This window comes from Mauremys reevesii, linkage group 18 (genome assembly GCF_016161935.1).
Source record: "Mauremys reevesii isolate NIE-2019 linkage group 18, ASM1616193v1, whole genome shotgun sequence".
NCBI classification, from domain to species: domain Eukaryota; kingdom Metazoa; phylum Chordata; order Testudines; family Geoemydidae; genus Mauremys; species Mauremys reevesii.
In genome coordinates, this window is record NC_052640.1 from 17,372,124 (window position 1) to 17,433,071 (window position 60,948).

General features: G+C 38.2%; 1 protein-coding gene and 1 long non-coding RNA gene across 4 annotated transcripts; both read right to left on the bottom strand.

The window, feature by feature from the left end:
- Window positions 1–4,935: 4,935 nt before the first annotated feature.
- LOC120386133 lies at window positions 4,936–8,746 on the bottom strand. 2 transcript variants are annotated; one of them, XR_005589546.1, is made up of 3 exons: window positions 8,522–8,746; window positions 7,596–7,834; window positions 4,936–5,242 (listed from the first exon to the last, which is right to left on the bottom strand). It is a non-coding gene; the product is annotated as an uncharacterized LOC120386133 (long non-coding RNA). The 2 variants fall into 2 exon arrangements; XR_005589545.1 differs by lacking the exon at window positions 4,936–5,242 and adding an exon at window positions 6,595–6,986.
- Window positions 8,747–10,294: 1,548 nt separating this feature from the next.
- MAPK1 (mitogen-activated protein kinase 1) lies at window positions 10,295–60,292 on the bottom strand. Of its 2 annotated transcripts, none has more exons than XM_039505059.1 (9): window positions 59,978–60,291; window positions 34,912–35,094; window positions 32,952–33,141; window positions 28,383–28,499; window positions 26,150–26,264; window positions 25,040–25,171; window positions 19,662–19,771; window positions 18,071–18,198; window positions 10,295–14,498 (listed from the first exon to the last, which is right to left on the bottom strand). In XM_039505059.1, the coding sequence occupies exons 1-8, from the start codon at window positions 60,271–60,273 to the stop codon at window positions 18,082–18,084; spliced, it is 1,260 nt and encodes a 419-aa protein (XP_039360993.1). In that variant the 5' UTR covers window positions 60,274–60,291; the 3' UTR covers window positions 10,295–14,498; window positions 18,071–18,081. The 2 variants fall into 2 exon arrangements, with proteins under 2 accessions (XP_039360993.1, XP_039360994.1); XM_039505060.1 differs by lacking the exon at window positions 10,295–14,498 and adding an exon at window positions 17,612–17,802 and having other exon boundaries at window positions 59,978–60,292.
- Between the last annotated feature and the right edge of the window lie 656 nt (window positions 60,293–60,948).

Here is a 60,948-nt window from a genome sequence, read left to right on the forward strand (position 1 = left end):
ACATGTAATCAGAATGATCAGCATGATGGGTGGCAACTATCATGTTAGTTCCACATTAAAAAGAAGAAATGTAATTACATAGTGGGAGATCAGATGCAGAGAGGGAAAAGAAGGGAGATGAGTTAATAGAACAATGGGCATGGGAAAAAGAAGGGCAACGTAGAGTTGGAAGGGATGACAAGGTAGATGGAATGGGTGAAGGACTGCAAGAATGAAGTTGAAACAAAGGAAGTGTGAGGAAGGGTAGGAGAAAACAACCAATCAGGAGGGAAGAAAATATGTTCGGGGATCAAAACATAAATGGAGAAAATAGTTCAGTCTCCTAGCCCATTCAGGCTCTGGCCCTCTGCCAAGACTGTTAACCAGAGTGCCAATGAGCACTTATGATTTTGATTGATAAAAATATCCATGTACATTTTCCACAGTTGCATGAAATTTTGGGTGTTATGCATTTTCCCCCATTTTAATTGATTTATATTTTAACAGTTGCAGGATATTATAGGGGTGCCAATTATTTAATGACAGCCTTTATGAAGCATTCAAACACCATTTTTCTCATTTTGCCTATCTCTAAATTTTTATAATTGATTGAAATATTTTTTTGTCGGTTTGTGGGTGTTTGGCAAAATCAATGTTTATTGACACTCAAAAATCTAATCCTTCCTAGCCTACTTTTATATGGTTATTTGTGCATGTGAACTAAAACGAGCCCACCATATTCACTCTACCTCAGCCACTGATTAGCTACCATGTAGAAACAAATTTTGCTCACTGCAGCTCTAGGCTTTGTTGAAGTGAAAGGGTCTAGAATAGATCCTATTGCCAACCTTCTGAGACATTCAGTTGCCTTGTTTCTGAGGAAACTCCAGTTCCCATACAAGCTCCTTTTGCTTCAGGCCTCTGAAGACGACCTTTGGGAAATGGAGAAGCAAACTGGAATCAAGGATCTTCATCATCTTCTTGCTAAAATGAAGGACTGCTTCTCTCTTGATGTAGCAACACTACTATTGATATCTTAAACACACAATCTGAGAGGCCCTTGGTGTAGCTGCAATAGGCTCTCAGGATGTTTTCAGGAAAGGTTCTTTCGTTTTGGAACCTGCTTCCTTCCTTGATCCAACACAGAGACCAAGACTGTTGTCCTTAGAGGCACACTGCAAGACTTATTTTCCCAGGCTTTTGAGACAGGAAAGGGGTATGGAGATTTACTACACCTGATAAGCTATTGGGGGGGAATATCATTTGTTTTTAGTTTGACAGATCTTTTGTTCTTAAGACACATACCCAGAACGCTGGAGGGGGGAATGTTTAAAAAAAAAAGGCAAATATGAGAAAATCAATTTAATTAAACACTATTTCTCTTGAGTGCAAGTAGAGGTAGCAAGTAGGTGCAAAGTACTTTCACCGAAACCACGTCATGCTCTTTTTCACTGTGAAAAGTAGCTATTCGAGTGATTCACAGGTTTAACAAAAAAAGTACATACATGCAAAATTTCAGTTAACAGAAAAATGTCATCATGAATCCATCTTCAGAGTAAGTGAATGCTAAGGCAATACTTGCATGTTTTGAGGCTGAAATGGACACCACTTGTTAATTGTTGCTATCTTTCTTCAAGGAAGTGTATGACAATTTGCAGATATGAATATTTATACAAGTGCCACAAACTTCATTGCTGCTGCATAGTCTTCTATCTAGTCTAGCCTAAATTGAAAACTACAGTGGGAGGAGCGGCTGCCTCTAAGGGAATTTGTGGGTAGGGGGTCCAGACTTAAGAAAACCTCACTTTGCACCCTGTTTGACCAGAAGCAATCCCAATCAATTTTCCATATCAAAACAAAAACCAATGGGAGGTAGCTGCATTGGCACGGAGGCGAAGACTGTCAAGTCACCCCTAGCAAGCGTCTATGTCAGGTTTTAAGGACAGCATATTTTGAATAGTACAACCTCCCCTCCAGGTCTCATGAATCCATGGTGAAGAAAACCTGCTTCTGTTCGGAGGGTCAGTGTGCTCCCTATATATGCACGCATGGAGATCCCAGATCCAGGTAGCTTTGGGTGGGATGCAGTTTATCCTTCCCCCATCACTGTGGATAATCTACAGCCAATTCAGCCTAGCCTAATACCGTATTTAAGCTATTCCATAGCTTCCCCAAGGCAATCCTTCCTCAAAGCACCAGCCTCAGAAAGTTAGAATTATTAATGATTAGTACTGTGTAATGCTGAAAGGCCATTATTGCAGTAGGCCTTATACAAACATGCAGAAGGCAGTCTTTGCCCCAAAGAGCTTAAAATCTTGTTTAAGCTTATGCTAGTTCTTAATGCAGTTTTTCTCGGGAGTTAGAGGTGATCTTGACCTTAGACACCTCTCTGCACATCCCAACTTTCTTCTTGCTACCATATCTCCAGCAGCAGCCAGACTTTCCACCGGCTGGGTCCCCTTGTGGGTACACAATAGCAGCCCTGAAGAGGATACAAGGAAAATAGTACTGCTATATTTGAACTAAAATTGAGTGTTTTATTTTTCTGAATTCTTTACACAGGTCATCCCCTCTCTCTTTTCTGCTGATCCCTCAACTGTGTAGAAAACTAATAATACCCTGCTGCAGCTGCCAGGTTCCAAGGACAATATGCTACCACAGCAACAGATTTCTAACCACAGCCTCCATCCATAAATTACATTGAAGTATATTCTCTTTCTATACAGAAAGCTGGAGATAAATAATAAGTACAATTGCTACATCGATGGCCAGATGACAGTGTTGATGTGTTTCATCGTCATCTAGCAAATTATGTTACAAAATTACTGGCTAGAGAAGTGATTGTTTTCAGTGTGATGACTGCCTGGAATCTATTACTGGCACTGGACTGCCGTACAGGCAGCAGTCATAGAAAGGTTTTTTTTAGTAAGAGCACAGTCCTCATGCTTCATATAAATCTCTTAGAGCAAGGTACACTTCTCAAACAAGACGGTACAGTGTGGTGTAGAGCTAGGAGTGTCCCAGCAATGACAGATATGAACAGGGTCCCAAAAAACCACTGTACTTTGTGGCAGACTTTATTGTCTCACTGACACCACCAATAACTTGGCCAGATATGTACATGGTAATTTGGTTTACAACTCTACTCCAAGGCACTTGGAATACTACACTATTTAAAATGCTATTAGCAGCAAATATGAAAAAAGTGGGGGTGGAAAGAGGGAGGGAGGGATGGAGGTAGGCTTAGGGTGGATTCTATGGAAGCTAACAGGTTAAAACTAAAAATTTCTCTAGAAAAATAGTTTTCAGATGCATTTAAAAGTAGTGAGGAAGGATGTGCGGAGGCAGATGTCTAGGGGGAGCAATTTCCACACCCTAGGAGCTGCTACAGCAAAGAAATGATCATGAACTGACCCTTTGATACAAATAGCAGAATTACAAGATGTAGGAAGTGAGGAGAAGATACAATCTCTTTCCCGCTCCCTTTAGAGCAGGGCATCAAGTGAAAACAAAAACACCCATCACATAGGAAAATTACACAGGACTGCCTTGCTACATGGCCAAGCAAGTCAGGAATAACTGGAAACAAAGGGGTGGAATTATATAGCAACAGAGAATTCACAAACAATCAAATAGTTACTTGGCTGAAAGAACATCACCTCTGTGATGGAGAGTCATGTTCCTTATTAGCAGGAAACCGGATGCTCAAGCTGTTTATGCGAGGGGCTATTTATTGGTTCAAACGAAGAGAAGTGCAGGCATTGATCACTGAAATAAATACTCACAACTACTGTGTACAATTATTCCTTTGGGTAATTCTAGGCTCTCAGAACTTGAGATAATTCCTAGGCACTCCACATTGCCTGTGCATTCTCCTCCAGTATTAGTCCAACTGAGCTTGTTTGCCAGCTTGTTACAATGTCCCATGATCTTTTACAGCCCCACTACCTATAGGTTTGGAGTCTAGGTTTAATGCAAGTGGAATCCCAAAGCAAAGAAGAGCAGATTCCCCCCTCTTAAGGTAAATCCAAGGCCCACCAGTGCGGGGCCTGGCCTTCTTGCAGAGGAAAGATGGGTAGATACAGGTCTGGAGAAACTCTACAGACCCATTAATAAAGTTTGGTAGCTACCTTAAGACAGTTATACCAGGAGAAACAAATTTAAAATAGCACCAGAAGCCACCACTGTGTGCTGTTAAAAACACTATTAAATGGTACTAGCAGCTCCCTAAAACCAAACAAAAAATGACAGGACACACTCTACCACAGTTGTAATAGCCTGGAGAGACTATCAAACCAACATAGTCTGCTCTGGGGACAACCAACAAAACAATTGGAAGGCAACTTTTAAAACAGAATTTGCACAGTAATTATTATTTCCACTACTAACTGCATACAGAATATCTTTGTGCTTTTGGTACCATACCACTTATTGTCACAAGGAGAAAACCAGTGATTAAGTTTATCACACTTGAATCATGCAGACCTTTGGAACACTAGAACACCACATTATGCCTGAAGGAATGTGCAGTGAAACATGTCAGCAATTCAACTGTAAATAGTCTAATACAGTTCTCCTAAAATACCACCTTCCCCAAGCTACTATTTTCAATGACAGAAAAAAAAAAATCTCTTTTACAGCTGAACTTAAAGTTATGACCTGACTATACCCCCACATTTGGCCACAGTTCCTCTTTCCCCATATGGAGCATCTTGTGACCTCATGTTTAGCTTCATAATGTTTTCCATAACAACCTACTTATAGCCAAGTTACTTGAAGTAAAAACAGAAAGCTATACCACTTATACTAGCAGAATTTAGCAAAACTCATCCAAATATTTAAGTTTAAAAAGTAGCCTACAAAGGATTTTTTAAAAATTTGGTTTATGAGTTGTTTTATTTCTTTATTTAAAGAAAGCCTGAAAGGCTTTTATGTTTTAATAAAAAGGCTGAAGTTTTTGCTTAAAAAACCCTAGGAACATGAGGAGTGTCAAGTTTGGTCTTCCTTTGGTTTTGCTGGTGAACATCCGAGAGGTCACAGAGATGTTTGCTAGTATTAATACCTTCAGCTGAAGAGGCACTTCCTTTACCAAATGTGTCAGTCACTGAAATGAAACAAGGGTCAGTAAAAAAAAAAAAAGGAAAAAAAAAGTTTTAAAAACAGTGACTAAAAATCCTTTACCTGATTGTTCAATTCATTTTTGTGATGTGTCTGTTTCACTAGTTCTCAAGTCAGTTCACTCCAGCCTAGACAGTCTGAATTTCTAATTTTTTTTTTTTTTTAAAATAAAGGTAGGGAAAAAAGAGTCTCTTTCAGGCCTTAATACATCATAATGAACCAAAAAAGGCACATGCCAAATCTTTAAGTGATCATAAATTCAAGTTTTAACATATTTTGCATGCTTTTATATTCCCTTTTTACCGTAAAAGTATGGTTTTCAAAGGTTCTATAACAAGCACTGTTGCTAGATAGGAAATGCACTGACCTTTCTTCTCTTGGACTTGTATTCAAGTCTAGCATTAGCTCTAATAAAATTAATGATAGCTGCAGTTCATATTCCCCACCAAGTAAATAAGATACAATTAGATGTCTATGCTAAAGAAATCCCCTGCCATCTGAGACAGAGACTAAGCTACCCTCCATCAAAAGAAAGGGCAATCCTACCAGATGTACAGTGGAAATAACTGTCAGTAAATACTAGTAGTATTTATTTCCATTTTAGAGATGAGGAACAGAGGGCAGATGAGTTGCTCAAACCCACACATCAAGTTCTATGAACAGAGCTAGAATCAAAATTCTATGTTCCCATCTCTATGATCTGTCCACTAGATCAAGCTGCCTCTATCTGGGACAAGTTTTCACTGCAGTAGCTTTAAGCTGTTTAAGTTTCTATTGCTATTCACTCTTTCACCTACCCAATAAAACATTAATTTTACAACAGTGCCAGTTAAAGCATCTGTGGTTGCATGGTCTGCAGTGGCATCACATCTACTAAAAGTTGCCCTTTGACAGCCCAGCCTACAGTTGACATCTGCCAGGGCTAGCTCCACCAAGTGTGGTGGTCAAAGAATCTATCATTTATACAAACAAGAAAAACAATTTACTTTCTGTGTCTGAGACAGCCTGGACCATGCCAGTGTTGTGATTTCTCAAGAATGATCAAAACAGACTAGTAGTGTAGGAGACATTAATGTATTTGTGTGTATGTGTGTGTGTGTATATATATATATACACACATACATACACACACACACACACGTGTGATCTTGGGTCCAATTATATCTTTCTGCATGGAGGGGCATGATAAGAGTTTGAATGTTAACCACATGAAGAATTTCAAACATAGAAAGTTCCCAAATGTCACTCAGCATGCATGCTGCTGTGTCTCTTCACATTATTGATGGATCACAAAGCATTCTTTGCTTCCCAAAGCCTCCATTTCAGAGCTTTGTGACACCTTGAGGAACGTTATGCTGTTTTTAACTATACTTTTCAGCTACATAGTGTGTGATCTAGGAGGAATCTGAAAAGCTATTTTGTAAAAGCTTTAGCTACCATCTTTACCAAGATGAGTCCCAAACCATCATATAAATTCCCCCTTTAACAGAAGTGGGAATCCATCAAAATGTCTTTAATGCAGTACTAGTGGAAAACAATTCACCACTATTCAGAGTTTATAAGTGTTACAGCAGAGGCTATTCTGGCACTTGGAGAAAGGATAACTACTTACCAACAATCTAGCTAGAGTTCTCTGAATGCGAAATCTCTGCAGATCCCCACGGTAGGAATTGAGTGCCATCTCTCAAGTCTTGGAATCATTCAATACACTTGTGGGTCTTAACTGCAGATCATAGTATTCTGAGGCGATAATAGCCTGTGGCCCCAAACGTCCTCAGTTTCTCTTTGTCTGTTTGATATCTAGGGTGAAATTCTAGTCCCACTGAAGACAATGAGAGTCTTTCCATCTACTTTAGTGGGGACAGGTTTTCACCTTTAATCTTAAAATGCTGAAAGAGCATGGAGCAAAAAGATAGGTCAGTGTGGCTCTGCAGAGAACCTTCACAACACTCACTGCATAACTAGTTCTGAGTTCTCTGCAAAGTAAACTTTTCTTTTCCATGTAAAAGCAGCAAAGAATCCTGTGGCACCTTATAGACTAACAGACGTTTTGCAGCATGAGCTTTCATGGGTGAATACCCACTTCGTTGGATGCAACCACGAAAGCTCATGCTGCAAAACGTCTGTTAGTCTTTAAGGTGCCACAGGATTCTTTGCTGCTTTTACAGATCCAGACTAACACGGCTACCCCTCTGATACTTTTCCATGTAATTATCTCTACTGATCTCTGCTGTAGAAGATTGGTAAACTGTAGAAATCCTTTAGAGGAGGGCTGGTGAGAGCTTAACTGAATAGAAACAGGACTGCCCTTCCAAAAATAAGCCCCCAATCTGGCTCTAACATTAAGAGAAATGTAAAGAGCCTCCTGCCAAATCCTTTTGGGGAAGGGAGTTCTCCCCCAACCCGTAGCCCCTCCAGAAAGGTGGCTGAGAGCTCTTCAGAATTTTTTCGTCTGAAAGAGCTTGAGTGAGAAGAACATAAGCAAAAAAGTTTCTTACACATGGTCTTCATGGTCTTTTCCTTCTGAAGATGCTAAGGCTTTCCAGATGACTAGTTAAATATCCTCCCCTCTTTAGTCCAAGGTGACACGTCAAAGGCCATGTTCACAAATCCTAATTAGTAGATTTGTCCTTTGTCATGACAGTAGTGAAGCTCTTGCTCTGGATGAATGCCAGTGGGAAAGCTCACCCTGTTCTGGAATGAGCTAGAAGTCCTGCCTTTGCAGGTAAGATGGCAGCTGTAAAAATTCCCCAATAAATGTGTTAATCAATTTTATTAGCACAGCTCTAGCTATGAATATATACATGTAATGTCAGTCATTATGATTGTTAGGTGCTACTGGCACCTTATTTGGGGTGGGGGAGAACACCCTTCCCCAAGAGGAAATACAACCTTCTTGTGACCACGAACTAGTTCTGCACATCTTGGCATGTGAAGCTACAAGGACTGTTCGCAAAGCTACAAGGACTGCATGTAAATTGACTTGTCATACCAGTACCTCACACAGAACAGGGAAAAGCAAAGGGAAGAAGATGGGTCTTGAAAATGCAGAGGAAAATGAGAGGAGGTGGTTAGGAATTGAGCAGCCGTAACCATTTACGTAGTTGTCTATTACACACAGGCTACTCAAGATTTGAAATACCTAGAAGGGGAGCATTTGAAGTAGAAAGACTTTTCAGAATCTGATCCAGAGACTAGTTCCTCAGAGGCTAAAGTTCCCAACAGCAGTGGGAAATCCCCCAGTGAATAGGAGTGCTGAATACAAGGACTGCTCTGAATTCCAGAAATGTTGGAAGGTTCCATAATATTCCTACAACACATCACCTTCATCTGTTGAGTTGGCTTCTCTATCAGAACAGAGATGGATTTTGGATCCAAGTGTCCTACCTGAACTTATTGGGTCAATAAGTATGCCAATACTGACCTGTGAATCTGAATTGCTTGGAATTCAGGGAGGCTCTTTGCACCAAACTTTCCCATTGAAGGGTTTGTCTGCATTAGGGTGTGTCAGGATGTGTCTATAATCCTTTTCATATAATGAAGACAGATTCTGTATGTATGGATCAGGATCACGAATGCTCCGTCAAATGGCCTAAAGACTTCAAAATACTATTTTTAATAAAGAGGACAACCAGAGAAAATTTGAGTTTAATGGAAATAACCAAATTCTAATACTTTGATTTCAGATCAGAATCCAACTGTATTGAAGACACTGATCCTACTGATATCAAAAGGTAATCAAAGCTTCCTCAGAGGATAACTGAGCTTGTTAGCTCACTTACTGCATGCCTGATGAGTAAAACTTGTTCAAGCTGAACAGTCCTGAAGGAAATCCTTTCTAGGTATTTCAACCATCTGAAGTGCTGATTATAGACATCAGATTTACAGAAAAGATACAGCACCTCTGAATCTTTAACACTTCTTTGGGTCTTCCATCTAGTTATCTTGCTAATACAGAAAAGAGCAATACATTAAGATTTGATTTAATTAATATACTGCCTATTTCATCAGCCTACACTTCTAATTCTTCCCATTGCCTGACTGCAAATGGGACTTTACCTCTTGTTCCCTGGAACAGCACAGGGAGCATGCAGTAATTCTGCTAACTACTACTTATGGAGATTGTCTTGTTTCAGGCTCTCTGCTGACAGGCACCACTGCATATTTATACTCATGTTTTCTAAGTTATTTGCACAAACTAAAAACAAGAAACTGTTCAAGTGAAAGCTGGGATCCAGGAGCCGGTTCCATGCAGATTCTTTTGCTATGTAATCACAAAATACACTGTGCCATTACAGCAGGCCAGGTCTGCACTACAGAGTTATGTCGACAAAAAGCAGCTAAGCTCACACTGCCCTCACCAATTTCAAACCATAACCCTGACTCAACTCCCTTTTACATAGGCAAAACATTGATTTTTTTAATGTTAATAAAGTTAAACAGTATGATTAACAAAGAAAGATTAAAAAATAAAGCAGTAGGCATTAGGTTAACCAAAACAGGCTAAAGATAAGAGATCCGAAGGCAAATGGAATTGGAATGTAGTTACAACTCCTTTGCAACATGTCCATGATTACAAGCAGAATTACAAGCCTGGCTCTAATTCTACATGGACGCCAAAGAGTGGGATGCAAAAGTAACCTGGATCTGTTTTTCTTGTAACTAAAGTTAGTTTGAATAACTAGCACCCCAAAATGCTAGTTGTTGAATGTAACAACGAATTCCTCAGAGTGTCTTATATAAGTGTTATCATGTATTAATATCAAGTATCAAAAGGACTAAAGAATCCTCATACATTGGAATTTATTTGCACTACCATGTATTCAACATTTACTTGAAAGCCCCTGATGCCTTTTTAAGCAAGCATTAAATGAAGGTCTGCCTACTGGTGGGGAATTTATCCTATCAGCTTTTGGATGGCACAAGTTCTCACTTCAACCAGGTATGCAGTATTTATGTATGGGGGGGAAGGAGGGAGGACCCAAAAAACCCAAAGATCAGTTTCCTGTATATTTTTAAAGAATATTTTGATTAATGTAGTTATAGTCACCAGTTAAAGGGTTAAACTGATAACGTCAATTTTTAAATAAAATTGTAATAAGCTAATATGTATTGGTGGTTTGTAAAAAGGTAGCAATTAGTATTAAAAAGTGAAATTCCAGTCATTCTATATATGCACAATACTGTGCTACACTGGTAATACAGGGACGCAATTTAATGATTATCTTTGCATTTGTTTTTACAAGAGTCAGATGCCAGAAACAAACAAAACATTCAGTTAACTGATTTTTGAAAAAAATTATGTACGTTTACAACATCAAAAGAACCAAGATAAAATATAAACCTTTGCTACTTACAATTGTTCTATACAGATTAACCAAATCACAAAACTGTCACAATATAAATGTTTAATTGTTACAATATAATGAATAAGAACATACAGAAAATGATATTTATAAAATTTTCCTTTGTTTTGTCTTTTAAACCTACCATTGTAACTAAGTTTGCTATGCAGGACTTTTGGGGTACATGATTAAGAAGGCACCAACAGTACAAAGCAAATACAAAGCAGTTTGAGTTTTGTTTTTTGTTTTTTAAAAGAGTGTTCTACACTGATACAACACAAGAAAAGGCAACAATATAAGTAAATCCCCTTGAACCTTTACAAATTTGTTCTGGCTTTACAAAGATATTCCAACTTTTAAATTTCTTCCAATGCATCACATAGTTTTGATCCAGCACATGCTACAAGTATCATTGTAAGCTTCATTTTACTAAATGTACACTTTTCATTATTTTAGTGTGATGTATTTCAATCATCACCAACTAAACCATTTGAAAGACCAATGTGTTTAAAACTTATGCAAAAGGATTGTTCAGTGCCTTTTTTAAGCCACTGCATTTACAAAAATATTTCCCCTAAAATTTGGGATTGCTTGAAGACATTGCTGTACAAATATAAAAGTACTATGCAAGGGACCCAAATCATGTGCGTACCTGTATGTCTGCAGGGACATATATTTATACCATATCACTGGCTGTAAAATCAATCAATAAGTTTATCAATAATCAGGGGGCTACATAAACTACACTAAACATAAGCAAATATATTAATAAAAGTTTATATCTACGGTATAGTTATTCAGCAGATTCTGTGAGACATGGTATAAATATACTGTAGCACATTACAGCGGCAGCAATAACAGGTTTTTCCCTCATTTATTCACTAAAGATAACCATGCTTAACTCATCTATGGTTTCATTTGGCCATATAATCATACCCAGCTCCTGAAAGCAAATAGTGCATTACACTGTTCACCCTGTACTGTGGATTGCACACTCCAAATCTAAAATATTGATATGAGAAATTTTGATGCCAAAGTCATGAAAGCAGAGCTCAAAAAGCTTATCACCAGAGCCACCAAAACAGAATTTTCTTGTATTACATGTTTATGTATTTGCATTTCTTTATCTATAAAGGTTGGAATGTTTTGATAGTTCCGTTTACATTCCTTATACGAAAAATGTCTTTACTATTAATAGGCATATCATATGTGTCACATCAATAACAATATGCCTTTCAGTTCTCTGCTAGTCTATCGGAATTTCCAGAAATATAATCTACAAATACACAGAACAGGCAAGGAAAATCAAGCATGAAGTGATGAAATAATTCACATAACAGTGTTGTTATTATAGGCACCTTCTTTTAAAATATTCTCCAACCTGACAAAATCATGCTTCTGCAGTTGAGGCAATGAGTTCAACTCAACATCATTCAATGACACTTTGATGAAAGCAGTTAGTGGTTTCATGCCAATCTGATTCAGCAATAGTAGCTAAGGAAGAAAGCGCCAAAGCACCAGATGTTAGTAAATCAAACCCAGGGTTTCTCTTTTTTAGAGATGCAACTTGACAGTAAATTTGTAATGCAAAAAAAAAATCTAATATTAAAAAGAAAATGGTTAAAAGATGAATGGTAGAAGGGGTGTATGAAATAAGCTGCCAAAGCTCTTCCTTAATAAATTAAAGTTGAGTTGTTGCAAACTAAATGTTTCAATAACAGTCTTCTTTCCATATTTTCCCAAATCAACTCCTGTAGTGACCATGATCATCCAAGTGTCCAAGCATCTAGATATAGTTTAGCTTTTAGAAACTGGGCAAGGAAAGTATTTTGGTAAAGATATAATGCGTAGAAACGTCGAAAGAGATTTTTACACTAGTATCAACAGTCAAGTGCAGTATTGTAGAAAAGTTGTTAGCATAGGCTCTATACCAGCAATTCAATGATCAACTTTGCAATGTTCTGATAATGCTCTTAATATATATTGTATGCAATGAAGATATTAATGGACCACAGGATTTTTCTAACAGAAAATGCCCTTTGAAGATGAATCCTTGTTTATTAAAAATTAGTTTTGGCAGACTAACAACACCTACAACAAATGAAAATTCAGAATTTTATATCTGATAAGCACCCTTATAAACTGAGAATCTAAGTTAATGGCTTTCTAAATTATCTTGAAAAGCAGACAGAGAAGTGCTATGAGGAAGCCTGGGATAACATACCAGCAAGCATCCTTATATACACACTATAGTAACAAACGGAACCTGATTTCCATTCAAACACATTATCCAAAAGGAAACCAAAAACTAATTCTTAATATTAATGTGAAGATATAAGATTTAAATTTATTTCCATGAATTACAAGTGCATTTTGTTCATATTAGCAGGCAGTCTTTATACAATCCATTCTTCACTGCTGCCAAAATAAAGTGAGAAAAGACAGCAGAGAAATGAAAAGCTAAAAATAAACTAGTTTTCCTAAGTTATTTGTTGAATAGCATTTCAGTTGAACACAATTCAGAGGTAACAATAGATTTTTTTTCAATCATAGGCATGTGGCACTTAGACAATCATCTTTGCACAGAAAGCTTTAACAGTCATGCGAGGGCACAGTAATTATTTTAAACAAGGCAAGTTTCTCACCACAGAGAGCAGTGGGGAAAGAAAAGGAGGCACTGCACTGGAACAGAACATCTAGGAAACTCCACATCATACAATTTCAGTAACAAATACTTGAAAATATCATTAAAAGGTATACAGTTTTAAACATCATTTAGTGCTAGCTTTGTTTGGCTGTCCTAACTCAGCATTATCAGAAAAGTTTGATAGTACTTGACAAGAGAACAGTACTTCACGTCACGAGCTCACGGAGGCTTGATTACAAATCATTATAACGTAGGTTGCAAGAAATTAACTTGAGATGCTGACGTGCAGTAGTAGCAAAAGTAAATTCAAACTTTCTCATTTAAAGATGCAGTGTTTCTCTCAGCAAGAACCCTGAATTTATTCATTAAATTCAAATGTTATATAAACTAATCACCCTCATTTGAAGTGTTTCATTGGTATATATAGTAAGTAGACTGAGTTTAGTAACAGCACATTTTGGTTTCTCTGCTTACTAATGTATATGGATGCCTTCTACTAAGGAAAACATTCATAATAAGGTAAATATGCCATTGTGGTGTTTATTAATTTTTCAACACACAGTGAATAAATATATTAGTGAGCTGCCACTTTCATTCTTTTTGCATAAATCTCGTAAACACTACATATAGCATGAACTTTGGAAGTACTATACCTCCAGAATGGTACAAGTATCCACGATCTTTTTAGAAAAGGCAGGGGAAATTTAGGATTTTTTTCACTACATAGGAAAAAGTGTTCTAGATGGGTAGATGAATTCTGTTAACTAAGTTGTACTCCTAGATATTCACTAATATGCTGTGTAGAATTTTTTATGTACAGAATAAGAAACCTAAATAAGTGCATAAGCAAGATTAATGCAAATGTGGCCTATGCTGTTATCTGTAATGGCGTATATATGAATGAGTTCCCATTGTGAGTAAACGGTTACTGTATAAAGGCGAAGTGCAAAAAAATTGGGATGTCACTGACTTAAAGTGCCCTGAATAGTAGCTTTCCCTAAAAAATGCCAGTGACTTCAGTAAAATCAGAAAAACACAGTTCATGGTGCAAACTTCTATGGGTTAATGAGTTATCTGCTTGGTTAATGATACAGGAGTGAAAGGAACTACTGCATCTTTCAAACCAGAAAGCAAGCAGTTAAAGTATGGTCAGCAGTGGGTGCACTTATAGTACAGTACTGCAACAGGTTAACAATGGGCATTACAGATAGGACTGTCAATAACAATTCTTCAGACTTAAAGAATTAATTGAAAGCATAAAAAGCCAAAACTACCAGTAACTGCCCTCCTGAATGGCTCAAAGGAGTTAGTGGATAAGCTGAGATAGGCCATAAGACATGACCAAGGATACAAGAACTGGGAAGAGGAACAGCAACGTTTGAGCATGCCCAGTCCTTTAAGTCCTTGTCCTACAAAAAAACAAAACATGTTTTAATGAAGGAGATCTGAACAAGAAATTGTAATTTAAGATAAGAAAAATGACCAGTGTTTCTGTATCTCACATACATGAATTCGGACTGACAAGTTGCAGCTAATCACAAAAGTCAAAGGCAGCAGTACCAATATATTCATAAGATTTTCAAATCCCACCCTCTTTTGCCCATGTTCTACAGAAGATCTCCTGGTGTTCAGACAAACTGTCTAAAAGAGAAAATTTTCAGAACTCCTAATATGAATTGATTTATTACCCACAGGAAACATACTAAACTACCAGAAGGATGTTCTAGATTGCTGTACCTGAGATGCAAAAATATTTACAAATAATGAAAGATTAAGAGAATTGTATTTCCGTACCCTCAGATCCACCAATCCAAACTGATGGAATCTTACTATCAGTACTAAAAACAGAATAGGGAGGGAGTTCAACAGGAACCAACGTTCTTAAAATGTATCACCTAACTGGAGGCAAAGCTATCCAGCTTGCAGTACTCAGTTAAAAGGCAAATATGGGGAAACTATAGTTCTGCTGAGTTCTTTTAACAAGCCATTGCCTTGGTGGAATTTCCTAACATTTGCAGGACAGTCACCTGTGTAAATCTTCCTCAAGGAAGTCTAGCATGTATAGTAGAGAAAAGAGTTGACTGACTACTACACAGGAAGAAGCTTTTTTCAGGTAACTGTACATTCTTTTGAGGACTGAAGAATATCAGCTACTTTTATATAGGCTGTCAATGCCAGAGACCAGGCTCAAGACAGTAGACTTTGAATCTCAGAAAATACTGTAGGCTTGAGAGAGAAATTTAGACTCATCAAGACCACATACATTAATTACAACAATGGGACTGGATTTGTCTTTCTGAATCATCCTTACCACTTGGCAACAGATGCACAGAAACAACTGTACAGGAAAGATGCCTCTCATTGCCACTGCCACAGATACTTGCTGGAAAATATGCAGTTTAGTGCTAAGATTGGATGTAAAAACTCTAAAAATGGGAGAAATCCATCTGGTTGACAAAGCAGAGAAAACAGGAAAGAGAGATCCAAGGGAATGGAGTATCATCGTGAAGTTTAAACCAACTGCTAGGGGGTGAGCTTCACTAGAAACTTACGTTAAAACAACGGTGAAGAGTTGGACCTGCTGACAATGCTGATCATGATTGACTGGTCTGAGTGATCAGTCAGCACTGTATAAGCTTATTGTGATTATATTACTAGAACTAGCTGATGTTCATTATCATGTCAGCCAACTCCATTGGTGACAAGTCCTCAGCACCAATAGGTGCTTCTGGTCCATGGAGGTATCAAGTTGCATTCCTCCCAACAGTGGGCAGTCTTGGTGACCAGATTCCCACTTTTTCTCCTTCCCCCAACTTGCTGATAGAAATCAATTCCTATCATAGGAATTATACAAGGGCTGTTTTTTCTACTTGCTATTTCCTGGAAGTAAAGACAACCCTCATTATCTGAAGTTCCAGGACACTGGTTGAACAAGAGACCACATTCCTCTGAGTTCCATTGATGCTATGAAAAGTTTCAATATTTAGATTACCCATTTTGCCACTAAAGCGCTCTCTCCTCTGTACAACACTCTGAAAGAGGCTCTATTTCAGTATGCTTCTCAGTGACAGCCTAATTAGTTGGCTTGACTCTTCTGCCCATATAGACAGAATGGCGCAGCAATAGTAGGCTGAAGTAAAGCTCAATAACGTTTTTCTTAAATTTTTCCTATGAAGACATTTTAATTAAACTTTTTCCATAGAAGCAGAGACCTGTATTGTGACTGCCTCTCAGGAAGAACTAATTTGCAGAATGTGGAAGGGAGACTGGCATCATTAAGGTCTTGGAGCCACAAGTCTTTAGTTTTATTGGTAGTGAAGCCTGACTTTTCATAAAAGCGGCAACCCATTGAGGATAAATTAATCTGAAGACACACAAATCTAGGTTTAAATAAGGCTATTTTAACAATTTTAAAGGTATAAATGCTAGCTATGTTAATATAGTAAACAAAAACTAGAAGCCATTAAAAGAACAAATTTCAAAATAAATTCTGTTGTACAATTGTACACAAATAACTGCCTATTCAAGCTAGTGACTGTGGTGGAAGTTAGCTTGGTTTGGAGTATAACAGTCTACATTTCCACAAGTCTCGTCACTAAATTCACACACACACACACAGTTCATGAAAATGATCTGGATCAACCATGCTGGAAACTGAAATCCTATTTTCAGTGCAGATAAAGCACTGGTTGTGGCAGAGAAGCCAACAATCCACACGCTTCCCTGAATCCTGACCAGCAGGGACTCCCTCTATGGATAAGGATAGTGCTCAGGCTCAATAAATCCTTGGCCTCTCTTTTGAGGCTACCAACAAGGATGCCAGTTGTGGTGGACAGCTGTTGAACTGGATTCAGATCAATACACTCAATTTTACATAGAAGCACAGAACAGACAGTTTGAGCTGTATTCACATGTTTGATCCAGAGGTAAGTTTGTTTCTATTCCACTTCCACGAAACAATCCAAATCTTCATGGCCTATTTAAAAGTACTTTAAATTATCAGCATCACAGAAAAGTTTTAGTCAAGGATTCTCTGAGTAAATCTGAATAATTTTGCAGGAAGTTGAGACTTGTAAATTTCAGGGTATCTAAAGAAAGTTTTACATCAATATACTTTACGCCTATTTAAAAAAAAAAAAAAAAAAAAAAGGATCATTACAAAATAAGTCCAGGCGAGGAAAGATGTAGATAAAGGAGAGTAGGCAAGACTTTATAAGCAAGTTACACATGAGGTGGATTGTTCCTGCAAATTTCAGTTTGTTTTTTTTTGGGGGGGGTGGGGGGTTAATGTATTATTAAAAATTGCCAATGGAGAGAGTGAATAGCAATCAGCACAAAAGTACTTCAATCTTAATGATTTATACAGTCTTCTTCTAATCAAAATGAAAATATAAAATCTTTTAGATGCCTTTGTGAATTATGTACTCAAATATTTTGGAGGTATTTTTAAACAAATTGGGATGACTATCAATAAAACGTTCTTGTTGTGTTTAGGTCAATGATTTCTCCTCTTTACATTATATTACAACAACGGAAACATTACATGTTTATTTTAAAATAGAAACAATCTAGAACAAGATTTTTAAATATCTTAAGTTTACATTGATATTATGTTTTAAGAGATCTTTTGAATAACATTTGAGTATCAGTGCTGCCATAGTTTTTGTTCAAGCAAGCACCATTTCAATTTCACTGTCCCTCTTCTAATGTAATCTACAAATTAAATAAAAAGCATGTCAGAAATTGCTTGAATTCCCAGTAGGCATTTTAACATTGCAGAGAAAATTAAACCCATTTCTTTAAAACAGTATGGCTGAGGTCAAATCAGTACTTTAAAAGCAATAACTAGATGTTAAGGGGTTGCTTTACAATAGTAATGAAATGACAAGCTATGAGTTTTGCGTTAATGATAACTACATAGAGTTCTATCATTCCTCTTCATCTCTTTTACATGGTTCATTATGATTATGGCGTTATGTACCTATGCACAATTTAAGATCGATATCCTGGCTGGAATCTAGCAGTTTCCTCAAAAATTAGTTCTTTCAGTTTTTCCTTCGGCAAGTCATCCAATTCCATGTCAAACTTGAAAGGTGCTTCAGCTACAGGCTTAAAAAAAGACAGACATTAGTATTTTTTTTAAAAACAGAAAATGTTAAGACAGCAAATAGTCTGAAGTGGGTAGCACAAACGTCTCTTGATTAATTTTTATATACCAAGATTTAAATAATTTCTTCGTGAACAGCTATTCAAAACTTAAACCATACTGAAATATCTGAGTAAGTGAAAGCTTGTAGCTGAGTAGCTACCTGAAGACAAATTACAGAGAGACACTTAACCTTCCATTATAAACCTAATTTTGACTTTCACTCTGCCCTACGTCACCAAAACTAAACTAATCTTTCTGAAATTTCACTGGCAAGGTCTTATGCCAAGGTAGACTTTTTTCTGGAAAGTCTTAAGGCAAATCTCAGCTACCTTGTTTCCCACCCCCACGCCTAGGAGGCATGGTAGTTCATTATGGGATAATAGTTCATAACAGGAGTCTTAGGTCTTTTTTCCTACTGTTTACCCAATGTTTTTCATTTTACATCTAGAGAACGTGACAACACAACTGAAAAAAATCTAAAATAAATGAAAGTGGGAAAGTCATAGGAGAAATGAGATTTCAAAAAAGTTAATCCAACTTTTCCCAAGCATTAAATATAAATTCTAAATTAGGATTGAAGTTAAATAGATATTACATAATGAAAAGTTAGTAATACAATATTTCTCTAAATACAAGCAAATTTGCTTTTATTATAGCAAGATTAAACCTGCAAATATACTACACACACTATGAAATGTGCTCACAACCAAGGCACCATCCAATAAGACTTTCATAGTAAAATGAGTGAAAGTAACAAAAATCTAACAGTCCTTTTGTTGCTTTTAAATTTTTTGTTTTGTTTTGATAGAAAGAAATACAGACACTACCTTGAAGGGGAAACTTTAAACTCAATTTGCAAGTACTCAACTAAACAATGAAATAGCAAGGGATTTAGTTAAGTGTCATTTATGGCTCTGTTTCTGTAACTATACTTTAACACAAGCCCAATATAATTTTAAATTTAGGGTTTGATTTGTCAGACAGGGTTTTTCCGTTGTCTAATAAAATCATGCCTAAGTGTGACCAGACTCATGTAGTATTTAAAGATTTCTGACAAACTTTCAAATTTAGGTTCCCAGAATTAATCTACTGAATCCATACTAAAATCCCTAAACAAATATGCAATTTAAAGTACCCACACTGTAAAATTTTAGCTTAACTACATTACTCGCTATTTATCTGCAACCAAATATGGTTGTTCTAAAGGCCCAAAGGGAACTGCAATTCAAATATTTCCTGGTATAAGCATTGCGATTTTTTTATATACACAGTGTACACACAATTGTAACAATTTTTAATATAGAACTGATTTATATAACTATTGGCAATTTTTCAAGATCCAACTATACAAACTGTATCCTTAAAAGGGCTTCTCTGATTTCTTGTACAATCATCTACAATATTTATGTTAAAAATCCTTTACCTCATCACTTGGATCATAATACTGCTCCAGGTATGGATGGGCCAAAGCTTGCTCCACTTCAATTCTCTTGTGAGGATTAAAGGTCAACATTTTATCCAACAAATCAAGTGCTAAGAGGAGAAATAATTTTTTTAACGAAAAGTCAACATATGCTGAAAGTTCTATTATATTAAAAATAATACAATCACTGGTATTTGAGGTCTAACACAAATATTGCCCTTTGTTTTAAATGCTAATTGTAGTGTGAAGATGTTTCAGCTTACCCATAATAGGAGCAGAAGACTAGCCAATGTAGTTAACAGGAATGCCAAAATTTTTATTTTATTACCCTTTCCATATCCTCAAGTTCCTATTCTCTGATCATTGACTTCCTGTTCAAATTGAGAGATCTCAGAATACATTAGGTTTGCAATATTCATAATCCCATAGGCCAGTACTAGAATAAGGAATAAGAGGGATAGCCGTGTTTGTCGCTTTTTACAGATCCAGACTAAGAGCCCTGTGGCACCTTATAGACTAACAGACATATTGGAGCATAAGCTTTCGTGGGTGAATACCCACTCCGTCAGATGCAGAAGTGGGTATTCATCCACAAAAGCTGCGTCTGATGAAGTGGGTATTCACCCATGAAAACTTATGCTCCAATACTTCTGATAGTCTATAAAGGTGCCACAGGACTCTGTCGCTTTTTACAGAATAAGGAATGTATCTCTAGGGATTCAGGAAGTCAACTTTATTCAGCACTGAATCCTTGAAGTCTTCCCTTCTCCGACCACCAATGTCTTAGAAGCACAGATCAATGGTTTTATGGACTTTACAAACCTAGCACATTCTGTACCGCTCAGAGTGAGTGCAAAGTCAACGAACACAGAACAACCACTGTGGAGACATGCAAAACAAAGAGATAAAAAAACCTGGGTCTTAACTATAAATTTCTTCTGTAAAACAGTATGTCTGAATTCTGTATGTGAGTGGGTCCTAACCCTGAAGGAATGGTAAGGCAATTAGAACTGAATTATATGGCAGGCAACATTAGAAATTCCTACCAACTGTATTTCAGACTAACTTAAATAGCTGGTGAAACTATAAAAACTGGTTGTTAATCTAAATACTAGTCCTTTGGTAACACAGGCCCAGCGTGCTTTCCACTTATCCAGTTTTCTTCTCAAAACTATGGTTCTGAGTCTTGATCTGAGGGTGAACCAGGAATTGACCAACATTGGTTCAATGAAAAATGTACATGTAATGACCAAATTTTTCTCATAATTGCTCTGGCAATTATGTGTATGTGGGATGTAACTAGCAGGATTCAACAATAGGGAGAGAAAGAATCAAGTAGTCTTTCTACAAAACTCATTTTAGGACTTTTACCAAATGAGTCAGATAAGTCAAGCTTAATATTTGGTAAACATATGGATTGAAAGATGTAGCAGTTTTGCTTATTTCCATGATTAGTGCATGTCAGCAATCTTATGAAGCATACTTTGAGCTCTAGTGAAGGATAGTTCCTTGTTGATTGAATGTCTCTCATATACATATAGTTTGTAGTTCATCTGGTCACTTTGTCATTAGCTACTTTCTTTCCTTTACACGGAGTGAATTGGATAGACTGAAGTTCAATTGCCCATACTACATCCAGGTTACCAACATTTTGGAGGATGTGATTAACTGGACCAACGTATAGACTCCTGAGTTGTACTAGGATACTGGACTAGAACATTTCTAGAGTTCCTTTGTGTATAATTGTCCTTGTGAAATATACCTGATCCACTACTAAGAATATTTAACTCAGACACCCTTCTGGCAAAAGTTAGGGGAGCTAGAGTCCACCTTCATAGGGGATTAGCGTGTACTTGTAAACCCAGACTTAAGTTCTAAAATGGACACAATCTCAACCAGCTATTGTGCTGTGTTCCATTTTAGGATCTTAGCCCTACACAGATGCCTGGAAAACGCTCTTTCCTGTACCATCTGATTATTGTATTCAGAGCTGTTAACCATAACCCACAGTAACTCAGTTTCCAGTTTGCTGACACTATCCCACAGATATTTAAGTCTGTGGTCCGGAGGGTTCGGAGGTTCATTCTGCACTCTGTGAACTTATGCTGAATCTAAGCTACATCCACAAGGATGCAACTGATTATTTCCTACCTTGCCCTCCAAATTTTAGAACCATGTCAGTTATCTGCCTAAACAAAAATCCTTGACTTTCCAATATTACCTTTAAAGTAGCTAGACTGCTAAACTTATGTAGAATGAGTCTGGATGGCAAATTGGTCTCAGCAGTGGCAAATACAACCATCAAGTTGTTTACCATTAAACACTTTTTTTGGAGCAGAACCTACCCTGCCTGGTCATTGTCAGATGAGGGTAACATCTCTTAATTTTAAGACTTTTTAAACTGGTGGAGACTTGGATAGCAGTTGCTATGCCGAGATCTGCCTGAGCCTGTGTTCCCTCATTTAAAGTAAATATTTATTTGCTTTGCTGTTTTGGGATGATGCAAAATGAGTATATCTTGGGGTCCTCTAGAATGGATATTATCCTTTGTAAGGTCTCATTCAAATCCTAGTCCCCTTGATTTGTGGATTACCTGCTCTACTAATCTGCTCTGTAGTTTAATCTGCCTTTTAGGACACAGTATTTCTTCTGCTTCCTGCATTAGAAACTGACTTATTCTTCTTGTCTGTTTACTTATATATCCTTGAAGTTGTCAGGTATGCCTGAAATCATGATAGAGCCTTGCTGCCAGTAGCTCCATCCTGTTTCTAATTCTTCTGTTCTTGTGATTGCTTCACATCTCTTGAACTGTGTGCAAGGTTAGCACCCATTGTTACAGTTTCCTTCACTGAGATTTGGGAGTGGAAACTGCACAATCTGCTGCTCTGAGGGCTAGTCTGAAGAGGAGTGTACTGGCAGTGAAGCAGCTATTCCTTTTTCCAGATGCTCTTAAGATGGATCCTAAAGGTCAAAATGAACCAATGAAGTTTTTTCAAGTGAAGAAATGCCCAGGGATGCTAAGGGAAAAAACTTCCGGCATCGGTGCATGTGGCAGGCACACACACCTAATATGGAATGGACTGAGCAAGTACTCTGAAGTTTTCTTCTTATTCTGTCAACGCATCTCTATCTTGAAAACACAAAACACAATACAATATTTAAGGTATTTTTAAGATGCCTATCACTTTGGTAACTAAGCAGTTCTAGGTCAGACAAAATCTGCCAATCTTATCAAACTGTACAATGATTTTGTGATATACCCAAACATCCAACAGGAACAGAGATGAGATTACCAAAATCCTTTTAATTTGTGACTTCCAGTAAGTTTAAAATTGAACTGGGGTCCCTGAGTTCAAATTCAATTCCAACACTTAGACAACTAACAATTTTAACTCCTTGATGATGGAAAATTGGGATTTCCATTTTATATATTGAAGTCAACTTCATTGCAACTAATTTTGAGAAATATGGACTGCTACAGCCAATGAGTTTAAAAAGGAGGTTGTCGTCATCATCATGTTCCTATTATGCCTTTGGCATTTAGGGCAGTGACAAAGCTCCTCCACTTCTGTCTGTTTCTGGCAAATCTTTCAATGGTTCCCCAGCTGTGCCCCAGGTTTTTCAGCTCGGCTTCCACAGCTCTGCGCCATGTTGTTTTCGGATGGCCTTGTTTTCACTTGCTTTCAGGTGTCCATCTTATTGCTACTCTGGTGATGGAATCAGTTTCCATCCAAAGAACATGACCGATCCATCTGCAGTGCCTCCTGGCAAGGATGGTACTCAGATCCTCTTGGCTGCACTGTGTCAATAGATCTTGATTTGATATTGTTCTGGGCCAAAAGATACGGATGATTTTTCTGAGGCAGGTTATATAGAATGAAGACTGTTTGGACATGTCATACTTTCTCATTCCTCAGCATTCTACACTATAAAGTAGTGTTGAAAGTATGCAGCTCTGATAAATCTTGAGTTTGGTTTTGGTGTTGTATTCTGATGATTTCCAGACTGTATATAAGCTCCTGAAGGTGTTCCTGGCTTTACTGATTTTGTTCTGGATGTCCTGGCTTGTTCCACTGTCCTGGCTGATGGTACTGTCCAAGTATGTGGATGTTTCTACACTGATGAGAACATGATCCTCTATCCGTACTGGTGATGGTGAGGCAGTATTAAAGGTCATGATATCTGTCTTACTGTGGTTGATTTTCAGTCCAATTTGCTGGATGAATGCATAGTGTCAAGTTTTTTTTCTTGTATATGGTGTTGGATATGTGATAGCAGAGAGACATCATCTGTGAAGTCCAGGTCTTCAAGGGATGAGAAGTGTGTCCATTTAATGCCCTTGGCATGTTTTCTGTTGTACACTGCATTACCCAGCTGAAGAGGAGCGCAGACATGACACACCCCTGACGGACTCCTGTTTTGACTTCAAAACTGAGCTCACTGTGATCAACACTGTAAAGCATGTAAAGTTGAAATAGAAGCTTTTGATTATGTTGATTATACGGAAAGGAATTCCATATGCCTGCAGAATGTGCCATAGGCTGGTCCTGTGAATGCTATCAAAAGCCTTCTCAAAGGCTATGAAATTTATGTAGAGTTGCTGATGCCATTCTAAGCTCTGTTCTATTATGTTTCGTAGAGTCAAGATCTGGTTTGTGCATCCACGCCCTTTCCAAAAACCAGATTGCTCTTTTCTGAGAATGCTATCAACTGCCTCTGATATATGCTGGACTATGATTTTACACAATACTTTGCTTGGCCAGATAAAAGTGTGATACCACACCAGATATTACAATCATGGAGAGTTCCTTTCTTTGATAGCTTCACTATAACCCCATTGGTCCACTCATCTGGCACTTTTTCCCTTTCCCAGACTGATGTAAATACAGGCGAGTCTCATCTTACACTGGGGTTACGTTCTGCTGTCAGCATGTAAAGCGAAAATCGCGTATAGTCAAAATTACATTAATGTAATGGTGGGCGGAATCGCCCGCACTACAGGTACAGTATTTAAATTGTTATTTTTCTCGTTTTTTGTTTTTGCCGACCGCACAAAGCTGAATTAGTGCATGTTAAATGTACGTAGGATGAGACTCGCCTGTAGAGGGGCCGGGATAGATACTGCTAATCCAGGATTAAAAAGGAGGTAAACGTTTATTAAAAAAAACCTAAGTGTCATGCTTATCTATAATTTTAAAATGAGATTTTTTTCAAATCAGTTTAAGCAATTTGTATGCCAAATTCTCATTAACTTTACTAGAAACTGGTGTACAAATCCCTGCGCAGTTCTGAAAATCCCACCATTAGTTGCTTTTTGTGCTGTTTTCCATCTTTAAAAAAAATCAAGACAAGTGTAATGGAGCAAAAATATAAAATACCTTTGGGGTCTGCATTTGGAAACAGCCTGTTCCATGGTACCTTATTTTTGTGTGGCAGAGAAAGCAAGTAGTTTCTGGCCTTTACATTGATTATACAATTCAAGTCTTCTTGAGAAGGAGATCCAAGTATACCTAAAAAATACAAAATAATTTCATTCATATGGAAAGTACATTGAAACAGCCACATTACAAGCTTTTGATGAGACTCAAAGATTTCTACTTTTACTCTATTACTGCTGCTCAGATTTATTTTTAGAAAAAGTGATAGATGAAGTAATTTGATATAAATAGCTTTCACAAACAATTCTGACCAAGTTTCATCCTCACCCACAGACATATTTTTATATTAGACTTGTATCAGTCTGTGATGGAAAACTGATTTTTGATCAGCTTATAGAAAAATAAGTGCTACCAAATATGAAATGAGCTACAGTTGAGTCTCAACAAGTGAACTAAAAATTAATCTACATTTTTATTTTGTAATATTCAATTTAATATCAATAAAATAAAGAAGAGATCATCTCTTAATTTTCCAGAGAAGTTATTTGAGACTTAAAAAAGTGGCTTGGACTGTTCACTTAGTAGAGCGATACTGTATGAACCCTTTATTATTATTATTACTACTACTAATTTATACATGTGATAGCATCGAGAGGATTCAATCAGGCTAGAGGCCCATTACTCTAGATACATGATGTGATTATAACAAATAATGGGAGGGAAGGGAGAGAGAGGGAACAAGGATAACAATAAAAATATCCCACATTCACATAAGCTTGTAACATGCAGAACTTCATGGTTCTAAACCAATTAAAAGTGTTTTCTGATATAAGTAAGATTTAGCTATCCTCAACTGCCCCTCAAACTAGGCTGGTCATTTCTAGTAGGCATCACAACAGAAGTATGTAGATGGAGAGAGTAGTGGTCTAGCAGAATATTTCAGGAAGAGTATTCCATACATATAATACAGTGGAAAAAAGCATGGAGACAGCTGTTGGAGAGGTGGATAAATGGGTGGCCAAGGATCCACCCATTTATGGTTGGTAGGGATCCAACAATGAGGTAAGAGACAACTGTGGAAACAGAAACTACTTTTTATAAAAAGCTTACCAAGGATATGGTTCAGCTGATCAAGGTAATGTTTTCCTGGAAAGATGGGTCTGTTGGAGAGCATCTCTGCCAGAATACATCCTACAGACCAGATATCAATGGACTTGGTATAACCCTGGGGGGGGGGGAGGGGGAGGAAAAAAGAAGCCCTTTTGATATTTCATTGTATAATTAACACAGTAACAGGTTATATGTGCTAAGGTACTGTGGTTTTGAAAGATAGGGAACTGGTGTAATTTAGTGATTTAGATGAGTCATGCTTAAGACATCATACTGTTGCATAATCATTCTTGCACAGCGAGGAATAAATCAAGCATTGTGTCTCTAAAATATGAGTGAAAGTAATGCTTTACTTGGAGAAGAAATTCACAATATTTCTTAATCCAAAGGGATTATCTCTCTAAATTTAGTTGTAGCTGTTGCCAAATCAGGTCGAGAACTGTGAATGCATTTTTGTGAATTCTAATTTCAGGGCCTGTCTACATAATAGATTTTAACATTTAGCTGTTATAGAACACCCTGTATCAGCAGATTGTACCAAGTTTGATTTTACCAAAATTGTAAGCAAGTTAATCCATTACATATCGAAATGTAAGAATCATAGTGCCCAGAAGCATGTTACACACTTCAAACAAATACACACATGGTCCTTTCCCCAAAGCTTCTACAATCTAAGTATTAGGCCACAAAATAGTTAAGAGTAACAAGTGTTTGGGATGTGAGTTGGTAAAAAGAATAAGAAAGGACAAAAAGTTACAAAAATAAGTTTACCTGGTTACTTTAGAGCATATATCTGGATAAGCCCCATAGTATATTTACATATATACAAAGAAACGTATAAATGTTTTGGGTATATAGAATTTTGTAAAGAAATCATGTGAGATATCTTACACAATTTAAAAATTAATTAGCAGACTTTTGGGAGGCTGAGGCATGAGAGGCAATAGGAAATTGGGAGGATATGGAAACAGATAATCAGACACAGCAGTTCTGCCTTGAAGTATCCTGTGAGGTGCTGATTATCAGAAGGGTGAGCGGCAAGGGTCCAGATGCTCTGAAGTTGCTACAGTTGAACCACCTGCTTCTGTGAGCCACTTGGAGAATTTTGGGTTTTGAAATACCAGCCCTTGATGGCTGCTAGTACTGGTGCAGGAGAGGTAATATGGGACAGTCTCCCCAGCTCATGGGGGAAGGGCACTGAACAGGTTCCACTCACACATCCCTACTTCACTTCTGCTGTGAGCCATGAGGGAAGTGTACCATTTGTTTACTTTGCTAGTGATCCTGACAGATTTCCAGGCTCTAGCCAGCTTCTGTTATGTTTCTTTTGCTGTGTATATAGGACCTAACCAGGTTAGTTAGACCTAACTCTCAGGTGCCTGCTTAGGAGCCCCCCACAAAATGTGAAAGACCACCTACAACCCTCTGCCTCTGGCACAAGCAGCTGGGACAACAGGTAGCCCAGATTTACCCAGATTACACTGTTACAAACGTGGCTGTGCAGCTTAGAAGGTGTGGGCAGTACACCATGGTTACTGGAAAAGTCCTCCTGCACAGACATATTGAATCACGTTAGCTGTAACCTTGTCAGATAAACATATCAAAGCCTGGTTATACTTAACATGGTTCTGTCTACAGTGTAAAGGAACTAATGTGCTAAGCAATTAAATTCCATGAGGAACGTGATATGTCCAAGAAAAAGTGCTATATGCGTATTTAAATTGGAATCTGGTAATCCTCCTGCTGTTAAATCGAAGTTCTCTCTGACACATGCTAACACAATTCTGGGAAACCTCTACTAGCAGTAAAACAGGTAAAAGGAGTAAGTGATAATTTGAAATATTTGGTTTTCAAACTTAAAACAAAAAGGAACTGAAGTCTTACGGCCTTGCTGCTGATATACCAAAATTCTAACAAACTCCCACCTAATCTCTTGGAAAACTAGAAAAAATGTGTACTAGACTACATATAAGCACTTCATATATAAAGCAGTACTGTATACATTAATGCAGGCGTTTGCTAGCCTGCACAAACAACCAAGTCAAACCCCTTAAACTTAAGATCATCTATTGCTTCTGGCAGTCTTCTTGGTGAAGACATCTCAACCACTATTTAAGCTGTTCAGCAGCCAGCAATGACATGAACAATATGATTTAAATGGAACTCTAGTGTAATACAAATCTAGGATATCTTTGTAGCATACTTTTCCTGTTGGTCCATCTACACTCCTTACCTTAGAATTCAACATAATTTCAGGTGCTCTGTACCAACGTGTGGCTACATATTCTGTCAGGAACCCTGTGTGATCATGATCTGGATCTGCAACACGAGCCAGTCCAAAGTCGCAAATCTGGTTTTAAATTAAAAAATAGTATTAGAAATACAAATCTTAGTGTTATAATTCACCTTAGTTACTACCCAAACTATCTTCTCTCAAGCCATTGTAAGGCTGTAAGCCATGCAATGATAGGGTAATTTTAACATGTAAATTTGTTTTCTCCACATCTAGAAAAATATATACGGTAGATTAAAAACCTAAAATTAATCTAAACAAAGAAATTATGAATATTTTGCATTCACATGCTGCCTGTCATTCAAAGATTTCAAAAGTGATTTATAAAGAATGAGTGTTAAGCTTCATTACTTCATTACGAGATAGGCAAGTATTCCCCAGATGAGGAAACCAAGGCACAAAAGTTCATTACTACTTGCTCAAGTCACACAATGAGTCTGTGGAAAAGCCGTAAATAGAACAGAAATTGACTAATTCCTGAATTTTAGGTGCAGGCCTATTCTTATCTTGTAGCTGGGTGGGGGGGGGGGGAGAGAGAGAGAGAGAGTGTGTGTAGTTGGATATCAGCCGAACTACTTCCTGCTCATTAATGGTTTTCTATGATCTATCTACTTCACACTGCAACTACCTTCTCTGCGCAGTTCAGTACTTCTATTTTAAGAAGCTATTGCCACCACAATGCAGTCAATGCAACAGAGGCATACTACTGAGCCATGAGATAGCGGTAGACTGGGGAGAATGTAGACTGCTGAGGGAGGAAAGAACTGCAAAAAGCTTATCAACCCTTTGGACAGACACACCAGGGTTGAGCCCCAGTACCTCTAGGCTTGGCATTTCATAGTCCCAGCACCTTTGGGCTTGCCACATCAGTTATGAAAGAAAAAAATGCTTGAGCCTCGGCACCCCTTTCATGACATATTAAGTAGTGGACACACCTAGATCACAACAATGAGAAGCAGCTCTTATCCACACTGACAAATTCAGCAAAAAAGCGGGAAATTGCTTTTGTCGATCCTCTAGTGAAGAGACCGTAGAAAGCTGAACTCTAACTGATGGAGAGACTCACAAGCCTTAGAAATGAGGGAGGTCACTCTAGGCACATTTTGAAAAGGATGGTGCCTGCTACAAACTTTCCCTTTTCCAAGGCAGGAGAGGAGAAGAAAAAAAAATGGTGAACAGGCCACTTTTTGTTTTTGTAAAAAAGAGAAGGGAAAATTTAGAGACAGACAGTTCTCTGGGAAACCAGCCAACTGCTAATGTCTATTATCTCACTGGGCAAGTGGCTGGCTCATTGAGTGACTTGAGATTAAGCCACATGAGTAAGCTTTCATTTCTCCTTCATGAGGAACAGTCTACAATATGGAACTGTCTACACAAGAAGTTTATCACAGAGGAACTTTCTCTCCATCAAAAAACCACTATGGCTATGGGTAGAATATTTCCTCCCAGAGAAACTAAGAAGATACAGAATGTGTACGATAATGAAACACAAATATAGACAAAGAAGTGGGATTTTTCCCTAGAATTGTTATAAAGGGATAATGATGCTGTATACTTAATTGTGAATTCAAGAAAAGGAAATGACAATTCCTTACTTCATATCCTGTAGTCAAAAATAGATTATGTAGCATCACATAGAAACTCAGGAGGCCTCATCAAGGAGAAACATTTCCCTCATCAGATGCAAAATATCAACAATAATCCTAAGAGTATTTATTCTATCCTTTATTCTGCTTTTCAATTTTCTGATGGAGGCTGATCCTTGACAATTTAGGTTTTTAAAATATAATTCTTAATCTAATCACCTACAAAATTTGCCTTTTGGATTATATCAAATGTTTGTAATAGGCTGGTGACATTTGGAAGTAAATAGTGAAGTATGTCAGGAGAATCACATATGGTCAGTTACAAAACACAAATTAAAATTACGCATTGTGGCACCACAATAAAGACCAGGGGTTCTCAGACTTTTGTACTGGTGACCCCTTTCACACAGCAAGCCTCTGAGTGCAACCCCCCTTATACATTAAAAACACTTTTTTATATATTTAACACCATTATAAATATTGGAGGTAAAGCAGGGTTTGGGGTGGAGGCTGACAGCTCATGACCTCCCATGTAATAACCTCGTGACCCCCTCAGGGGGTCACAACCCCCAGTTTGAGAACCCCGATACAGATCCTAAGTTCTCAGCAGTAAAAATAGAAAGGAGTTTTTCAAGTAAAAAAGTTACTAGTCAGGAAAAAAGAATAGCTGCAGCAATTGAAAGTCTCACTTTCATTGATTAGAGGGCCTTTGGTAAGACACTTGAGCAAACAGTATAAATCAATAGGATGATCTCCAAGAGAAAAGAAGTCCCCGTTAAGTTCAATGGCATGAGCTAAACTATATTTAAGGCCTCAATGAAGTTATTTTGCTGGCATAACCTGAAGAAATGGTAACTGCTCTAACAGCTTCATTTCATATTGTTAGAACCCTGGTTCCCAAAAGAAACCATGCCTCTCCCTCCTTTCGCTATTCAAAAATATCCAAAACACTACTATCTCCAAAGGTGATACTTTATATGCCTTATATCTCCACCCTAGAAGGAACTGTTCCTCTAAAAAGGTTAGATTTTTTTAAAGGCAAAATTATTTAATTTCATTTTAGCCATTATTTAAGTCCATCTATAGCTATCATTCTACAGATGTTTATATATAAAGACACAAATAGGCCAAGGACCAAACTATCGAACAGTCATGCCCATGATCATGCCACTTGTGCTAGGATCTAGTAATGCATTGCTAGTCTGCTGCCAAATAGCTGTTTTCTTTCACAGCCCTGTTGTTCAACCATATACGTAGTAACTGTAAACATCAAAGCACCCTTCTAGTTCAGAAGCATGCTCTTTGGAGCTGGGACTGTCTTTTGTGTTTGGAGAGCCATACTTAAACAGTCCTGTAGTGCCTGAAGTAACACTGGGAATAAAGAGGATTAGTGCTCACAAAAGTCACATTCCATGTATTTCTCTTGCCTCTTGACTTTCTTTTTTGTGACTTTCTGTCTAGGGTCAAAATGGCACCTGTTATCCCTCGAGGGTATACACATACAGAGATTCTTCTGAAATTCTACTGCTGCCAGCCTCTCCCTTATAGGAGGCTGAAGATTTTTACCAATGCCTGTTTCCTTCCTTAAATGAAAAGATGCCTCCAAGGGCTGCTGAAACCCCAGAGCAGGGGGTCAGAAGACACTGGCATAAGACCAGTATTCCACTATCACTTGATACCCATACCCATGCATTATGGGACTGGGAGGGGCCGGCTAACAAAAGCAAGAACTCAAGGTAAGCACCAGTCAGTAATCAGTGTTTGAGATGAGCAAGTACACAACTGAATGGCAGAATGATTTTTCTTAAAACTAGTTGTGACAAACCTAGCTATTGGGCTTACATTTTGAAGATTGCCTTTATAATAAGACAACTAGAGACATTTTTTAAAAGAAAGCTTAATTAGGTGGAGCAGAGCTTGTAACATTAGACTGACAGTTTAACATCAAAATAGAGGCTTAATTTTTTCTATACTCCCATAATTCTTGATGGAAAGGGCATTTTAAATTCAACTTTTTCCGTGAAGTTATTTTCTAGGCATAGATTACTCATGAAGAGTTTCACGTGCCAAAACAAGAGTTTCTTAGGAAGTTAGTGGGAGAGTCAAAATTCAGCCTCAAGGAGGAAATAGTTTTTTGGCCTTAACTATATAGTCATTACTTGTGGTTCTATATTATTATCCTATGCTTTGGTTCACTGAAAGTGGCTGTCACAGGTTTCATTTGCTAATTTTATGGGGATGTGAGGGAAAAAAAATCAGTGCATCTCTGTCTATATACTGCAGGATACATTCAAGATTACACTAATTGATAGGGGTTACTTAAAAGTAAAATGAATGTATTTATGGAAAGGATAGTCGATTCACAAGTGAGAAAGTTACAATCCATTATGCAAAAGTCAAGTCTAGCACTAGTTTACAGAGACTGTTCATTAACAAAAGCTAGTTTAGCAATTTTATCAAGAAAAGTTCACATTCACAACAAAAATTGGTTTCATCATTACGGCAAGTAGTTTATTAAGTCAGGGGTTCTCAACCTTTTTCATTCCGAGGTCCCCCCAACATGCTATAAAAAACTCCACAACCCAACTGTGCCACAAATCTTTCTGCATATAGCAGCCAGGGCCAGCATTAGGGGGTAACAAGCCGGCGAACTCCTTGGGGCCCCGCACAGAGAGCACCACAAAGCTAAGCTGCTGAGGCTTCAGTTTCAGCCCCTGGGTGCAGTCCTGCACAGGAGGACTTCAGCTTTCTGCCCTGGTCCCTAAAGAGTCTTATGCTGGACATGTTAGCAGACCCCCTGAAACCCGCTCGCAGCACTCCAGGGGCCTCAGACTTCTCGTTGAGAATCACTGTATTGAGTCATTGTATAGGGGAGTTTAATTTAGCTGAAAAATGACTAATTTGCAAGAAGGCTCCAACTAACCTTGAGATCACAAGTGGTGTTAAGCAGCAAGTTGGAGGGTTTGAGGTCACGATGCAGCACATTGGCTGAATGAATATATTTTAACCCTCTCAGGATCTGGTAAAGGAAATAACAAATGTGGTCGTTGCTGAGGTGTTGAGTCTTTAAGAGCTTGTAAAGATCTGTTTCCATGAGATCTTGCACAATGTATCTGTAAGCCACTGGATGTAAGGCAGCAAACAAATCCATAACCTCATTTTAGATATCCACGTAATGTGCTAGATGAACTACCCATTTTTAATTTCAGAATTTAAAATTACCGCCAAGCCACAAATTGTGTCAGTTTTGTGATTGTTAAAGTGAAAATGAAACAATTTAGATATTTTTGATTTTAAGATTTGGTTCAGATCAATCTGTTCAATGATTCAGTTGTTACAGGATTAAGAGACTGGTATGTAATGTGTCAGCTAATCATAATAAAACTCTTTCACATAAGAAGTTTATTTTATTTGGCTCTGAACATGAGAAACCGTGTGTCTTCAGAGGAGTCTTCTCTCTGCCAAAAAGCGAATACTCTAGTTTAACAGGTGATAAAACTATGAGGAAAAAAAGATGTTTGTATTCAGTATTAAATAAATGTGAAAGAAATAAAGCTTAGAAGATACCAATTTCTGACCTAGGCTTATGTCCAGAAACCAAGTTCCCTCTTTTATTGTATATTTGTCATGCTGGATCAATCATTGACCACCACATCTTTTACACCTAGTACTGGTCAAACCCTTGCCTGTATTTTCAAAGCAGATTCTTCCATCCCAACCTGAATCGCATCTCACCTGCTTCCAGTTCATCCCCCCTTAAGGTACCTCTGAGAGAAAAAAATTGGATTTGTAGATCAGAGCTGGCCTTTGTGTTACAACAAATTTTAGTCAAGGTAGACATCAAATAGCAATAACCCCTTGTAATTAGTTTTCCCTCTCTAAATCAACGTGTCCCTTTGAACTCTCAGACTCAGATGCAACACGACCTGCACTCAAAGTACTGTCATTCTATACTGCTTAGAGAAGAACTGAAGACACTTTGTACTGATGTGTAAGTCTTCCAACTAAGGCTTCATCTCATGCTAAATATATTAAGCCAAATTTTCCAATGGGAGGCAAACTGGGTATATACAACAAAATCCAGTTGCATATATCAGGTATGTTTAATTGCCTGTGAATGCAGAATTTTCCATATACAGCAAGTACACCTGGATTTTTGCAAATTTATCCTTTCAGCTCACCTCTGAAACAGGCTAGCTCATTTAAGCCAGGGGACTCAGGGCAGTTATATCTCCCCACCCCCAAGGTGGACAGCTACTCTGCCATTACTGTTCCAGAGGTACTATGCTTTATTTTAGGATCAATAAGGGTTGAACCATTCAATTTAGTTTTAGGATAAAGTGGCTAGATAAACTAAAGACATCTAGGCAATGCCAGAATCTCTTGATCCAGGATTTAGAGGAAAAACATAGGAACACTATTTTTCCTATGGACCTGTTCATGTAAAAGCTGGTGTTCACCTCAGGAATCAAACCAGAGACTATTTGAAGACTTCTTACTGCATAGTATCAAATATAAAATGTAATGCTGGATATTTCGACATTTTCTGAAACAATCTAAGCTGGCAGAGGCACAATAACATTACAGACTGGAATAAATAGGTCAACTAGCAGAAGGTATTTATTTATTTTTATATTGGTTGTAGGATGATAGATAAGATAGAGTCAGTACAGATTGCAAACAGAGCTCAAGTTTTACTAATGTTACAAAGCTTTCCTTTCAGTTTACCAGAGCACAGCAGGTAAATTCCTATCACAATTTAAGAGCATGATGAAGGATGAATGAAAAATAAAGTGTAGCTGCCTCAACATGTAAAGCAGAAAACTAGAACTATCAAAGAGAAAAAAGTGCAATCTATACCATCTTACACCTTTAAAGGATACACATCTTTCATTTGCTCAATAGTTGGAGCTCTGATAATGTCATTGATTCCGATAATATTCTCATGTCTGAAGCGCAGGAGGATTTTGATCTCTCTCAGAGTTCTCTGGCAATACGTCTGGTGCTCAAAAGGGCTGATTTTCTTTATAGCTACTCGAACTTTGTTGACGTTATCATAGGCAGAACTGGAAGAGGAATTCACAATATTAAATTGTACAGACTATTAAATCCACTTAGTCCACAAAGCAAGAATGAGAATTCTGCAGAATCTAGGGTCTGCACATCCCTTTTACATTCATGAAGTGTATGATGGTCAATATGACATTCATTTTAATTTTTCAACAAATACTTGGTTGTATTGCAGCAACTGTTAGATAAATCTGGGTTCTCTGCCCAGAGTATGAGTTATTCCCATGTATTTAAAATTATAATCAACACCAGGAAGTCTCTTTCCTTCTTATCAGCCTGTAAAAGAAATAGGTTTAGGGTTATTTTACTTTTTGAGCATAAAGATCTTACTGAAAGAAAGGTTTGTCAAAGAGTTGAGCTTTGCATTGAGTTCTGAACATGGAAAGGCCTATGGTAATTCTCTCTTGAAGCAGTTACGAGTTTCACAGCATAGGTCCAACTTCTGTTTAAAAAAAAAAAACCCTCTCCCAAACCCACAAGCCTCCTTCATTGATCAAAATTTTCAGTGTTCCAGTGAAATACAGCTATCATGGAAGGTCTCGATTGTACGAGAGAGATGTTTTCACACGCAGAAAGATACAATCCCAAACAAGGCTCTGATTATGAGGAAGAAGATCTTGAATTGGACTTCATTCAACGGAAAGCCAGAGCATGGAGCAGAGAGCCCAGGTAATGTGTTCAGTGACCTATATTTCTAAGCAGGTAAAGTGATGTAAATACACCACCCTGAGCTTTTGAGAGCATGCAGCTTCATTCTGAGATGTATCTATAAAGCAGTGTCCGTATTCCTTTTTAAAGTGCCTCATGTCTACAAACTATGTTTTATGTATTGAGATGACAAACAGGAAGACTCAATGAAACTTTCATGATTTTCTAAAACCCAGTTTTATATTATGTTGCAAAAAGATATACATTTACCAACTACAGGATGCTTTCTATGCTCCTATTAAAAATGACAAAGGACAGAAGTGTCTCATTACATTCAGGTATTTTTGCGTGAAGAAAATGTGTAATCAAGGGGGACAGTTAATTTGGTCAAAAAAATTAATTTTGTAAAAACCTCTGAAAACCCTAAACAAACAGAAATGGTTCCACAGTAGGGTTTTTTGTTTTGTTTTTAATTCCAATTAAAACAATTAGGGGTTTAAAAAGTTGTGTTAAATCAGAGAGAGCTGCTAAAAATTTAGGCCACTCAATCAACAGGCCCAACAATTTTTTCCATAAACAATCAAAAAGTTCCTTGAGGTTCTCATCAGTGGGCCCACTCTGCTGAGAGGTCTGAGTATCTTCTGATCAGCTGGAGTAGAGCTACAGAGAATAGATGCTCAGGAGAAAGGACCTCAAAAGGAATTCAAGAACATGGCTGGCTATATTAACCACTCTCCCACCCCAAGAGAGATTACTTGGAAGCATGGAGGGCACATTTCAGACACTACAGTACTACTGCATATAAAACACTACATTAAATGAACATTATGTTTGCAAAAATCAAGCACTTACAAGATAGTCAATTTAGGTTACCAGTACAACCTTAATTCAGCCCTCTTGTGTGTATACATCAGACTGAACCAGAAATTTTGAAGACCGAATGAGCCTATTTAGGAATGAACAGAAGAAATCTTAGCCTGGCTCATTTCATCAGTGTACACAGATCACCTACTTCCCCCTCTGTATTTGTCCTCTCACAATAAAGAGCCTACACTTATTTCACAGCACATGGATGACAAATATGTGACAGAGAAAGAGGAAGCAAATTGTTTTAGGAATATTTCATGACCAGTATTAGGCAACTGAAGTTGCTTAAATATATAACATTTTCTATTTATGAAACACACATTTCGTTCTCAAGCTTTAATAAACAGTACTGATGTTTTTGCTTTTTCAAATGAACACAGTCAGTTATTTGTGGGATAACAGTATTTATTCTCCCGGAAAGCAGAAATTCCTTCTTTCCTTTCACAGAATCACTAATTTTTATCAATTCAAAATATCAAATTTTGATATGCTGTAGTTCAATAATTTCATTTACATTTCATGAAACACTTTCCTAGCAAGCTGGGCAAGAAGTTTAGATTAGATTAAAAAATAAAACAGTAAAAACACAATTCTCCCTTTTAGACAGTACTACCATGTACTGTATGAAGGCAGGGTGGAAAAAGCAGGGTACATGTGGTAAAGATGTAATCAGTTTCCTCTTTAGTGTACATCTTGCACATAGTCACTTTTCTCTTCATATCAAAGGATCTCATCACACTAATGTAATTACTAAGTATGCATTTCTGTTATTGCCACACAGCCTGTGTAAGCTCACAAAAGCACAAATGAAATGGAAGCTAGCGATAAAGGAAACTGACTTGTGATCAGTTATATTGTCTCAAACTTTGTTTCATTCCTGTGCAATTAAGTGTAATAGAGGATTTTTTTTTCTTACATTGGCAACCTGAGTGATAACACTACTCTAGTTGTATGAGTGGGTGCACATTTGCCTTTGCAGCATATTGGTAGTAATGTGAATAATGTAGCTACACAGAGAATCTGTTGAATACCAAGTTAATACGTCTCTCACACAGAAATGTGGCCCCTTTGAGTGATTATTGCAAAAGAGTCACAGAACTTACACAGGAACATACCAGTACCTCTTTACTAGACATGTATTCTAAGACACTGAAGGTCTTTATTAAAATTGTTGAAATAAGTAGATGGATTTCCAGTCCCTCAATGTTTTCACCAACAGCATGTTTGTCAGCATATACAACAGAAGACAGTGTCCCTACCTTAAGAAGCTTGCAAGTTAAGTTATTAACTTAATAGTAGTAAACAAAGTTCTATCTTGGAGCATTAGATTGAACACCTGGCCACTTTCACCTCTAAACTGATTCAAACAGCCTGGGTTGGCTCAAGTAGAAATGGATACTTATTGCGAAATAAGATGGTGGTCTCAGTCCACTGCACAGTGGACTAGCATAAACATTACAAAATTACCATATTTGGAATTCTTGTTGGGAGTCTCAGAAAATAGGCCAAGGACTGAAACATCTCTTCAGTCCTTAAGATGGTCTCTACCCCTCACCACAACTACCTCATTCCTCTCTCAGATCATTGCTGAGAAACTAATTGGTGAAGAAGCTTATGCTGATAATACCCATACTGTCTATTTCAGTGGATAAGGATCTTCCTCTCCAGAAATGACAGTCTACAAGTATTAATTAAATTGACAAAAAAATTCCATAGAGCAGCTCACTTCTTCAGTGAGAAAGCACCATCATCATCAACTGTTTACATTTTCTCCAGACTAGATTTACTGTGACTGCCTTCTGAAGAAGAGAACTTGTTGACCACCATTAGCTTTCATCACAGGATGAAAAATTAGGATGCCTACCTGCAAAATGGGGCAATATTTAGCATACCAATCCTCACAAGGGTTCTGTGAGCAATAATCAGTGTTCAAAGTTCTTTTGGGATTCTCAGGTGGAAACTGCTAGTCTATACCCTTGAGTTCTTAAGTTAGCTTATCATTCTGTTTGTCAACTGGCATACAGTTCATCTTCATTACAAGTAGTGCAAACCCCCTTCCTGTAATGGTTTGTATGTGTTACTCATAATTGCAATGAACCTAGTTACTAATACTTTAAGCACATTCAAAGATGACAGATAAACAAACCTTTTTTTCCCCCGTTAATGTTCAGCTTTACAAGTTGATGCAAGCATATGGCTGTGAGTGCTCTTTAATTGTACCATGATAATTTTAAATGCAGATATTTTGCAACTACTGAACAAAGTTCCTAATTTTATACACAATGTTATTCCAAATTTCAAGCTCTGGCGATTATATTAAACAGAGATTTGCTTTGGATTGAATACCTTTATATATTTAACACTACATTCCTTAATATTCAAATTTTTTTAAAGAGTTGAGCTATTAAATATTTTGCAAATATCTAATCTCTATTGATCTCAGTTGAGCAAGTAACTTTCAGTTAGACAAGTAATATTTATAAGCCAAGAAGTTTTAACAGGCAATTTTTAAAAACAGATTTCTCCCTTTTACAATCTTTACTTTCATTTCTTGTTTAAAAGCCTAGCCTTAGGGCACCCTTCTGACAATGTACTGAGCAAAAGCATACACAGCTCCACATGCGGAGCTGACAGAATGCATCCTCACTACTAAGCTGAGCCTTTAACGGGTACCCCATTCCTCATTAACTACTGCTGCTCAAAAAGGAAAAGTCTTCCTCTGTACAGGATGGGCCTACTACTAAAATTTAGCTCCTTCTACCACCAGCAGCGGCAACATGTTCACCCACCCATTTCTACTCCTCACATGTTTCTTATGGAGAAGAATTGGAACAAGTGAGAGCATGTTGCAGCTGCCACTGGGAAGGAAGCCAATTCCTGGCAGTGGTCTCACCCACAGAGAAGACTGTTTCCTCATACAACCACAGATAAACTGCCTAGTCTGTCAGCACCCTCAGTCCTTCCCCGGCTTCTTCTTCACCTCATTTTGCCTTCCAGCCCAACCCAGCCCAGCATGGATCCTTAGGGAAGATGGTGTGGGAAGAATATTCACCCCCCACAGGGAGTTTTGCAACCTGATAGTTAAGAAGTTATATACACACAATCTACAAAACTACAGGTGACACACACTGTTCTAAACTCCCAATCAGCCTGTCATTTATTTAAATAATTACATAGAAAACTAAATAATGGCTGATTGGGAGTTTAGAGCAAGATTTGTTTTATCTGTAGCCTAGTGTTACCTTGGCAACAAGACTCCAAGGGCATGTCCAGTGATAAGAAACTCACTGAAATACAGAATGACACTGTTAATAACTATGATAGGAAAACAGAAAATAATTCCAGCTGGTCAAGCCATTCTCGGAAAAAATGGAAATTGAGCTTTAACAAATACATCTATCCTTTTGATTGAGTCTGCATTTAACTCAATCCTAGGTATCTCTGCAACAGTAGGGTGACCAGATGTCCCGATTTTATAGGGACAGTCCCGATATTTGGGTCTTTTTCTTATATAGGCTCCTATTACCACCCACCCCTTGTCCCGATTTTTCACATTTGCTGTCTGGTCACCTACTGCAACACTGACATTTAGGCCAACTTTCACTGTAAAAAGATTAAACTTAAGCCTTTGCTTGTAAGAAAAAATAATACTGTATTCTACCCATTGTATCACACAGTTGTTTCATGGATTTTCGACAAAAGTTACTCAAAATTTTTAATTTAGATTTGTCAGCCATTTTACACTTATTCAAAAGATTTTATTTTCTAGTATTAGTTGGTTTCATTGCATAAAAGGAGCTAGTTTTTATTATTTGTCCGCATACATATTTTCTCCTCAAAGAGTAATGAATGGAAGATGACAAAAGTGTCATGGAAAAAAATATTTCACACTTCTGAAAGAGCATTTGCAAACTTTCTATCTAAAATTGAATAAAGTTTTGTTATATCACTGAATGTGCTTTTTTGTCCACAACCCTAAATGTCTAATGTTAATGTTAATTTCCCACCTGTTCATATCAACTTTGAAGATAAAACTTCAACAGGAAGGATTATACTACTTAAACCATTTTTATAAGCATTGCTTTGTAGAATCAGTGCTTGCTTTAGAAGAAAGGAATGTCTGAAAATGTTTGTATTTTAGATAAATTTGTATCATTTAAATGGACTTCAGTTTATAAAAATATCAACCACAGTGTTCACTTCAAGTTTTTAAAATGCAAACTTAATAGGCTATTTTTAGAGATAGCTATTAAACTGTCCTTTAAGCTTGTTTGTGAACTTTGAAATTAAATACTGTAGTTTTGCATTCAGAAAGAAATTAACTAATGCTAAACAATATAGTTAACATTAATCTATCTTGTTTAGATTTTACCTTTAAAAAGTAAAAGGAATTGTTGCTGTGAGAGATTAAGTGTATTCATAAAAAAATTCTTTTTTTTACCCATCCCTTATATAAAGCTGTTGGGAAAGGACAGAGAAGAGAGGAACAGATAGCAGCACAGAAAAGTTGGCAAATTCATATTTAGAGAAGAAAGTTTAAAGTTCACCTTTAGATATTTACATTTGTTTCCAGAATAATGCAAAAACTTTCAATACTATTTCATAAATATATCTGGAGCATAATTTTCAAAGGTGCCAAGAACTCAGAGTTCATTAACTTCAAGAAGAGCAACAGGTGCTCAGCACCTGTGAAACAGGATCTAATTGTGTAACTATAGAGCAAAAATAAAACAGAGTAAAGATATAAACATTAGCAGTCTAGTATTAAATAGCAACTTTTAATACAGTATATTTAGTATTAGCACCAGTCACTTCTCCAGAGCAGCAGAGCACAATCAAAGCTGATGTTTCTATTGCAAACATGAAAGTATAAAAACAAAAATATTCTAGAACTGGAGCACTAGTTATTTGATACAGTTCTGCTTCTTCCTCTCTTTGAAACTGAGGATCTATGCATGCCACGTGGAAATAACTAATATGTGTATCAATAACTCAGAAAACAGAGCTGTTGAAGAATACTAGCTTCTAAAAAAATCTCAGGCTTGAGGCTCCATTTGTTATTCCAATGACATATATATATATATATTACATAGCCATAGGAACACACATCTCACATACTTTTACATTTTCCCCAGAGGATACAAAATCAAAAAAATTAGAATTCAGCATATTTTAATCATCTATTGATGTGTGTAATTATTGCAGCTCCTCCTTCCACCATCCTCCACATAGGTTACTGAAAGCCAATAGTATATAAACTGGATTTTGTAATTACAGTGAAAAATGTATACTTAACATTTACTAGCACTTACTGGAGGAAAAAAAACAGTAGAAACATGAGAGTACTTAAAATTCAGACTACTTTCAAACCCCGTACTTCTTTTCTAACAGGAGTGATTATATTTTTTGAATTTCTAAAATGAAAGTGTGATTGAGAAGAAAAAAAAGTTCCCTTTTAATCACACACTCATGAAGTACGTAAGATTTTCTGCCCTGCAGCAGTAAAGTTTTCAATACTGAGCCAGCACAAACATGAATGCACATTCCATGGGCCCTTCTGAGCATATCTATTAATTCAAACATTTGTCTTTGTGCAATTTTGCATTACTACAAATACAAATTACCATGCACTACTTGAAGTAATACAATAACTATTTACATTTTAATAAGATAAGGGCCAAGGATTTATTTTAACTCTTTCATCCTATAAGGAGCCCAGCTAGGGCCAATGTTTCTCACTACACTGGTAGCTCTACCCCACAGAAGATTTCTAGTCTTTGGGTATTCAGCGGTCGACCCATCTTCTGCTATCTCAGGGTGAAACAGGAACTTTGGCTGCAATGATGGCAGCAAAGGAAATCTGTAGTACACAGAGCTTTAAAGTAACTGCAAAGCAGATCTGGCCCCTTCTGTGGCAGTCCTAATCTGGCCCCGCTTGTCCCATACAACTTTCAGCCTCAGAAATCAGGAACATGCCCAGAAGAAAAGCCCTTCTATCCTATAAAGTAGTACTAGAGGCTGAGCAAAGTGATCAAGAAGAGAGTATCCTCAGATTTGGGAAGAAACAAGTATTCACACTTTGCTCCTGATTTAACCCTGACTCAGTTGCCCTCCTGAATTCTGACCTGGAGTTTAGGAAAGAGTGACCAGGCCCTTCTCACCCCTCTTCCAAGCTCCAAAACTAATGGGATTTTAGGCAGGTAGTGGGGCATACTACTCCCACAGCAGCGTTTGTCAAGCATCTCCCATAACACCTCTGCACCAGGTGTCACAGTCAGACTGAGTAGGAAGAGACCTGCCTCTTGAGGCACTAGGGTAGTTGGTCTCAGCTGTCAAATTCTGGGCATGCCTCTCTGCTTTCCCCAGAGACAGCTCAGATCTCAAAGTTGGGATACCTTATGGCAAAAGACTGCCCCATGGTTCTACAAAATTAAGAGGAAGGAGGAATATATGACTCAGTAGAAGATTCCTCCCCTACCTCCAGAGTAGTCAGGGTGTTTGCCAAAGACAAGTTAGGCACCTTTGAGGAAAAGGTGGATTTGTCTGAACAAAACAGTAGTAGCTGACAATGGCTAGGTAGGTGACAAACCATAACTGATGTTCACTGTGCTAAGATATGGTTGTTTTACTGTTACCTTGCCCCTCACCTGTCCTCTCCTCAGTTTTTTTCATCCACTTATGGCATCCAGTTGTCACCTACTGTAAGATACTTGCCAGTGGTGAATGTGAAGCTTTCCCTGGCAAATGTGGAGCGTAGGAGTTACCATGCGGTATCAGACAAGTGGCCTATGTATTGCGATATTTTATCTCCAACAGTGACCAGTATCAGCTTCTTCAGAGGAAGAAACTCTGCAGCAGGCTGTTATGTAATAACCTGCCCCCAGGGAGAGTTATTGCCAATAATTAGAGATTGGGTTACTCCCCAAAGCTTGAGGGTTTATATCCCTTCCAAAGATCTCTTTTTAATATTAACTCTAGCTATTGCTGTTGTAAGAATAATCTATAAAGATGTCTAATCCTTTTAAAAAAAAAATCCTGCTAAGCTCTTGGCCTCAATGATTTCCTGAAGCAAGGAATTCCTGTCTGACTGTGAATTATGTGCAACAGTATTTCCTTTTATCAGTTTTGAATCTGCCACTTTCTAATTTCATTGACATCCACGTCTTCCTATACAAGGAGAAAAGATAAACAAGTTCCCAGATAAACCTTCTCTATACCATTCATTATTTTGTATCCTTTTAGCATGTCCCCTCAAGAACAGTACCAATATTTTTACTCTCTTCACATGAGTTTTCCCATACCTCTAATTCTTCTTGTTGTTCATCTCTAAACCCCCTCGATTTCTGAAACATCCTTTTTGAGATGCAGTGACCAGAACTGAACACAGTATTCCAGGTGATTTACCACTGATTTGTAGAACATTATAATAATATTTTTGTATTATTCTTAGTCCCATTACTTATACATTCTAACATTTTGTTCATTTTATTGATTCCTGATGCATGATTCCTGTTTTTTCCTCCAAGATGATGCACATAATTCAGAACCCACTAAGGTGAGAAGTTCAAATAGTTTACCCCCAGTGGGCATTACCCTGAATTTCTCAACTTTGAATATTATCTGCCATTATGTTGACCATTCACCTAGCTCTGTTAGGTCCTTCTGAAGTTCCACAGTATTCTCCCAGGAAAGATTAAAGAGGCTAGGACTCTTCAGCTTGGAAAAGAGGAAACTAAGAGGGGATATGATAGAGGTCTATAAAATCATGAGTGATGTGGAGAAAGTGGATAAGGAAAAGTTATTTACTTATTCCCATAATACAAGAACTAGGGGTTACCAAATGAAATTAATAGGCAGCAGGTTTAAAACAAATAAAAGGAAGTTCTTCACGCAGCGCACAGTCAACTTGTGGAACTCCTTACCTGAGGAGGTTGTGAAGGCTAGGACTATAACAGGATTTAAAAGAGAACTGGATAAATTTATGGTGGTGAAGTCCATAAATGGCTATTAGCCAGGATGGGTAAGGAATGGTGTCCCTAGCCTCTGTTTGTCAGAGGATGGAGATGGATGGCAGGAGAGAGATCACTTGATCATTGCCTGTTAGGTTCACTCCCCCTGGGGCACCTGGCATTGGCCACTGTCAGTAGACAGATACTGGGCTAGATGGACCTTTGGTCTGACCCGGTACGGCCGTTCTTATGTGGACTAGCCTAAATAATCTGCAAATTTTGCCACCTCACTGGTCATCCCTTTTTCCAGATCATTAAACACCAATTCTAGTATAGAAACTTCTGACACCCTTCTGCTGACATTTTCTCATGATAAAATTGACCAGTTATCCTTACTCTGTGTCATAAACAGATAGTTAAGGGTTAATGTCTCTTTTACCTGTAAAGGATTAAGAAGCTCAGTAAACCTGGCTGACACCTGACCAGAGTACCAATAAAGGGACAAGATACTTTAAAATCTTGGTGGAGGGAAGTCTTTTGTTTGTGCTCTTTGTTTGGGGGTTGTTTGCTCTTAGGACTAAGAGGGACCATACATCAATCCAGGCTCTCCAAATCTTTCTGAATCAGTCTCTCATGTTTCAAACTTGTAAGTAATAGCAAGGCAAGGCGTGTTAGTCTTATTTTTGTTTTCTCAACTTGTAAATGTTCCTTTTTGCTGAGAGGATTTTACCTCTGTTTGCTGTAACTTTGAACCTAAGGCTAGAGGAGGTTCCTCTGGGCTATATGAATCTGATTACCCTGTAAAGTATTTTCCATCCTGATTTTACAGAGATAACTTTTAATTAAAGAAAGAAAGGTAAAAATTTTCTTTTTAAGAAGCTGATTGATTTTTTCCCTTGTGTTAAGATCCAAGGGGATTGGATCTGGACTCACCAGGAATTGGTGGGGGAAGGGAGGGGGGATGGTTAAATTCTCCTTGGGTTAAGATCCAAGGGGTTGGATCGGTGTTCACCTGGAACTTGGTGAAAAAGCCTCTCAAGGCTGCCCAGGGAGGGGAAGGTTTTGGGGGGACAGAAAGTGATCCAGACACTGAAATTCCTGGATGGTGGCAGTGTTACCAGATCTAAGCTAGTAATTAAGCTTAGAAGTGTCCATGCAGGTCCGCACATCTGTACCCTAAAGTTCAGAGTGGGGGAGGAACCTTGACACTCTGTTTTTGATCTCTTAGGCAGTTTCTGATTCATTATTGTATATTGTCTTTCACACTATGTCTACTTAGTTGCTTTACCCTCTTGTGAGGGATTTTATTAAAACTCTTTTGAAAGTCCATATAAGTTGGATCAGTAAGTTGTCTTTTATCTATTATTTTATTGTCCTGTTCAAAGAAGTCTAAGAATTCTAGATTCAGGAGGCAGGGTTTTCCTTTACAGACGCTGTGCTTGTTAAACTCCATCAGAGCTGGCTCTTCTACATAAGAACGGCCGTACCAGGTCAGACCAAAGGTCCATCTAGCCCAGTATCTGTCTACCGACAGTGGCCAATGCCAGGTGCCCCAGAGGGAGTGAACCTAACAGGCAATGATCAAGTGATCTCTCTCCTGCCATCCATCTCCATCCTCTGACGAACAGAGGCTAGGGACACCATTCTTACCCATCCTAGCTAATAGCCATTTATGGACTTAGCCACCATGAATTTATCCAGTCCCCTTTTAAACATTGTTATAGTCCTAGCCTTCACAACCTCCTCAGGTAAGGAGTTCCACAAGTTGACTGTGCACTGCATGAAGAAGAACTTCCTTTTATTTGTTTTAAACCTGCTTCCTATTAATTTCATTTGGTGACCCCTAGTTCTTGTATTATGGGAATAAGTAAATAACTTTTCCTTATCCACTTTCTCCACATCACTCATGATTTTATATACCTCTATCATATCCCCCCTTAGTCTTCTCTTTTTCAAGCTGAAGAGTCCTAGCCTCTAATCTTTCCTCGTATGGGACTCTCTCCAAACCCCTAATCATTTTAGTTGCCCTTTTCTGAACCTTTTCTAGTGCTAGAATATCTTTTTTGAGGTGAGGAGACCACATCTATACACAGTATTCGAGATGTGGGCGTACCATGGATTTATATAAGGGCAATAATATATTCTCAATCTTATTCTCTATCCCTTTTTAATTATTCCTAACATCCCGTTTGCTTTTTTGACCACCTCTGCACACTGTGTGGACATCTTCAGAGAACTATCCATGATGACTCCAAGATCTTTTTCCTGACTCGTTGTAGTCATCGTGGATAGTTCTCTGAAGATGTCCACGCAGTGTGCAGAGGCGGTCAAAAAAGCAAACGGGATGTTAGGAATCTAGCTGTTATAATTCTATTTATGATTATTTTAACCAATTTATCGAGTACAGAAGAAAAGCATACTGGTCTAATTCCTCAGACTGCCCCTAGCACTTATTTTTAAAAATAGAAGTGCAATACTGGCTACTATCCGAGATAGCAGTTCATTTCAATGAGAAGTCATTTTTACTAGTAGCTCATGCATTTACTTCTTAAATTCCTTCTTAACATTGGGTGTTTGGGACCAGGTGACTCGTTGCTTTCGGTTTATTTGTTCCAGAAACTCCTTTTTTGATATCTCAATCTCTGAATGTGCCTTATCACTGCTACCAGAAAAGAGTTACATCACCTCACCACTCTGTTATGATGACTGATGCAAAGAAATCAGTTAGCTTCTCTAGAATGTGTCTTTCTTAGTTGATCTTCTTTCTCCAGGAGACCTATCAAATTCTCATGCAAACTTCCAGCATCATACATAAATCATTTCTTATTTGTTTCTATACCTTTAGCTATTTGCTATTAAAATTCCATCTTTACTCTCCCAAGTTCCTTCTTGCTTTTTGCCTGCTGTAGCTTATACTCCTTTTAATTGACTTCTTCAGAAAATGGAAAGCCTAATGGATATCTGGCTTTAACTTCCTGAACCTTTCTATTTAGTCATACTGATTTACTTATTGCTTCCTGATTCCCTTTCTTGTTTAGAGGTTTACATGCATTCTGACACTATTACTGTTTCCTTAGAGTAGTATCTATGCCAAACCTAAGGATTTCAACTTCTTTACATTTGATTTTAGGGTCTTTTGCCTAGCTTCCTCCTTTTTAAGTCCCCTTTATGAAGTTAAACATAACCAAACTATATTTCATCCCTCAATGAAAGCTGATCAGTTTCTGCAGAAATTAAGCTTCTATTTAAAAAAAATGAAATTAAGTTTCTAACCATTATGGTTGTGAAGACAACCTTCCAAATGTGAAATGCAGCGCTGACTTCCTCAGTCTGCAGAAAGATTGCTCCAGTGCCTCTGCTGCTTTTCTTAGATCAGCCAAATAGCAGCAAAGTGATATCAAGACACTGGTCAGTTTCGTAACAGTGATATCAAGACACTGGTCAGTTTTGTAACAGTGATTCCTTACCCTTGGAAATCTGCATGCAGAATCAAGGGCAAGCACTGGAGTTACTTGCAGGATGACCACATGCTTAAAAAGGGTTAGAGTAGTAGAGCTCTTCACCTCTTGCACAATCCCCATCATCTTTTCTATCTACCTTCAGCTAGCAGGTAAAGTTCTTCAGCTGATATGTCTACTAAACTTTTCAAGCCCAACTGTAACATCTCCTTGGGGTAGCACACACATTTTGAAGCTTCCAAAAGAAAAAGGGGACAAAATTAATTTGTATATTCTATTTCAGGGCTAGGCAACCTATGGCACGCATGCCAAAGGCAGCACGCGAGCTGATTTTCAGCGGCACTCACACTGCCCGGGTCCTGGCCACCGGTCCCAGGGGGCTCTGCATTTTATGTTAATTTTAAATGAAGCTTCTTAAACATTTTTAAAACCTTATTTACTTTACATACAACAATAGTTTAGTTATATATTATAGACTTATAGAAAGAGACCTTCTAAAAACATTAAAATGTATTACTGGCATGCGAAACCTTAAATTAGAGTGAATAAATGAAGACTCGGCACACCACTTCTGAAAGGTTGCCGACCCCTGTTCTATTTTATTTAGGTCTCATACCTGAATTGTGCTATTTAAAATCCAAGAAAGTCTTACTATAGCAATTTTTAAAATTCATTATATAATTACACACAATCTTTTTACATTTATGTGTAAAAATATTCACAGCAGTTCAGTACAAAATGACATTAAATCACAGGTATACGTTGTTCTGTGAATAATGAAAAAATTCCATTCAGTAATTTAATTTACAAGAGTACTTGGGCTTTCCCCTTACCCCATTATCATTATCGCAGAGTAAGAGGCCAGACATCAGTGAGTGCAGCCTAAGAATGAGTCTGCCATATTCACACTGACAAGAAAGAAAACTGTGTATTACTGTATTAGCTGTGAAATAACTGCCACTAGTCTTCCACCTGCAAAAATCAAGAATGTCTACACTATTTAAAATGTATCTCTCAGCATTCATCTTTGGCAGAAAACTTATTTCCTTTTACTATGTATTTCACTGTTTCAAAGCAGTCACATATGCAGATACATTCAAAATACAATATTTAAGAAATGTTTTACTGTGTCATGTGGTACATTAAATTCCAGAGAAGATTGGGCATACTGATTTGCAGTACTCAATCTACTTCATGGCGCTTAATTCAGGATACTACATCAGTATCTGCCATTAAGGGAGCTATTTGCCCTCCAACTAAGCAGGAAGCAAGGTGCTGCAGTAACAGCTGCTAATTTAGAGAAAAGGGAAAACTGGGAGATGAACTAATTACATATTGTACACTGCAAATCTAATTGCAAGTTCCCAGTACTTAAAATATACCCATAAAAAAAAAAGATGAATTACTTTACCATGCAACAGAGATTCTAACTCAATTCTATTTACTTTATCAGCAACAAAGTATTTTTCAATATTTTGCAAAAAATATCAAAATAAGTAGACTGAATTTAACAAATTCCAGAAAAAGCATTATTTTTATATGATTTAGGTACTATTGAACAACTGAGTTTAGAAACTTCAATAAGTTTTTTATTTGTTTCCAAATGGACAAGAAGATAATCTTAAGCTATCATGGAAAATTCTAAAACTTGACCATCTGAAATGTGCTAAAAGAAAGTTCTATTAATGTCCTGTTACAAGCTACACCTACACCAGAGGTAGGCAACCTATGGCACGGGTGCCGAAGTCGGCACACGAGCTGATTTTCAGTGGCACTCACACTGGTCCTGGCCACCAGTCCGGGAGGCTCTGCGTTTTAATTTAATTTTAAATGAAGCTTCTTAAACATTTTAAAAGCCTTATTTACTTTACATACAACAATAGTTTAGTTATATATTATAGACTTACAGAAAGAGACCTTCTAAAAACGTTAAAATGTATTACTGGCACGTGAAACCTTAAATCAGAGTGAATAAATTAAGACTCGGCACAGCACTCCTGAAGGTTGCCTACCCCTGACCTACACACACAAATAATTTTGTCTACCATTGAAGTGCGGCAAGCTCTAAGGAGGAACCAGCAACTATTTTATGACACTGCCTCCTGATCAGTATGAACAGCATAGTAGAGCACTACAATCACCTATTGCACAAAACCATCCACGCTCTTATTCTTTAGGAGCCTCCTCTCTCTGCATCAGCCTCACAAGCCACCATTATTAACCAGCAACTTGAGACAGAAATAAGAGGGGAGGGCACTGGAATGTTGTAGACAGATGTACAAACATGGAATATGAATCACTGCAACAGAACATTCTTATGCCAGAGCCACAAGGAACAAGATGTCTTGCTTCTCCATTACAGCATCCACAAAATCTTGACAAGAGAAACTATTCCATGTGATTAGTCTGATTAACTCCAATTGTCTTCACCAGGTCCAAGTTGAAAGTATCTCACAGCAAGGGGCTTTGAATATATCTCAGAAACAAGAACAATTTGTTTAAGGACAGTCTCTCCACAGCTGGGAAGCGATGTCAAAGGAAAGGGAAACAAAAACAAACTACTTTCCATCCCGTACTATCATCCAATTTTGAAATTGTGGAGGCACTAAAGTCCACCCAGACATTTGAGTTAGAGATATAGCCTGCTAGGCCAGAGAAAGCCAGTGAAAAATGTTTGAACTTATTATTGGGAGGGATAATTATGGCCTCCCTAGGGGAGATAAAGTGTCCAGTGAATAAACATGCTTTCATCTGGCATGTACTCAAAGAACTATTCTTTCATATTAGTGTTCTTGCCAATTATCACCAAAGATCTGACCTATTCTTTCTGGAAGTGGTCACTGAGAAAGTGATGGCAGACCAAATCCAACAGATCTTAATCTTCCAAGCTTTTGGATCCTAGACAGGCTTTAGATCTAGCCACAGCACAGAAACAGCATCAGTTTTAGTGACAACAGGTTTCTTTACACATACTACTAGATCTTTCAGCTGCTTTTTATTGATGGGATTTTCAAAAGGGCCTAAGTGATGCAGAAACACAAGTCATGCTGACTTACAATGAGACTTACCTACCTATGTCACTTAGACACTTTTAAAAAATTATACCCGATATTTAGGCTTGGAATGATTAGATTTTTATTGGTAAATGTTGATTTCACCATACAAAAACAAACTGATGAAAAAAAATATTTCCATCGATGATAGAAATTTACAGATTGGTGAAGTAAGAAAAATGCTGCTTGAGAACTTAAGAGTTTGAATTAAGGATACTTAGTTTGTATATTTTGACATGTGACACTAACAATGTGTGTTTTAATGGTTATAAAGCTTTAATTTTTTGAATCTCAGTGTCTACCATAACTTCCTACAACTGTAAAAATTTGAATTGATATAAACAAACATCGATATCAACCACTGAAATTACAAAAAACAACAAAAACAACCAACCCCACAAATTCTGCCAAGCCTACCTTTATTGTTGAACATGAGATTCACTGATGACCATGAGACTGTTGGGGGAGGGGGCGCACGAGGGAGGAGACAAAGGACAGAACAGCTTTAAAAGTTGTTCCATTCATTCCTTACAAAAAATCCCAGCAAATGCTGAGCGGAAAACTGGCCTTCCTGCCTGAAGACTGTAAGTTATGATGTACCTCAAGAATCAGTCTTGATACCTCCTTTCTTCAATGCTTGAATATAACTAAGGATTGAGAGATGTAAGAGGATCAATATGCTGATGGCTCAGCTCTGTATCTTCTTTTCACCTCAACCACACTAAGTGGTTCCTCCCTTGCTCTTTGGATGTCAGAGATAGAAACCTGGATGAAAGACAGTTGGCTTATGCTCACCTTGGATAATAGAAGTGAAGCTGAGCAGAAGAGGAAGCATTTTGAGAACCTGAGGTCCATGTCTATTCTCTTAAATATGGCCCTACCTACTACTGAGAGTAGTTGTATCTTAGAGAGAGATTCCTGGCTGCTACTAGATTGTAAACGATATGCAGTGACGAAAACACACCAAAATATCAGCCCAAACCCCCAAAGCATACTCGATTGTCAGATGATGTATTCACACATTCTTTCACACCCATTATCTTTAGGCCAGAATACTGCAATGAACCCAGAGATAATCTTGACTATCACTCAGAAGCTTCAGCTAACAGAGCACATTACCATCTACAATAACATCTACAAACCTTAACCTTTCCTATATCTAGCCACAATAACTTTGACTTCCCCACTTTAATTGTAAGCTTCACCTCTATCAAACAAGATCTAGAGGCAGGTAATTCTCAATAGAAAGCCCTTGACCCTGGGATTCAGTCCAGTAAAAAATATACCTGAGCCTGAACTTTACCTCATTTAGAAGAAGGTGATAGATACACACATCTAATTTTTCCACTAGGTGTAGTTTCTGGACTCTCCTCCCATTTGACCTACTAGCTAGGTTTTCCCCGCAAACACCAAGCTTACTGTAGATTATATGGGAATGCAAGGTAGCATGCCTTACATAGTCTTTTGGGATTTTTTTTAAAATCTAAAACCCAAGCTGTGCCCAGAACTATAATGGTATTTCAGAAATAGCAAATACTAATACCCAAACTACACAACTGCTAGGTTTTAACAAAGCTGTCTACAACATACATGTCGGGTTCTGTCTTTGCAATACAACCTGCACCAACAAACATCTTCCAGTTTTAGTTATACCACCACCACCAATATCCATTAAGTACATATGTTAAAGTTGCCGTATGACTTGATAAGCAAAAAGACAAAATGCTTGCAAACTGGACCATGGAATGTAAAAAAAGGTCAAGTATATACTGAGAAAGTTACCTATCAATATTGTAAAGTTATTAACAAAAAAAACTTGCACTGAAATTGGTTTTTAAAATAACCAGAAAATAAATATCCCAGAAGAACTGCAGAAACCAAAAAGCATTTCATTCAACAGCTTTGGCTTCCTGTGATCTTGGAGAAACAAAAATGACAGCATGTCTTTGCTTAAGAAAAGGCAGGAATTGGGAACAAGGGTGTGTGGGCCACATCTTGCAAAGTGCTCTTTGTTGGCTGACCCATCAGGCAGCTCACTGATATAAAAAGAACTACACAAGGCCCACTTGGCCAAAGGTAATTAGTGCATTGCCAGCTATAAGAGGAAGACAGAGGTAATAATGGTACAGGACAACAAATAGAAGGGCCACAATGGAAGGGTAAAAATGGAATTCACAGTAAAAATCTCAATTTCTCATTCAAAATAAGCTACAGAAGAAAAGGGTGTGTGAAATATAACCAACAAGTTCTGTATCCGTTATATGTTACCTAGGTTTTGTTTGACTATCAGTTACTCTCTTTGGGGTGGGAGTAGGAGGGTGGAATCTGGTCTATTTAGATGGCACTCTCTTCGGAAGAGGGTATACTTCTCAGTGCTGTATAAATACAGAATGAAAGCAATGAAACACCAATACTGATTGGGGCCTCTAGTCACTCCCATAAAACAAATAATAAACTTCCATTCTTGACAAATAAAACTATAAAATACTACTACTCACTGGTGGCTTTCCTATAAATCTTAAGTTGAAATTGCCTGGGACTGTAACGGCCATCTACTACATTTCAGGTATAGTTCAAGTTTGAGTTGATGTGAGTTAAAAAATGTTTTTTTCTTTAACAAAAACCTTGTTTCTCCATTTTCTTTAACTGCGTAGCTTAGAAGGAACAATGCTGCTATAAATAGCACTATAACCATTTACTAGCACAATCTTTTTAGATGTTAGTTATTTTAAATACCCTCCATTGAAATATGTTTGTTATAAAGACACCTTTCAATGCCAATATTCAATAACAAATATTTTCTAATTAAAGACAGCAACATCCAACTTTAATGCCAACCTGCAAGATGTAGTGAGAAAGAATTTTATGAAAATAATCAATGAATTCTAGTTCCAACAAAGCAGTTGAAGAATCCGAGACCGCGCACCAGTATACAAGTGTCATTATGTGCTAAATTGATAAGATGCTATTTTCCAATTGACATTAAGATTATACTCCTACTCAAATAAGTAGGAGGTATAAATTCTTTCTATACAAGCTTCACTTCCTCACCTTGAAAAAAGGCACAATGGTCTATAGCAGCAGAGTAGCCTGTGGCCCTCATGGGCCAGTGTATTAAGAAAAAGTATATCTGATTATGAAACAAGAACATATTCCCTGAGCTGCACTCCTGACTTTTAAACTCAAGAGTTTGAGCTGTTCTCTTACTGTGGACAGGTGGAAGGGGGTGCTACTTTCCACCACCTCTCCTGCGGCATTAGGGAGCAGCGCTGATGTGGATAGAGAGTGCTGATGTGGATAAAGATGGCTACTGTCCCTTCCCTGCTACACCTACCTTAGCAGCTCCCCACTGTCCATCTGCTGCAACACAGGGGAGAGAGGAAAGTAGTTCTGGTGGCAACTTTGCCTGCTTCCCTGACAGGCTGTGGGAACTCCAGGGACAACAGAATTTGTCCTCGTATTTCTAGAATGGCACATACTTGTAAATGTTATACTCTACTGCTCTTGAAATGGTCTGTAAGAACAGAGTATCCACTTCAATTTTCTTGTTTTATTTGTTTTTTTGCTGTTTCATACCTAAAAGGTCCAAAAATCAAAGATAATATTGCAAATGAATACGGTGTGCAAATTACCAAAGTGCAACAATTAACTAAAATTCTATATAATAAAAATTCCCAGGACTGTAACTCTCAAACAACCTTGAGTAAAGTAGCCATACATACTCATGATTGTTACCATTAATTAGTTCAATTAACATACATGGAAGTGTTTTATGTCCATTTTTTCCTCTTGTTGCCATACATGCCCTTCATCTTAAACAAAAAACAACTCCAGTTAATAGTCCTTTTAAATTTCAATAAAGGGACACTGCCAATCTAAGTCACATTTCTGTCTGACTCTTTACCTACGTTTACTGTAAATGAAAGTTTTACTGAAAATCTTTCCTAGTTTATATAAATGATTGTGAAATGTACGATGTTTCACTGTTACCCACATAGGCCCTGATCCTGCAAACACCTAGACACTCTGGTGAAGACAGATCATTGTAATGTATCTTTTTTTAAATTTTTGAATATAAACTACACATTATCCACTTTGTCAATGGGAACTGACAAGATAATCATTTAACTGAATGTTTAAAATTCTTCTTTTTTTTATTTTTGAAAAGGACTGTTTAGTGGCGATGCATGTAGGGTCGGGTGTTTTGTTTTTTGGAAGCCCTCTACATCCCATCAAAATTTACCCAGCATCTGTGTGCATGAAGTATTGCCACAACCACAAATATTTTATGTTAGTTAAAATATAAATGTTTGTAATTGAGAATAAAAGATAAATATTTAAAAGAATGATCAAATCCCATATCTGTTGGTTCCAATAGCTTGGAAACAGCATGTTGTGATTGCAACTGTTATGTACACCTCTACCCTGATATAACGCGACCCGATATAACACGAATTCGGATACAACACGGTAAAGCAGTGCTCCAGGGGGCAGGGCTGCGCACGCCGGCAGATCAAAGCAAGTTCAATATAGCACGGTTTCACCTATAACATGGTAAGATTTTTAGGCTCCCGAGGACAGCGTTATATCGGAGTAGAGGTGTATATCTTTGAGTCGCTGATACCATATAATCTAAGTACCATATAAACTGTTGGAACAACTGTTAAGTTGAATGTTTAAAACATAACTATTCTAGTTGAGAAGTAATTATTATCAATAATCTCAGTTTAGAACAAATGTTTCCTATTAATCCCACTAGAATTGACCCACTAGGAAATTTTATGTGAAGAATTGTCATACATTTCATTTAAAACATCCATCCTTTTTCTTGAAGAAGTTGATTCATAAAGGGATTTAAGATTAGAGAGATTATGGAGAGACCACTTTCTAAGATTTATATTAGAAGTATTTTCTCTAAAAAGATGAAAATGGATTGATACTAGTATATTTTTCCTTTTATGACGGTGTGAAGCTTTAAGTCAACTTAGGCTCTGTCTACACTAGCACTTTTGTGCTTTTGTCTCCCACCTGACATAGCCACCGCCATTCACTGGGGGTGGTTTAATTATGCTGGCAGGAGAGCTCTCTCCCACCAGCACAGAGTGGCTACACAGAAGACCTTACAACGGCGCAGCTGTGCCGTTGTAAGATCCGCAGTGTAGACATAGCCTTAGACATAAGACAGTGTCTGTAGACAGATGATGTCCATCCTGTTGAGCCAGAGGGTCAAACTAATCTCAAAACAGTCAAGGGGCCACAATCAATTGTTTAGGGTACTTCTGCCCTGTGTGCTACGTAGGTGGCACAAAGGGAACAGAAAACTCCTGCAAGTTTTCCTGCTGAGTATTCCCTCAGCATGGAGGAATACGCAGAGGAAGGAGAGCAAATCCCATGGGGCCACAGTGGGGGAGCGGTGGGAGCGTTTCTAGTTATCGCCAAGTAGTTTATAGTCAGCCCCTTAGGGACCACAGCCAGCAGGCATGAGTGAGGCAGCCCCTAGTCTCCTTTAACCTGTGCCAGGATCAGGCTGTAACTGGTGACTAGTTTTCAGCTTTCTTCCCCTCTTGACTTCCCTGGTTGACTGTTGGGGAAGAGAACCATCCTTTGGTAAACATTTCCCCTATGCTCAGGCTGAGCCAGTCAAGCTCCGGTCCTGTTCTCCGATAGCACGATCTGAACATGAATCAAACAGGTAAAAGGACAGAATCTAGCCCTTGGAGACAATAGAGACAGAATGTGTCATGTTGGCAAAAATATAACCTTTGAAAATTACAGAGTTTAAATTTATGGGCATAAGGTTAAGACACAGGTTCCTCTAAAATTACCTCTCAAATCAATATATAATTTATCCTCCTTTACTCTCTAAAATATAGGTGTGCTTTTTCAATAATATTTTATTTGACATATAGCTCTAATAACTCTGTTTTTACTCAAAATCCTGACCTGGCTATGGATGATTGAGTTAAAGGAAAGCATTTAACTATTATCTCTAGAGTTTTTCAGACTACAGAAAGTTTGAATGTGAGAACATTTATACAAGCAGCTAACTTGACCAGTATTTTCCTATCTTTCCTTAACTATTGTTTCAGATTTGTATTGATTAAGGCTTTGCTTCTGAACATACTCAACTCTCTGCTTGACCCAGCTGTGAAGTCATGTTTACAATATCACTATCTTGTCATGGAAGGTTAAAGTGACTGCTGCTTCAATTTAACTTTGCTACAAGATCAAAAAAAAGACTAACGTGGGCCATGAGAGAATGCTGGTTTAATTGAACTCACAGCTTGGATAATTTACAAATATAATGAGAGGTTATGAAAAACACACCAGGTAGCTTTCACAACACTCCAGTCCTTTACATTTCCGCATTATGAAGCCATGACACTATATACTGATAAATATGGTCTCTCAAATGTTATATATTAACTTAGTCTAGAGTCGCAAGACTTTAGTACCATAGCTTTATAATTTTTCAATGAGCTAAAATTAGTAAATCTACTTCTGAAGCTTGCAAAAAAAATAATTAAAAAAAATCTGACATCTTCACCTCACGCCAATGAAAATGCCTCCACACTGTAAGAACTGCCTTGCTTTGCTTGGAAAGCTGCATATGCAAAGCATGAAACATCAAGTGTCAATCTGCATAATGAATGTACTTCTAGTTGCTTGTAAGTAATCTTATGTAATCATAGCAGTTTGTGTCCTACATGCTAGCAAACATTAGTTGCTATGACATCTCACTAGGACACATACAATCCAACACTTTCCTTATCAAATATGCAATACAAATTTATAAATGTTTGTTTCACGTCCTTTCACACTTGAGACTGTATTGAACAACAGCAATTAAGAAATTAATATCTGATATAGTGAATGCTTTAACTTCATAGAGGGAATACAGCAGCTCAACAAACCATAATGCATTTGGATCAGTAGGGTTTAACATTTTTATTTTGGTCCAAAAACACCTGTCATTAATACAGACATTGTTTGAGGTGAAATGGAAAACTTAAGGTTTTATCTCAAGCCACTAACCAGAGATCAAGTTGGGGGGGGGGGGAGGAATAGTGATATGCTCCCTAGTCCTGCCCACAAACCACACACCCCCATTCACCTGTAAAGCCGAAAAAGGATGTTACCAGTAGACTGTGTACCCTTCGTAATATTTCTTGCAGCTTTTGATCAGTAGTGAAATAGAAACGTTTGAAGCTAAATTAACTGTCACCATTCCCACTTAGATAAATAGGGCAGTATAAGCCTCAAATATTACTTCTAAGAGGTGATCTTCAACCTCAGACAGATGTCAATGTGTTGGTTTACATTTACAGTCTATCTACACCAAGGGTATTTGTACTAGTGCAGCTATACTGGCGCAAACCCCTCAGACTAGATATGCTGAACAGGTGTAAAACTAGGCTTGCACTACTGAGGCTTATTCTGGTTTCTGAGATAAAATGCACTAACACAAGCCTCGTATTAAAATCTGTACAGTGCATCCACCTTGATGATTTACATCAGTGTATCTGCATTGGTACAAATAATTTGTACAAAAAATTGGTACAAGTATAAACAGGACCTCAAATCACATTTTGAGAGTTATCACCACAGCTAAAAGGGCTAATGTCACAATCCAGTAAAAGCACTTAAGCATACGAACTCCTTGGTGAATCCAGGCCTAAATGAAAGCTTAAATTCTGAAGTACAAAGTGACTGCCTCTCATAGAGCCATCAAAAGTCAGCATAATTCAACCCCTAAATTAAAGGTTATAGACGTAAAAAAAAATTGAATATAACTAAAAGTGATGAACCAAATTTATTTCAAAACATACCTTGTCTTTTAAAAATGAAATATCATAGAAAGACAAAGTGCATTCCGAAGGAAAATCAGCATATGGTTTGGAGGAAAGTTATCCTGTTTCATTTACAAACTTGAAATCAATTCAGGAGGTAAATTTCTTTAATCCATTTTACAGATGGAAAGACAGACACAAATAGGATAAATGATTTAAGCAAGGTCACAGAGCAAGGCAGAGATACTCTTGTATCCTAGCCCCTGGACCATGCTGCCACCCACATATATGCATCCGTTCAACCCAATCTCACTACACTAGTAGGAGATAAACACCTTAACTTGCTCAAATACATCTGTGCATTTACCATCATTCTTACAGCCTGATTAAGACAGACAATGTCAAATAGTTGAGCGCACACATTCACTTGCATACATGTTTGTGTTTTAATGTGTTTCACTGGAAGTCTCTGTGACACAAAACAGTTTCAACTATAACAAAGAAAAATTTCACCAATATATGAGGTTTACTAGGCTAGACAAAGTGACTTGCCATTATTGGAGGGGTGGCAAATCACAAGCAAAGAAGAGAGAATTGGGGGTAATAATTCCTACACACAGAGTCTCTTTTTTTGTTTACCCAGTGTGGTCCTGGGGCATACAAGGTGAGCCCTAGTGTTTATAATCAGTCACAGTCATGATTTTGGTTACCTTTTCCATTTTAGACACATATCAAACACCACCAAGAATGAAGGGGAAAAAAAGTGAAACCAACCCAAGAGCCAATAAACGGAAAAGAATAATTAAGGCTTGAATCAGGACTGGAGAAGGAAGGGGCAGCGACTGGGGCTAGGAGGCAGAGAGGAGGGCAGCTGGGCAGGGGAAGCAATCGGGGGTCAGAGGCAGCAGCAGGAGGCGGGGCAGGGGCAGCAATCGGCGCTCAGAGGCAGCAGCAAGCAGGGAAGGGGAGCAGGAGGCGGAGATGCTTAAGCCCCGGCGGGAGGGCCAAGAGGCTGGGGCCGCGGGCTGTTCCCTAGCCCCCGGGAGAGGCTGCGGCCGGGCGGGCGGGGTAAGGCGCTGCCCCGGCTCGGCTCGGCTCCCCGGCCGGTACTCACCAGACCATGCCGTAGGCCCCCTCCCCGATGTAGGAGAGGTTGATGTAGCGGGGCCCCACATCGAACACCTGGCCCCGCACCATCTCCGGACCCCCGGGGTTGGCCGAGCCGCCCGCAGCCCCGGCCCCCGATACCGCCGCCATGTTCTCCGTGCCGGGAACCGCTACGGAAAGGGGGATGTGGTCGCCTCCGGTGCCCGCGCGGCCGCTGCGCTCAGAGGGACCCGCTGCCGCCCGCTCCCAGGCCCGCTCGCCGCTGCTGTGAGGAGACAGAGGCGGAGGGGGGCGCGCGCGCATAAACGGGAGGGGGAGGAGCGAGGAAACCAGGCGCGAGAAGGACAGGAGGGGCGGGGCTAAGGGGACTGCGGTAACTTCAGAGCCGCAGCCGCAAAGAGGGGCGGGGCCGGACAGGTCACGTGGCCGGTGTGCGGGCTGCGCTTGGAAAGCGCTGCTGCTGAGCACCATTAGGAGTCAGGGGCCGGGACAGCCTGCCTAGGGGTTAGTGCCTGCGCTGCTCCGGGGCGCCACCTTCAGCGCGTCTTCTCAGTGCCCCTGGGCTGCGTCTCCAGAGGGGGGCGCCCCTGCATACTGGGGCCTTGAATTCTTCTGAGGCAAATTGGGGTCCATTGTCAGTGGGTACAGTGTCTGGGATGGTGCATCTCATATGGGGCCTTCAGTTGGCCACTCCTTGACATGCTTCTTGTATCAGGCAGGGATAGGGCATGGACCTCCCCACAATTTGAATAGTAATCCACTGTACTTGCATACTGCTTTTCCTTGAAGGTACATACATCTGCTCCGACCTTGTCCCAAAGTTGGATGGGGAGATCATGCGGTAACAGAATTTCTTTCCGCAGGTGGTTATTGCATGACCGCCACGTGTCCCACCCTTCTATCAAGGTGCAGAGCTGTGTATTAATTCTTGGCCAGTAAAGACTCTTGAGCCTGTCTCAGATAGCTGCCAGTGCCTAG

Excerpts from the sequence above, each read along its gene's own strand:
- MAPK1 (XM_039505059.1), bottom strand. The coding sequence starts at position 60,273 with ATGCGCGCGCGCCCCCCTCCGCCTCTGTCTCCTCACAGCAGCGGCGAG. Across the intron at positions 25,172-26,149 it reads TCAGCTGAACCATATCCTTG|GTATACTTGGATCTCCTTCT; the intron begins GTAAGCTTTTTA and ends TGTATTTTTTAG. Across the intron at positions 18,199-19,661 it reads ATTATGATCCAAGTGATGAG|CCTGTAGCTGAAGCACCTTT; the intron begins GTAAAGGATTTT and ends TCTTTTTTTAAG.